The sequence below is a fragment of the Oncorhynchus tshawytscha genome, linkage group LG21 (genome assembly GCF_018296145.1).
Source record: "Oncorhynchus tshawytscha isolate Ot180627B linkage group LG21, Otsh_v2.0, whole genome shotgun sequence".
Classification (NCBI taxonomy): domain Eukaryota; kingdom Metazoa; phylum Chordata; class Actinopteri; order Salmoniformes; family Salmonidae; genus Oncorhynchus; species Oncorhynchus tshawytscha.
In genome coordinates, this window is record NC_056449.1 from 35,752,876 (window position 1) to 35,824,426 (window position 71,551).

The following is a 71,551-nucleotide window of genomic DNA, read 5'->3' on the forward strand; positions in this document are numbered from 1 at the left end:
CGTCAGCTAGATTTGACGTGGTCGGGGACGATCCAAGAGAAAAGCCGCCGATCAAGAGTAGTAAAATAGAGGTCGGGTAATTAAGAACAATAGTCAAGTGGAGAGGAGTCTCCATTGTCAATCAGTCCGTCAAAACTTGGAGAACTCCCTCGGTTCAATAAACCTATGCACATGTCACTGAAGTTGAACAGGTGTGCGCAATCAACCCAGGGACGCATGTATTGCTGCAGTGTGGGCAGTATCAGAGGGAAATAGATAGGATGAGATCTGGTATGAGGGAGAAGGGGATACAGGAAATTAGTTTTAAAAAGTATATTGAGTAGAATTATTAGATATAGTCTCAAATATTTTGTTATCTTTTTTAAGAGCAACGGTATGATTTTGTTCCTCCCTGTCTCTAGCCCACAGTACAGTAGGTGGCGGTAATGCACTATAACTTTGGAGGCCAACCGCCGATAAACCCCACCGAAGAAGAAGACGAATCAAAACCCAGAAGGGAAATGTAAGGGACCTTTGAAGAAGGTAATGGATATTTTGTTATCTACACAGAATATGTATAAATATGAAACGTTCCCAAAGATCAACTTCAACTGTCCGTGTATAGTAGAAGGACTGATGAGCTGATTATAAGAGAGCATCATCTTTGCAATGAACCAAGTCATGAATGCAGTAAACATTAACTGTGACCACAAAAATCAGCTTACATCAGAAGGCCGATTGTGTCAGGGTGGGCTTGTGCTGACTGATACTCAAACCTCTGTGTGTGTGTGTGTGTGTGTGTGTGTGTGTGTGTGTGTGTGTGTGTGTGTGTGTGTGTGTGTGTGTGTGTGTGTGTGTGTGTGTGCGTGCGTGTGCGTGCGTGTGTCTGTCTATTGTACCCTCCTTTACATCCTTGTGTGTGTTATTTCAGGCCCCAGTCTCTGTCTCCAGCATTCCCGAACTCTTACACTTGACTGGCTTCTTGGAACAGAGCAGCTTTAAAGGTCCAATGCAGCTGTTTTTATCTCAATATCAAATCATTTCTGGGTAACAATTATGTACCTTACTGTGATTGTTTTCAATTCAAATGGTCAAAAAGAAACAACAGTAGCTTATTTTTATTGTTAAAAATTCACATTATTATTACAACCTAATAGTGTGAAAAGTTATATAAAACACAGGAAAATCACAGTCTTTACTGCACTGGGTCTTTACCAGTTCTCTGCTCAGTGTTCCATGAGTTTAGGGGTAGAAAGGGGTTATGAAAGTACTGGTTACTGTTATACAACCCCACACAGGCCATACTTTAATAGTGTTTAAGGGGAATGGGGAGTCCTGTTAAAAGAGAGTCCCTTTACTGTAGTTAGCCTAGAGCACCTCTAAGGATAAAGGTTGTCTGGTAGGCCTATATTTATATGAGAGGCACTACTTCTTCCTCTTTTCACTTAAGTGGAACGTTATTTCCCCTGACAGTTCCATGCAGACAGAGGGTGATGTGGTCTATTTAAGCAATACGGCACAAGGGGGTGTGGTATATGGCCAATATACCACGGCTAAGAGCTGTTCTTATGCACAACGTAACGTGGAGTGCCTGTATACAGCCCTTAACTGTGGTATAATGGCCATATACCACAAACCCCCGAAGTGCCTTATTGCTATTATAAACTGGTTACCAATGTAATTAGAGCAGTAAAAATACATGTTTTGTCATACCGGTGGTATACCACGGCTTTCAACCAATCAGCATTCAGGACTCGAACCTTAATGTAAAGTTATTCTATAATAATGACAGCTTTTGTTCATTTCACAGAGCCATGGTGGCCTAAAGAGACCGAACAAGCCCATAGAAGGACGATACCTAATTAGCAGGGTTGAATGGCCACGGTGACACTGTGAATACAACTGTTTAACTGAATACATCATCACCATTCTGAGTGCTGCCCTCTCCCCAGACAGAGAGACAATAGCACATTGTTTAACAAACTAGCACTTATTATGCTATTGTTGTCTGTGTTCCAGACCATGTCATCACTATTGTCTGTGTTCTAATCCAGTCATCACTATTGTTGTCTGTATTCCAAATCCTGTCATCACTATTGCTGGTCTTTGGTGAAAATAAATCTGTGTAAAAGATGCATAAGCTGATTAAAATTATTTAAACTTTTTTTAAATAATGTAGCATTGGATCAATTTAAAATGTAATGTTCTCTACATGGAAACTTTTTTTACACTGCAAAAATTGGGTCAAATTTGTTACAAAAATCAGAGTTTTTCTGAGAGGTTGAGGTGATACAAGTATGCTATGATGAGCCACACCAACCTGACTCAATACAGATAAATTACATGAATGAGCAGACAGCTGTTCGTCATCTTTAAACTGCTCCTCATCTATTGCCAGAGTAATAACAGAAGGCGGACTCCTTGTTTCCTTACGCGTGGTTGGTGTTGCAGTGATGGCTGATGGGTAATGACGTTGTGATAAGTGACTAATTAGTACCCCTCATTCATGCTTAATGGTTTACTAATGGGGAACAGTTACGACTCTGTTAATAATTCCGGAATTGTTAATAGTTCTGGAATTGAGTTCTATTCCGGATTAAATTCTTATTCAATTCAGCAATTGAAATGGAATTGACACTCACCCAATTGTAAGTATTATGTGGTGATTTTTAATGCCATTTCAAATGTCATGTTGTCTGACAAACAGACGTGTGAGACAAGAGAACCCTCCCCGGGCAGAATTCTCCCCACACAGAATGGGGGGCAAGCCAGCCAGGCAGGCAGGTAGCCGGAGTGACCATGTTCAGTTCACTGCTCCTCACATAACTAACCTCACAGACTTTAAATCTGCAATCTGGGACTCGTGTTTCAGCCCATCGGGAGCCCTGCCACTGAGGGATATACAGGGACATATCACAGACCGCACCTTTTAATAACACATTTAACCCCGGACGAATCCCAGCCATGTGTGAGCCTGTTTACGACCGGGAGGGTGAATTTATGTCTGAACGACTAAGCCAGTAGAAAAATATCTCAAATGGCTTGACACAATCATTGCTTAAAGGCAGACTCAGCAAAATGACGTTGCCACGAGCAGCACCGCAGATGTTGAGAGGAGCGAGACGCAAGACGCTATCAGTATCTGCGCAATGTGCACGGGTTCGCTTCGTGCTGTTCACAGCGTGGTAGTCAGGGGACCAAAACAGCGGAGAAGTTGAGCCTCGCAGAAGTTGACCAAGTATGCTGTTTACTTTGTGCATCTAAATGTTATATCGCTGATTCCACTTTTAAATTAATATTGATCAGTGTAGGAGCATTACTTCAAGGCTTCTAAAAACCAAACTGGTCAAATGTGAAGAATAGCTTATGTCTAGGTCCCTGTGTTTTGGGCTATCATCATGTTACATGACCTCGGATTTAACCTTTATTTTGAGCCTTTCCACAAATGGCAATTACACCAAAAATAAAAAACTATTGTCTGAGAATGGTGCAGGACCATCTGCCGTGGAAAAGCTTTGTTGAAAAATCTTTAAATAAAAAGGTTAAAATCCAGGTTGTGACATCCCACTGGGCACAGATGTCAATTCAACGTCAGTCTTCCACGTTGGTTCAAGGTAACTTCATTGAAATTACGTGGAAACAACTTTGATTCAACCAGTGTGTGCTCAGTGGAATGATTGTCCAAAACACAGGGCCCTATTTATGCCTGATCTTGTCCTCTTCTGGACATCTCCTGTACTGCCAAAGGAATCTGGAAAGGAATGAGATACTGATAGTGTGCCCTGAACCTCCTCACTCCTCCATCACGCCTTCATATAAACAAAGCTGATCATTTAATGCGAAGGCAACATTCTATCCAGCTACTCGTAGCATAATGGCCTCCCACTTACCTCCCCTCCCCTACAATCACATTCTCAGGCTGAGAGGCAGCTTTCTTCTGTATTAATGTCACAGAAGCAAGCTAAATCAGATGGAGAAAAAGGGCAACCTTTTAAAGAAAGAACCATGAGTTTTTTATTTAACTAGGAAAGTCAGTTAAGAACAAATTCTTATTTTCAACGACGGCCTAGGAACAGTGGGCTAACTGCCTTGTTCAGGGGCAGAACGACAGATGTTTTACCTTGTCAGCTCAGGGATTCGAGCTAGCAACCTTTCAGGTTACTGGCCCAACACTCTAACCACTAGGCTACCTGCCGCCCAAAATGTAATGCTCTGTTCTTAGTGTTACGAGAACAGACTGGCACAACCCAATAATGTATTTTACTTTGACACATTCCTGACAAACAAGATTGATTAAAGCAGAGGATGAAATATGTGAAAACAAACAAGATTGATGGCATAAATGGCATCAACACCAGATGGTATCATTCATGATGGAACCATGGTATCATTCATGATGGCATCAACAAATTCATCAGTGGAATCATTCATCATGATGGCATCAACACCATGGCAACACCATGGTATCATTCATGATGGCATCATTCATCATGATGGCATCAACACCATGGCATCATTCATCATTCACCATGGCATCAACACCATGGCATCATTCATCATGGCATCAACACAATGGTATCAACACAATGGTATCATTCATGATGGTATCAACACCATGGTATCATTCATGATGGCATCAACACCATGGTATCATTCATGATGGATGGCATCATTCATCATGGCATCAACCATGGTATCAACACAATGGTATCATTCATGATGGCATCACACCATGGTATCATTCATGATGGGTATCATTCATGATGGCATCAACACCATGGTATCATTCATGATGGCATCAACACAATGGTATCATTCATGATGGCATCAACACCATGGTATCATTCATGATGGCATCAACACCATGGCATCATTCATCATGGCATCACTGTTAATGGAGAACACACAGGTGTTTGGATCCACTCGGTTGTTGCCAAGGTGTGGTTTGTTGACGTATGTCTATGTATAGTTTGGCTGAATCAATGAAATTACAGGTTGTTTCCAGGCTGTAAGTATAGGACTACACCCCCGCAGTGCAGACAGAGAGAGTGAAACATAGAAAACACAAATGGTATTTGTTATGCAACTTTATAACATAACTTGGGTCAGTATACAGTGGGGCAAAAAAGTATTTAGTCAGCCACCAGATGTGCAAATTCTCCCACTTAAAAAGATGAGAGAGGCCTGTAATTTTCATCATAGGTACACTTCAACTATGACAGACAAAATGAGATTTAAAAAATCCAGAAAATCCCATTGTAGGATTTTTTATGAATTTATTTGCAAATTAGGGTGGAAAATAAGTATTTGGTCACCTACAAACAAGCAAGATTTCTGGCTCTCACAGACCTGTAACTTCTTATTTAAGAGGCTCCTCTGTCCTCCACTCGTTACCTGTATTAATGGCACCTGTTTGAACTTGTTATCAGTATAAAAGATACCTGTCCACAACCTCAAACAGTCACACTCCAAACTCCACTATGGCCAAGACCAAAGAGCTGTCAAAGGACACCAGAAACAAAATTGTAGACCTGCACCAGGCTGGGAAGACTGAATCTGCAATAGGTAAGACACTTGGTTTGAAGAAATCAACTGTGAGAGCAAATATTAGGAAATGGAAGACATACAAGACCACTGATAATCTCCCTCGATCTGGGGCTCCACGCAAGATCTCACCCCGTGGGGTCAAAATGATCACAAGAACGGTAAGCAAAAATCCCAGAACCACACGGGGGGACCTAGTGAATGACCTGCAGAGAGCTGGGACCAAAGTAACAAAGCCTACCATCAGTAACACACTACGCCGCCAGGGACTCAAATCCTGCAGTGCCAGATGTGTCCCCCTGCTTAAGCCAGTACATGTCCAGGCCCTTCTGAAGTCTGCTAGAGAGCATTTGGATGATCCAGAAGAAGATTGGGAGAATGTCATATGGTCAAATGAAACCAAAATATAACTTTTTGGTAAAAACTCAACTCGTCGTGTTTGGAGGACAAAGAGTGCTGAGTTGCATCCAAAGAACACCATACCTACTGTGAAGCATGGGGGTGGAACCATCATGCTTTAGGGCTGTTTTTCTGCAAAGGGACCAGGACGACTGATCCGTGTAAAGGAAAGAATGAATGGGGCCATGTATCGTGAGATTTTGAGTGAAAACCTTCTTTCATCAGCAAGGGCACTGAAGATGAAACATGGCTGGGTCTTTCAGCATGACAATGATCCCAAACACACCTCCGGGCAACGAAGGAGTGGCTTCGTAAGAAGCATTTCAAGGTCCTGGAGTGGCCTAGCCAGTCTCCAGATCTCAACCCCATAGAAAATCTTTGGAGGGAGTAGAAAGTCCGTGTTGCCCAGCAACAGCCCCAAAACATCACTGCTCTAGAGGAGATCTGCATGGAGGAATGGGCCAAAATACCAGCAACAGTGTGTGAAAACCTTGTGAAGACTTACAGAAAACGTTTGACCTCTGTCATTGCCAACAAAGGGTATATAACAAAGTATTGAGATAAACTTTTGTTATTGACCAAATACTTATTTTCCACCATAATTTTCAAATAAATTCATTAAAAATCCTACAATGTGATTTTCTGGATTTTTTTTTCTAACTTTGTCTGTCATAGTTGAAGTGTACCTATGATGAAAATTACAGGCCTCTCTCATCTTTTTAAGTGGGAGAACTTGCACAATTGGTGGCTGACTAAATACTTTTTTGCCCCACTGTATATATTTAAAAAAAGTGTTACTTCAACACGTTACAGACAATAACTTTCCTAAGAGCTTGGGAGTCCTTATATAGCTATAAATATGTCTCACCACTAAATCAAGACAGGCACAATATTAGTACCAGAAAAGTAGATTGCTTATACTAGTGCTCGTTCAGTTAGCTTAGTGAAATACTCAACATTCACATTGAGGCTTGATCAAATATTGTAATATAGTCTCAAGAGGGTTTAAATAGATTCTCTGTTCAAATGTTGAACATTCAATGATGATAGAACATGTCTGAGAAGTGTCTGCGATGGTACGACTGTGGCCCATCCTTTCTGTCATCCTCTGTGTCTTCACCAGCGTGGTTTTTGTTTCTCTTCCTGTGTCCCATCAGTCTGCTCAATGTATTCAGTCCCCTGGGTAGCTCTCTGTCCTCCTCGTCCTCTTGCTTGTCCTGACACCTGTCCTGTTGGGATACCTGTGGGTCCCCTAGCAGTTCCCTGAGCTCAGACGACACACCTTTCTCCAGGTAGTGGTACGACTTCTTCCCATCATTATCCCTTATATTCACACTGGCTCCGTAGTCTCTCACCAGCAAGGTTATGACTCCATCGTGTCCGTGTATGACAGCGATGTGTAGAGGAGTATAACCTGCCTGTGTTCTGCTGTTAACGTCTACCTCCGTGCCTCTCTTCCTGGAGATGTCCAGGATGTTGCGGACCATGTCTGTATTGCCGCCCTTGGCCGCCCAGTGGAGGGCAGTGAAACCCGAGATGAAATCTTTCTTCTCGGCCAGCTGCGGATCCTGTAACAGGAGGCTGTAGACATGTCCCCAGAGACCGGCAGCAGACTTCACCAGCCACTCATGAGCTGCAGCTTCCAAAGGGATAGATTGATCAGAGTACTTATTGGCATCTTTAGCGGTAACCTTATTGGCTGCCGTGGTGAGATCATTGGTGGTGTCATCGCCCTGTTTCAGGTGCTTGTTTTGGGTTCTCCTCAGCTGTGGAGACTGAGACTCAGAGTACTTATTGACATCCTTGACATTGTCCCCTTGTTTTAGGTGCTTGTTTTGGGTTCTCCTCAGCTGTGGAGACACAGATGTTTGTGGTGTCTCTCCTAGCTCTGGATGTCTGATGTAAGGCCCAGGGGAGGTGTAGGTGCCCGTACCCCACTCTGAGCTCACTCTGCCTGGGGGTTTAGGAGTCACGGCTGCCTCTGGTGGTAGAGGAGTGGGAGGTCTCTTTGCCAACATGCTTGGAATCTCAGAAGTTTTTGGTCCCACAGACACTTTGTTATTTAATCCATCCTGTCTCGTCAGTACTGGATCTTCTCTCTGTGATTGTGGTGGAGATTTCACTGCCACTATAGCAAACACAGGTCCAGTAGTTTTTCTGATCCCTTGATCAGCTGAAACATTCAGTATCTTGATTGTGGGTGTTTCTTGATAAGTAGTTTTGATAAGGTTACTTGACCTAACTGCACCCCCATAACCTGCTGGGTGCACATTGGATCTTCCTCCCAATTCATTTATATGCAGAGGCATATGTTTTACAATATCGTTTAAACAATTTCCATGTATGCTTGAAGCACAACATGAATTGTTATTTTCAATATCAGAGTTCAGTATCCTACCAGATTTGGAAATGGCTGAATATTCACTGTGTTCTGAAGAACTGGGTGGGAACGACGTGTTTTGACTGCAAATACTCTCGTCCAAGTCCGACTTCTCAGTGGTTAAATGCTTTCCAACTTTCACAAAGTCGTGAAACCTTTTCTTTACAACGACAAACTTGACATCATCTATCTGCTTGACGACCGCAACGCTGTTTATAATTGTCTTGAATAGATCTCTATTGTGCTTCTTTTCCGCGGGATCACTGCAATTAATCTGAGGTTTAAAATGATTCAGCAAATCGGAATTCTTCACTTTGCCCCCGTGCTCCAACAAAAAAGTCAAAATAGTTTCTTGAGTCAAAGCCATCTTTTTCAATGTTCACCTAGATAGAGGAGAAATGTTAGCTTGCTGTTCTGAAACTCTCCACTCCCCGACTGTCCCGCCCGTCTTCTTCTATGAGAATTGATGCCCCTCGCGTCGAGGGTCCCACCACCACTACCTGCTGTTTCCGGTGTCTAGTCAAATACATTTCCTGAGAAATGATCTTCTTGGCATGAACGCGAGATTGGGTTGGGAGGTTGCGGATTTGGGGTGCATGCCAAACGTGCCCGGCCGGTGCGCGCCATATGCGCGTTCACGTGTCAATATCATCCGTTTTTCTTTTCCCAGTATAGATGATCTATTCTATTCCATTCTATCCTAGTCTAGTCTAGTTTTGCCAGATATGTGGACTCGAGTCACGTGATTTGGACACGTACTACAAGAGTTGCACATTTTGCAAGTCGAATTTGCGAGAAGAAAAAAAACACTTGCCACTCGACTCCGATTTGAGCATCTATGACTCGTGATTTAACTTGGACATGAACTGTATGACGCGAGAGACTTGATTTGTCATTTCGCGCACTATGTAAACCTATCTGTCCTTCATATGGGAGTGCTGCAGGTTCTGTGCGTTCTGTTCTGTGTTTTAACCAATCAGATTCGCGGAAATCACAGGTTGTGCAGGCCGGGCACAAGAGGTGTTCAGCTCCACTGTCCTCCGGTATTTACAGTATTTAGCAAGCGTGGTAACACATCACTCACGACATACACAAGAAATAACTATTTACAGAAATGTTGCAGCATCCTACACCTAAACTGTATGGGAAGAAAACGATTTCTCAGTCTGATCAACTAGGCTACTGATAACAACCGCAGCCCGCAGGGTAAACGAAGTGGTCATGTTATGTAGCCTATTTATAGCCGGTGTATTTGTTTTAGGAGAAAATATTATGTGATGATATTTGCTTTAGGCTATATTCAAACTTGGGCTGGCTGGCTAGGAAACCTTGACCTTTTCAATCCAATGTCAATCCAAAACATAAATAGACTGGGAGTTACTTTTTAATTGCAGTTGCTCAGCCCTGTGAGTTCTATTGTCAAATTGCAGTGGTTGTGTCTGTAAAGGAAAGTAGTTATAAAATATAATTCATATTAAGGAGTATAAGGTTGCCGCAGTTTGACAGGATTTTCATCCTCTCTAGGGCCAGGAGTTTTTCCAGAATTTCTTTACAACCATGTGACCTGTTTAGAACTTATCTGTATACCTAGGCGGCAGGTAGCCTAGTGGTCAATGGTTCGAATCCCTGAGCTGACAAGGTGAAAAATCTCTCGATGTGCCCTTGAGCAAGGCACTTAACCTTAATTGCTCTGGATAAGAGTCTGCTAAATTACTCAAATCTAAATCTGATCCCACTCCCATCATTGCCCATATAAATACCTTTTTACATCTACTAATTAATCACTGTCAGACCCTATAGGGTCCTGATTTATACCTGGTTAGGCTACATATTAGGAAATGCCCCGGGCCCCAGAGAAAACAATTTGCCCCACCACTCTGTGACTTGTGGTGCCACTTCACCGGTCCCAAAAATCATTGCATTGGGTTTCAAAGACTATTACTTGGGACGTGACACGAGACGCAAAGGTTTTTTAAATGTATTATTATTCAACTTTAACTAGGCAAGTCTTAAGAACAAATTCTTACTTACAACTCCGGCCAAACGCGAATCCGGACGACGCTGGGCCTATGGGACTCCCAATCACGTCCGGCTGTGATACAGCCTGGAATCGAACCAGGGTCTGTAGTGACGCCTCTAGCACTGAGATGCACTGTCTTAAAACTTGAGACTTGCTTAGGACATGCAAAATTGTGACTTGGTCCCATCTCTGACTTTTACACCTTGTTTTTCTTTAGCAGAATAGTTTTTCTCATTTTGTCAGTTAATAAAACACCTGTTATTAGCCTTTATATGCGTAATAATGCGTTATAATGCGTAATAATGCGTATTAATGCGTAATAATGCGTACTTGATGAATGATGGATGGAACATATACATTTTTTTCCCAGGTCTTTGACTATTAGCCTATAATAAAAATTAAATCACTCTCCAACCTCTTGATTTATAGTCTGTATTTACAGCTCACCATCAGGACCAGCCCATACCAACACAGCGCAGATTGTCTGTGTTTCTCCTTCTCCGTGCGTAAATCTGTTCTCATGGCGCATCATTCGTCTCCTCTCTACTGCACTAAATCAATGCAATAGAGGCTCCACCGTGTACAGGACCGTCTTACTGCATGTGAGACTTTAAGAAATTGCATTTCAGCACATAGGGGGTGTTGCCACAAAGTAGCCATATTGAATGAATTGAGACGTTCCGCTGTCAACCATCGCCGTCAACCCAACTAGGTCCCGATGAAGACAGCTCCTCGTAAATTCTACTCCCCACACTTTTCTTCTTCACGATGGCCGCCACGGACATAGACATTTTCGCTGTAAGTATCCTAGAGATTTGCTGCGTTTCACAAACATCGTGCATTAACAGCCTAGTGCATTATGCATAGCCTACTTTGCAGTGTGCCTACTGGGATATTCTGGTATACGGTAGTAGCTGATTAGGCGGATATGCAGCAGCTAAAGTGGGGTATCATCAACACCCGGAGAGCAGTGATTTCCTTCCCGTAGACTAGATAGCTTTTGAGGAACGGTAGCCTATTCTTGACGCATAATTATGTCGACCCTGTTCTAGGTTGTTTATAAAATGTTAATTGATGCTAGGTATGCAATTGACGCATTTTATACGTTGCACTTCTGATATTGCTGATATTGACACCTCATTCTGCTGTCATTCAGAGGTTAAACCAATAGCCACTCGATGCTACATTGTATCAATTCGATCCACAGATGTATCATTTGCCACTGTCACTGAAACATTGTAACAGTTTTAGAAGGTGTTTATTGTAGCCACGCAGGCATTTCATGTTTGTCGAGAGAAGAGGGTTGACACATTGTAACTACATCACTACAATGAATGGTGGGAGAGTTCAACTTTCAGTGCAACACTAGCTAAGAGGCTAGTTAGTTTGAGTTGTTGTGAATTGAAGCTAACCTGCGGATAACATGATAAGTAGGTAAGTAAGCAGCCACTTGTCTCTCCATGAGGCAACTGAACGAATCCTCAGTTCAACAGTAGTAGAACACATACACTCTGAGGACGTGTGTATCTGTCAACTAATGACATCCTTCAATGTTTGTTCGTAATGGCAGCCTACTGAATTAGAAATGGATCCCCAGGCCAGAGGGGTCATAACTTAAGGTTTGAACACAGGCTACTTATCTTCATATCCAAACTACTTATTTTCACTCATTCTGAGCACGTAGTTATTTAGTTAGTCCTTCAATTAATCACTGTAGTTCAGTTTGCAACACACACAAACACACAAACACACACACTACGGCACAAAGATGTGAAGCAGATGACAGATTGTGTTTGTTAAGGGTGTGAAATAACAGCTACACAGAGGGATCTTTGTGTGTGTGTGTGGGTGTGTGTGGGTGTGCGTGCGTGCGTGTGTGTGGGTGTGCGTGCGTGTGTGTGTGTGCGTGTGTGTGTGTGTGTGTGGGTGTGCGTGCGTGCGTGTGTGTGGGTGTGCGTGCGTGTGTGTGTGTGCGTGTGTGTGTGTGTGCGTGTGTGTGTGTGTGGGTGTGTGTGGGTGTGCGTGCGTGCGTGCGTGCGTGTGTGTGGGTGTGCGTGTGTGTGTGTGTGTGTGTGGGTGTGCGTGCGTGCGTGCGTGTGTGTGGGTGTGCGTGTGTGTGTGTGCGTGTGTGTGTGGGTGTGCGTGCGTGCGTGCGTGTGTGTGGGTGTGCGTGCGTGTGTGTGTGCGTGTGTGTGTGTGTGTGTGTGTAGAGCACTGGGCCAGTGGCACAGATGATTGTTGTGTTGTCTTCATGGCTAGCCTTCTGTGCTGTGAATAACAACATGCTGTGTTTCTGAAGACCATCCTTCTGTTTTTTTTATTTAACCATTATTTAACTAGGCAAGTCAGTTAAGAACAAATTCTTATTTACAATGACGGCCTACCCCGGACAAACTCCGACGACGCTGGGCCAATTGTGTGCCGTGTTATGGGACTCCCAATCACGGCCGGATGTAATACAGCCTGGAATCAAACCAGGGACTGTAGTGACACCTCTTGCACTGAGATGCAGTGCCTTAGACAGCTGCGCCACTCGGGATCCCAAACATGCTGTGTTTCTGAAGACGGTCTAGGTACACTCCCAAATTGCACCCTATTCCCTATGTAGTCACTACTTTTGACCAGGGCCTATAGAGCTCTCGTCATAACTAGTGCACTACCTAGGGAATAGGGTGCCATTTGGGACTCAACCTCTGAAGACAGCGCAGGTTCAGTGTCTGGCTATGGGAAAATGGATTGCATGTTAATATTCTGGGTTAAATATAACCTAGCATTAGTCAGGCCTTCATCCTGGGTTAAATATAACCTAGAATTAGAGTCAGGCCTTCTTCCTGGGTTAAATATAACCTAGAATAAGTCAGGCCTTCATCTTGGGTTAAATATAACCTCGCATTAGAGTCAGGCCTTCATCCTGAAATTGCCAAGAAATTGAAGATCTCGTACAACGCTGTGTACTACTCCCTTCACAGAACAGCTTCATTAAATAGTACCCGCAAAACACCAGTCTCAATGTCAACAGTGAAGAGGCGACTCCAGGATGCTGGCCTTCTAGGTAGAGTTGCAAAGAAAAGTACATAATATGATTAATATGGGCAGAATAACACAGACACTGGACAGAGGAACTCTGCCTAGAAGGCCAGCATCCCGGAGTCACCTCTTCACTGTTGACGTTGAGACTGGTGTTTTTCGGGTACTATTTAATGAAGCTGACAGTTGAGGACTTGAGACATCTGTTTCTCAAACTAGACACTTTTATGTACGTGTCCTCATGCTCAGTTGTGCACCGGGGCCTCCCACTCCTCTTTCTATTCTGGTTAGAGACAGTTTGCGCTGTTCTATGAAGGGAGTAGTACACAGTGTTGTACAAGATCTTCAGTTTCTTGGCAATTTCTCGTATGGAACAGCCTTCATTTCTCAGAACAAGAATAGACTGACGAGTTTCAGAAGAAAGGTCTTTGTTTCTGGCCATTTTGAGCCTGTAATTGAACCCACAAATGCTGATGCTCCTGATACTCAACTAGTCTAAAGAAGGCCAGTTGTATTGCTTATTTAATCAGGACAACAGTTTTCAGATGTGCTAGCATAATTGAAAAAGGGTTTTCTAATGATCATTTAACCTTTTAAAATGATGAACTTGGATTAGCTAACACAAACAATGTGCCATTGGAACACAGGAGTGATGGTTGCTGATAATGGGCCTCTGTATGCCTATGTAGATATTCCATTTAAAAAACAGCCATTTCCAGCTGCAACAGTCATTTACAACACTGTATTTCTGATCAATTTGATGTTGTTTTAATGGACAAAAAAATGTGTTTTTCTTTCAAAAACAAGGACATTTCTAAGTGGCCCCAAACTTTTGAACGGTAGTGTATATTTTTTTGTTTACATATTTTTTGTTTACACATTTCTAACATGTGATTGTCTCTCCTCAGAATGAAGAGGAGCGTTGCCTGGAGCTGGGTGGCCATGTTGGGTTTGACAGTCTTCCAGACCAGTTGGTCAGTAAATCAGTCACACAGGGATTCTGCTTCAACATCCTGTGTGTCGGTACGTGATGTCTGACTCCATTATTACCTCCAGCCTTTCAACATCTTAACACATCTCAGTTCTCACTACAGATACAACTCCAGCCTTAGTGCCAGTCTATTTCTACTGTAGCTAAAGGCACGGATCTTTTCTGAATGCAGGAACCCAGGCTAAAACATCTTCAGTCCATCTTATTTTCTACTTTTCTCTCTTTTTCTTCCTCTCAGGTGAGACAGGGATAGGGAAGTCGACGTTGATGAACACGCTGTTCAACACACTGTTTGAGGCCGAGGAGGCCAGCCACTACCAGAACGGTGTGTACCTGCGGCCCAGGACCTACGACCTGAAGGAGAGCAACGTTCAGCTCAAACTGACCGTAGTCGACACTGTGGGGTTCGGAGACCAGATCAACAAGGAGGAGAGGTGATAGTAGTGCAGGAACAGCTGGGTGCTTCGTTAGCGAGGCGGAGAGGAGGTGGTTTGGTGAACCACACTCGCGTGATGAGTAACCTTGCCTGACATCTGGTTGGGATTGTTTAGCTCATGGATTTGTGTAGGTACTGTAGGGAGAGGAATAGCATCAGGACTCTTCAGTTAAGGGTTCAGGTTGGGGTTCGTCATTAAAATAGCACTTCTTCTTGGATGGTTTCTAGATACTGAACCTACTTTCATTCAGTGGTTAAAGGGTATTCAGACAGGCTGTTGCTATAAGAAGACCAAAGTTGGACATTCAGCATTCCTCCTCAGGCCCTCTCAACTAGTGGCCCTCCAGCCAACACACATACAGTGTAAAGGCTTGGCATAGCTTAAGGCTTTGGGTCTTTGTGCAGCCATGAATGGGGAGGGAAGAGTAGGGAGAGGATGATTAGAAGGGCATAATGAAATCTGAAAAGGAACTTAAATAGTCTAACAACAGGGGAGTGGGAAAGTGAATTTTTGGAGTGGTGTTATCGTGGCCGGTTTGTAACCCAGATACTCTACTATTTGTTTCTTGAAAAGCAAGGAAAACTTTCTCTGATATTTATTTTCTGGTGAAAATGCGAGGTTGAGGAGGTTGAGAATAAATGCGGTATATGTTTTCAGACCCTGTATTGTTTTAGCACTTTTCCCAGAAATGTGATTATTCCTGATTTTTAATCAGGAATTCCTGCTTTTCTAACATTCTCCATTAACTTGTAATTGAAACTGACCCTATTCCCAAAGCCCAAATCCTGATCACATCCATGTTTGTCTTTCTGTGCGCTGAAGCTTCAAACCCATAGTGGACTACATCGACACTCAGTTTGAAACCTACCTGCAGGAGGAGATGAAGATCAAACGTTCCCTGTTCGACTACCACGACACCAGGATCCATATCTGTCTCTACTTCATCGCCCCAACCGGACACTCTCTCAAATCACTGGATCTGGTCACCATGAAGAAACTGGACAGCAAGGTAACGTTTGAAATACACTATATAAAAGTATGTGGACACCCCTTCAAATTAGTCTATTTGGCTATTTCCTCGGTTGCAACACTCACTACCGAGTTCCAAACTGCCTTTGGAAGCAACGTCAGCACAATGTTTGTCGGGAGCTTCATGAAATGGGTTTCCGTGGCTGAGCAGCTGCACACAAGCCTAAGATCACCATGCGCAATGCCAAGCGTTAGCTGGAGTGGTGTAATTGGACTCGGGAGCAGTGGAAACGCGTTCTCTGGAGTGATGAATCACGCTTCACCATCTGGCAGTCCGACGGATGAATCTGGGTTTGGCGGGTGCCAGGAGAATACTACCTGCCCGAATGCATAGTGTCAACTGTTAAGTTTGGTGGAGGAGGAATAATGGTCTGGGGCTGTTTTTCATGGTTTGGGCTAGGCTCCATAGTTCCAGTGAAGGGAAATCTTAACGCTACAGCATACAATGACATTCTAGACACTTCCGTTCTTCCAACTTTGAGGCAACAGTTTGGGGAAGGCCCTTTCCTGTTTCTGCATGACAATGCCCCCTTGCACAAAGCGCGGTCCATACAGAAGTGGTGTGTCGAGATCGGTGTGGAAGAACTTGACTGGCCTGGACAGAGCCTTGACCTCAACCCCATCAAACACCTTTGGGATGAATTGGAACGCCAGCTGCGAGCCAGGCCTAATCGCCCAACGTCAGTGCCCAACCTCACTAATGCTCTTGTGGCTGAACGGAAGCAAGTCCCCGCAGCAATGTTCCAACATCTACAGGAAATCCTTCCCGGAAGAGCGGAGGCTGTCATAGCAGCAAAGGGAGGGGGGACCAACTCCATATTAATGCCCATGATTTTGGAATGAGATGTTTGACAAGCAAGTGTCCACATACTTTTGATAATGTAGAGTACACACACATTCTTGTATTAGGAGATGCTCTGACACTGTTGCAGGAAAACATTTTTGGACATTGACGTGTTAGTATCTGAAGCGTTGGACATCATACAGTTCAACAGGTGCTGTAGGCCTGAAGGATACTGACAGGTGTTCAGGTTCAGGCACAGCTCTCCTGAAGGATACTGACAGGTGTTCAGGTTCAGGCACAACCAGTTACATTATTATCTCAAAGTAGAGCTGCATTCCATTTTGATGCTTGTATTTGTGTCAATCCAGAGATAATTATTTATTTTTTCAACATGGTAGACCTGCTGATTCAAATGCTGCTCCTCCCTGTACTCCAGGTAAACATCATCCCCATCATTGCCAAGGCAGACACCATATCTAAGAGCGAGCTGCACAAGTTCAAGATCAAGATCATGTCAGAGTTGGTGAGCAACGGTGTTCAGATACACCAGTTCCCTACTGAGGACGAGGCTGTCACCGAGATCAACTCCTCTATGAATGTGAGTCTGACGCACACACACACACACACACACACACACACACACACACACACACACACACACACACACACACACACACACACACACACACACACACACACACACACACACACACACACACACACACACACACACACACACACACACACACACACACACACACACACACACACACACACACACACACAATTACACACACACACACACACAATTACACACACACACACACACACACAATTACACACACACACACACAATTACACATACACACACACACACACACAATTACACACACACACACACACACAATTACACACACACACACAACACACACACACACACACACACACACACACACACACACACACACACACACACACACACACACACACACACACACACACACACACACACACACACACACACACACAATTGTACACACACACACAATTATACACACACAAACATGGACACACACACACCCTTGTCACATCACAGTGCAGTTGTGTATGCCAGGCACCTGTACACTGTAATCAGATTGCTTGCCTTCCTGATTTACTGTGTCAGCCGAGGAGCCGATGATTGATTGATTGATTAAAAGAGACAACAGTGTCTTCCTCTTCTTCAATGCTTTAAAAAAAACACCAGCTTATTTGTGACACATTGCTGTGGTCTTGTGTTTTTAAACAACAAGTCATTGTGATATTATAACGGGGGTTATACATGCTCATGACAGTCCGATGATGCGTTATAAAGAGTTACTAAATGTTCCCATATTAAATGAAATCCTTTGTTCCAGGCCCATCTGCCCTTTGCTGTGGTGGGGAGTGTTGAGGAGGTTGAAGTGGGGAATAAGATGGTGAAAGCCAGACTGTACCCCTGGGGAACTGTACAGGGTAGGTATCTCTCTGATCCTGTACCCCTGGGGAACTGTACAGGGTAGGTATCTCTCTGATCCTGTACCCCTGGGGAACTGTACAGGGTAGGTATCTCTCTGATCCTGTACCCCTGGGGAACTGTACAGGGTAGGTATCTCTCTGATCCTGTACCCCTGGGGAACTGTACAGGGTAGGTATCTGTCTGATCCTGTACCCCTGGGGAACTGTACAGGGTAGGTATCTCTCTGATCCTGTACCCCTGGGGAACTGTACAGGGTAGGTATCTCTCTGATCCTGTACCCCTGGGGAACTGTACAGGGTAGGTATCTCTCTGATCCTGTACCCCTAGGGAACTGTACAGAGTAGGTATCTGTCTGATCCTGTACCCCTGGGGAACTGTACAGGGTAGGTTTTTTTTCTATACTACAGATGCAAGCAGAGCAAGACCATATAATCTATAGGCCTGGGCTAGAAAAGTGAATACACATCATCAATGCATCGATATTACGCAATCACTAGAGACCCATATCATTAATGCATTGATATTACGCAATCACTAGAGACCCATATCATTAATGCATCGATATTACGCAATCACTAGAGACCCATATCATTAATGCATCGATATTACGCAATCACTAGAGACCCATATCATTAATGCATCGATATTACGCAATCACTAGAGACCCATATCATTAATGCATCGATATTACGCAATCACTAGAGACCCATATCATTAATGCATCGATATTACGCAATCACTAGAGACCCATATCATTAATGCATCTAGAGACCCATATATTAATGCACGCAATCACTAGAGACCCATATCATTAATGCCGATATATCATTAATGCATTGATATTACGCAATCACTAGAGACCCATATCATTAATGCATCGATATTACGCAATCACTAGAGACCCATATCATTAATGCATCGATATTACGCAATCACTAGAGACCCATATCATTAATGCATCGATATTACGCAATCACTAGAGACCCATATCATTAATGCATCGATATTACGCAATCACTAGAGACCCATATCATTAATGCATCGATATCATTAATGCGCAATCACTAGAGACCCATATCATTAATGCATTAATGCATCGATATTACGCAATCACTAGAGACCCATATCATTAATGCATTGAATCACTAGAGACCCATATCATTAATGCATCGATATTCACGACCCATATCAATCACTAGAGACCCATATCATTAATGCATCGATATTACGCAATCACTAGAGACCCATATCATTAATGCATCGATATTACGCAATCACTAGAGACCCATATCATTAATCGCAATCACTAGAGACCCATATCATTAATGCATCGATATTACGCAATCACTAGAGACCCATATCATTAATCATTATTACGCAATCACTAGAGACCCATATCATTAATACATTGATATTACGCAATCACTAGAGACCCATATCATTAATGCATCGATATTACGCAATCACTAGAGACCCATATCATTAATGCATCGATATTACGTAATCACTAGAGACCCATATCATTAATGCATCGATATTACGCAATCACTAGAGGCCCATATCATTAATGCATCGATATTACGCAATCACTAGAGACCCATATCATTAATGCCAATATAAAATAAGACTGTAATTGTTATTTTCTGAAATGCGTATTGTTGTTAACTTGCTATTGAATGACCAGTCCCTTTCAAACTATAAGGTATTTGTCACCATATTAAACCAACCATATAACCCAGTCCTGCTGTGTTGTGTTGATCAGTGGAGAACGAGAGCCACTGTGACTTTGTGAAGCTGAGAGAGATGTTGCTGAGAGTGAACATGGAAGACCTGAGAGAGCAGACTCACGCCAGACACTACGAGCTCTACAGACGCTGCAAACTGGAGGAGATGGGCTTCACAGATACAGACCCCGACAACAAACCCTTTAGGTGAGACCAGCTCTTGTTCAACGTTACATAGCGGGCAGGTTGTCGACCCTTTTTTTGGACTGAAGGTTTGTCATCAAATATGCAGAATATAAACTGAAATTAGACCAGTGTTAGAAGTGAAAATCCGGCCAAAGCATCAGAACACCTAGATGTCCAGGGCCCGGCGACGACATCTACAGTCAGAAGCAAAAGCCCATGGACGTCTCACAGCAGTCAGACACAGTAATACACATTCTAGAATGAAATATAGACACCCTATTCCCTACCTAGTGCACTACTTTTGACCAGGGAACCCTGTTCCTTATGTAGTGCACTATATAGGGAACAGGGTGCCATTTGGGATGCATCCATGTGCCTGTTTAACTGTAACCTCCTTGTCTTCCCTCACCAATCAGTCTGCAGGAGACGTATGAGGCCAAGAGGAAAGAGTTTCTGGGGGACCTGCAGCATAACGAGGACGACATGAGACAGATGTTTGTCAACAAGGTGAAGGAGACCGAGGCAGAGCTGAAAGTAAAGGAGAGGGAGGTAATCATTCACAAGGTGCTTCTGGGAGTTTGTTTTGTTTAGATTATGATGTTGTTCTGCTCCCTTTCATACTTGAACTCATCCTCATTTTGTGACTGTGTCTCTACAGTCATAACGTAACAGGGCATTTTGGGAGCAACAGTTTGGACCCTTTTCCTTTAGTTTGAAGTGTTTGTTCAGTGCAGCGGTCCGAGACATTTCCCTGGGTGTTCTTCTGCCTGTTTTATTACACGTTAAAGCACAAAGAGCCTATATGTTACCATGTTACCAACCCCTCCAATCCAGCTCCATGAGAGGTTTGAGCAGCTGAAGAGGATGCATCAGGAGGAGAAGAGGAATCTGGAGGAGAAGAGGAGCGATCTGGAGGAGGATATGAACGACTTCAACAGGAGGAAGGTGGCAGCTGAGACGCTGATGGGTCAGTCTCTACAGGGATCCTCACAACCATTCAGAAAGGACAAGAAGAAGTAAGTATTTTCTGTCTGTCTGTCTCTCTGTCTGTCGGTCTCTCTCTGTCTCTCTGTCTGTCTGTCTGTCTGTCTGTCTGTCTGTCTGTCTGTCTGTCTGTCTGTCTCTCTTTGTCTCTCTTTGTCTCTCTCTCTCTCTGTCTCTCTCTCTCTCTCTCTCTGTTGCTCTCTCTGTCTGTCTGTCGGTCTCTCTCTGTCTCTCTCTCTCTCTCTGTCTCTCTCTGTCTCTCTCTCTGTCTGTCTGTCGGTCTCTCTCTGTCTCTCTCTCTCTCTCTGTCTCTCTCTGTCTCTCTCTGTCTCTCTCTCTGTCTGTCTGTCGGTCTTTCTCTCTCTGTCTGTCTGTCGGTCTCTCTCTTTGTCTGTCTGTCTGTCTGTCTGTCTGTCTGTCTGTCTGTCTGTCTGTCTGTCTGTCTGTCTGTCTCTCTGTCTCTCTGTCTCTCTGTCTCTCTTTCTGTCTCTCTCTCTGTATCTCTCTCTCTGTCGCTCGCTCTCTCTGTCTGTCGGTCTCTCTCTGTCGGTCTCTCTCTGTCTCTCTCTCTCTCTCTCTCTGTCTCTCTCTTTGTCTGTCTGTTCAACTGATCAAACGCTATAGTAGCAGACACTACAGCCCTGAAGCTCTGGCCTAGTGTTCTGCTTGTCTCTATGGGACTGTCACTCGCACAGTTGCAGTCAGGAAGTGACTAATGATATAGCATTACAGTGCCAGGAGACATCTTGGCTTGGAAACTGTGATACGGGGGACGGAGTCTGACATTGTTTTCCCAGACAGTGGAGGAGGTCACAGTTTGCCCTGTCACCGCCTGATCGCCTGATGCTTGTGGTTCTGCAACACACACACACACACATACAAACACAATAACACACACACACACTACACACCACCACCACCAGACCGTCTCTGCATAGCGCGACCTGTCAGTCTCGATATCCGCTAGGCTGGGTCACTGATGTTTAGCTACACACAATATCAATTGATAGGGTAACACTAGTCTTCTCTCACAGCCTCAGTGTATGATAACACAAATCTGACTAGACTGTGATAACACCAGTCATATGTAGCTAGTGTTATCACAGAGGCTGTGGACTGTATGTGTCATTCACTGTTTGGGTGCTACCAGAAACATAGACTTGTCTGTGGGTGACACTTAGATGGTTCAGAGTTAGACATCTTAGATGGTAGCTATTCAGTTCTGAGTTAGACATCTTAGATGGTAGCTATTCAGTTCTGAGTTAGACATCTTAAATGGTAGCTATTCAGTTCAGAGTTAGACATCTTAGATGGTAGCTATTCAGTTCACAGAGTTAGACATCTTAGATGGTAGCCTATTCAGGTCAGAGTTAGACATCTTAGATGGTAGCTATTCAGTTCAGAGTTAGACATCTTAGATGGTAGCCTATTCAGTTCTGAGTTAGACATCTTAGATGGTAGCCTGTTCAGTTCAGTTAGACATCTTAGATGGTAGCCTATTCAGGTCAGAGTTAGACATCTTAGATGGTAGCCTATTCAGTTCTGAGTTAGACATCTTAGATGGTAGCCTATTCAGTTCTGAGTTAGACATCTTAGATGGTAGCCTATTCAGGTCAGAGTTGGACATCTTAGATGGTAGCCTGTTCAGTTCAGTTAGACATCTTAGATGGTAGCCTATTCAATTCAGAGTTAGACATCTTAGATGGTAGCCTATTCAATTCAGAGTTAGACATCTTAGATGGTAGCCTATTCAGTTCAGTTAGACATCTTAGATGGTAGCCTATTCAGGTCAGAGTTAGACATCTTAGATGGTAGCTATTCAGTTCAGTTAGACATCTTAGATGGTAGCCTATTCAGGTCAGAGTTAGACATCTTGCATAAAGAATATCAGTGGTCTGTCTATTGTAATGGAATAATGCTCTCTCTCCTCAGACCAAAGAGAGATCTGTTGGACATTTAACTTCATAGAGTCTCAATGACAGGAAATGTTAAGCAGCACACTGATGAGGAGGAGAAAGTGTGAGGAAATATAACTATTGACTATGACTCTGCTGACACCATAGACTTGGCTGATTCACCAAGTTAATGTGGAGGTTATAGTGCCCACTATTGGACTGTTCCCACATTTCACATTTTAACCAGTTCATTTAATTCGAGGAGAGATGGTCCCTGTTGTCTCTCTTTGTGTGAAGATGGACAGATCATAAAACAGTTTGGTTCAATCTGTAAAACGGAAACATCCATAATGTTGAAATGATTGCGATCATTGTTAACACACTATTCTCAAATTATTTTGTTTGTTTTGCATACTATTTTCTTCTTTTGATTGTCAACTCATCAAATTCTACATATGTTCATTTTCCTTTTACCATATTTTGGCCTTATTTTCTTTATTTCAGTTGATTCGTGGCACCACGGCAACACCAAGGCAACCAGGAATGTGTCTCTTCATCACCATGGAAACAAGGGACATATTATATCTTCACTTTTTTTTAGCTTCAGGGACTATTTCATTCTCAAATTGTATGAATGGACCCCAATGACACTTCTTTGACACTACATGTGAGAGAGCGAGCGAGAGAAATGTGTGTGATGATGATGCGTTGGCTGTGAGCCGCTCTGTATTCAAGGATCAGAAAGAATGACCTTACACAGTGGACTTCACGCCCGTGTCCAAAATGGCCCCCTATTCCCTACAGTATACATGTCTTGTGGAGTCAGCACCGGAGATCAAAGTGTGCATCCCAAATGGCCCACTATTCCCTCTATAGTGCACTACTTTTGATAAGTGCCAAGTAGTGCACTTATATAGGGAATAGGGTGTAATTCAGGACGCAGGCTTTCTCTCCAGTGCTGACTCCACAAGACGTGTAAAAACAAAACCTGTGGACTCAGTTATGATAACTTTTAGCGTATGTTGTTTTACGTTCCTGGTGTGAATGTGTCCATCTGAATCTGCCATCTGAAACGCACATAGACATTAAAACCAGGAAACATAGTTTATCCCCAGCAGAAACTAGGACTGTTTTACTGTTGCTAGGGAGAAAGAATGTATAGTTCTATCTCTGTTTCCAAACTGCTTCTGAAACAGCAAGAGCTTGCCTTCCAGGCTAATATAGTTCTACCCATCATTGCGTCAAATATTGACTGTGAACTGTGTGTGTGTGTGTGTGTGTTAATTTGTATGTGTGTATTAATTAAGTGATAAGGCCAGAGAAGACAGTTTTTGGAGGATATATTTTACACAATGGGCTACCAACACATTAAAATAATGATTTACATATTTTCATTAAAAAAGTGTATTTTGATGAATTCATTCATACTATTTCATCTTTCCACCAGATATAGAGATATAGAGATATAGAGATATAGTCGCGACACAAATTTAAGGTTGCTCCCCAATCCAGCTGATTGCTGGTCGTTCGTTCTATCGGTTGGTTGCCAGAGATGCGACCCCGTCGTTAAGTCTTTTTGTTCTGTATCTATAGACCCAGTCTTTTTGTTCTGTATCTATAGACCCAGTCTTTTTGTTCTGTATCTATAGACCCAGTCTTTTTGTTCTGTATCTATAGACCCAGTCTTTTTGTTCTGTATCTATAGACCCAGTCTTTTTGTTCTGTATTTATAGACCCTTTTGTTCTGTATCTATAGACCCAGTCTTTTTGTTCTGTATCTATAGACCCAGTCTTTTTGTTCTGTATCTATAGACCCAGTCTTTTTGTTCTGTATCTATAGACCCAGTCTTTTTGTTCTGTATTTATAGACCCAGTCGTTAAGTCTTTTTGTTCTGTATCTATAGACCCAGTCTTTTTGTTCTGTATCTATAGACCCAGTCTTTTTGTTCTGTATCTATAGACCCAGTCTTTTTGTTCTGTATCTATAGACCCAGTCGTTAAGTCTTTTTGTTCTGTATCTGTGGATGCGACACAGTCATGCGTTTTAAATGTTCTATTGCCATACTGGCTGGCAACGTTCTTATCCCTTGCTTGCCAGCGAGCCAACTACGGCTAATTTACAGTCACGTCAAACAGTGCAGCCAGAATGACAGCAAAGTAGCTGCATTTGCATTTGTTTGAGCTGTTTTCTAGTGACATTTATTTGGATACATCCATAACAATGAGCTAATGATGCGCAATTTTGCCTTGCATAGAATGTGCTCTCTCTTCAGGACAGTGTTGTTCAGAGGAGCTAGCCAACAGCACAGCTAACACAATCACTAGCTGCATTTTGTTTCGTTTTACCTGTTATCTATTGACATTTCTTTGTATATATCCATAAAAATGATGCCAGCTGAATCATGATTTCCACTGGCTGAAAAAAGGTGTCTGCCTGTCTGTCTCCTCCCGACTCCCAACACGTTCATTACTGTGGGACAGCTGGAGATCGAATTTCAAGATTGAAACAATGTTGCAAATGTGAAAGAGACAGACAGCAAGGTTTATACAAATCTCCGCTGTTGAAAACCAATTGCTAGTCTAAAAGAAATGGGATATAATGTCCAGATGCTTTTTATAGTGGAGATCAAGTTTATAAATTACCTGGCTGGGCTGATGAGACAGTGTATTGTGCAGTGAGATGGAACAGAGTAAATAGACATTTCAACATCATAGGTTTAGCTGGTGGTAACTAGTGGAATAGACACTGGCTGGAATGCGGTTTTAACCAATCAGTATCCAGGATTAGACCCATCCGTTGTATAACATAGATTATGCATTTGTGCATTTATACATGCAAATGTATGTAAAGCAACCTACATATGACTAAACCATAGTCAATAGAAGTGTAATAATTAATCCAGTGCTGTTTTACATGAATACAGAACTTGTATACTGTATATGAATATATGCATAATAATACTATATTTTCGAGTTGCTGATAGTTTTTATGTATGAAGTATGTTATGATACTGTAGCTAGGTAGAGTCCAGTATGTTATACTGTAGCTATGTAGAATGCAGTATGTTATGATGCTGTAGCTAGGTAGAGTCCAGTATGTTATGATACTGTAGCTAGGTAGAGTCCAGTATGTTATGATACTGTAGCTAGGTAGTGTCCAGTATGTTATACTGTAGCTAGGTAGAGTCCAGTATATTATGCTGTAGCTTGGTATAATCTAGTATGTTATGCTGTAGCTAGGTAGAGTCCAGTATGTTATGCTGTAGCTAGGTAGAGTCCAGTATGTTATGATACTGTAGCTAGGTAGAGTCCAGTATGTTATACTGTAGCTAGGTAGAGTCCAGTATGTTATGATACTGTAGCGAGGTAGAGTCCAGTATGTTATGATACTGTAGCTAGGTAGAGTCCAGTATGTTATGATACTGTAGTTAGGTAGAGTCCAGTATGTTATACTGTAGTTCGGTAGAGTCCAGTATGTTATGATACTGTAGCTAGGTAGAGTTCAGTATGTTATACTGTAGTTCGGTAGAGTCCAGTATGTTATGATACTGTAGCTAGGTAGAATCCAGTATGTTATACTGTAGCTTGGTAGAGTCCAGTATGTTATACTGTAGCTAGGTATAATCCAGTATGTTATACTGTAGCTAGGTAGAGTCCAGTATGTTATGATGCTGTAGCTAGGTAGAGTCCAGTATATTATGCTGTAGCTAGGTAGAGTCCAGTATGTCATGCTGTAGCTAGGTAGAGTCCAGTATGTTATGATACTGTAGCTAGGTAGAATCCAGTATGTTATACTGTAGCTAGGTAGAATGCAGTATGTTATGATGCTGTAGCTAGGTAGAGTCCAGTATGTTATGCTGTAGCTAGGTAGAGTCCAGTATGTTATGATACTGTAGCTAGGTAGAATCCAGTATGTTATGATGCTGTTAGCTGTAGGTAGAGTCCAGTATGTTATGATACTGTATCTAGGTAGAATCCAGTATGTTATACTGTAGCTAGGTAGAGTCCAGTATGTTATGATAGCTGTAGCTGATGCTGTAGCTAGGTAGAGTCCAGTATGTTATACTGTAGCTAGGTAGAGTCCAGTATGTTATGATACTGTAGCTAGGTAGAGTCCAGTATGTTATGCTGTAGCTAGGTAGAGTCCAGTATGTTATGATGCTGTAGCTAGGTAGAGTCCAGTATGTTATGCTGTAGCTAGGTATAGTCTAGTATGTTATGCTGTAGCTAGGTAGAGTCCAGTATGTTATGCTGTAGCTAGGTAGAGTCCAGTATGTTATACTGTAGCTAGGTAGAGTCCAGTATGTTATACTGTAGCTAGGTAGAGTCCAGTATGTTATGCTGTAGCTAGGTAGAGTCTAGTATGTTATGATGCTGTTGCTAGGTAGATTCCAGTATGTTATGCTGTAGCTTGGTAGAGTGCAGTATGTTATGATGCTGTAGCTAGGTAGAAGTCAAGTATATTCTATTATAATAATAATAATTTATTACATTTCTATAGCGCTTTTCATAGAATCTCAAAGCGCTTCAAGTGCAAAAAAACAAGCAAGCAATGTAACATGACACGTTAACCAATAAAGAGTCTCTGAAAGCTGCATCCTCTGAAGATAGAGAAGGTCAGTTCAGAGACAGGGTCAGGTCAGAGAGAAGGTCAGTTCAGAGACAGGGTCAGGTCAGAGAGAAGGTCAGTTCAGAGACAGGGTCAGTTCAGAGAGAAGGTCAGTTCAGAGAGAAGGTCAGTTCAGAGGGAAGGTCAGTTCAGAGGGAAGGTCAGTTCAGAGACAGGGTCAGTTCAGAGACAGGGTCAGTTCAGAGACAAGGTCAGTACAGAGACAAGTTCAGTTCAGAGAGAAGGTCAGTTCAGGGTTTGAACAGAGAGAACTGGTCAGAGGATGGTAGAGGATGGTGATGGAGTCTGCTGATGATCTTGTAGTGGGCAAGTCTGGGAACCAGCCTGAGTCTTACAGCTGCTGCTGAACTTCTCCTCTTCCACTCTGTGTAACACTGATGCCTCAGCAGCTCTGGGCGCCAGAAAGCTCACCACACAAAGTTTAAGAATAAGTAGCCAGTCGTCCTCACTAGGACCACTCTGCCTCAGCACTGCTGTATTCCTCTCTGTTATTCCTCTCACACCACTCCTCAAATTATATTCTTAGTTGATCAGGAATTAGCAGCCAGGAATTAGCAGCCAAAGAAAAAAGCTTGTACTGCATCCAGATGCATAATTAAAATAAAAACATTAGCCATTTAGCTAGCTAGCCAAGCCAAAAAGTGTTAACCTGTCAGTTAGTCTGCAAAGCCATGGCTCAAAAACACCAGTTTGTCACATCTGTTGAAATGATCGGATCAAGGTGCAGCGTGTTAGGCGTACGTTTTACTTTTATTTAAATGACACCGAAAAAAACAAAACAAATTATGACCGTAAAGCTACAGGCAGTACAGAAAGCAACTACACACAAACATAGTCAATATCCCACAAACTAAAGGTGGGAAAAAGGCTGCCTAAGTATGATCCCCAATCAGAGACAAGGATAGACAGCTGCCGCTGATTGGGAACCATACCCGGCCAACAAAGAAATAGAAAAACTAGAATGCCCACCCAAATCACACCCAAACCGACCTAACCAAATAGATAAATAAAAAGGCTCTCTAAGGTCAGGGCGTGACACAGCTATATACAATAAAAACTCAATGTTATCAAAAACAAAAGAGATGATTTTAAAAATCAACAATTAAAAACACCTACACAACAACTAAATATGTACACATTTACAGGAGCTCTGTGCTTAGGCTGCTAATAGGGCACAACGGCAACTAAACTCAGCAAAAAAAGAAACATCCCATTTTCAGGACCCTGTCTTTCAAAGATAATTTGTAAAAATCCAAATAACTTCACAGATCTTCATTGTAAAGGGTTTAAACACTGTTTCCCATACTGACTCTGAAAAACACCAAAAGAAAGATTGCCCAGGGTCCCTGCTCATCTGCGTGAACGTGCCTTAGGCATGCTGCAAGGAGGCATGAGGACTGCAGATGTGGACAGGGCAATAAATTGCAATGTCCGTACTGTGAGACGCCTAATTCAGTGCTACAGGGAGACACCACGGACAGCTGATCGTCCTCGCAGTGGCAGACCACGTTTAACAACACCTGCACAGGATCGGTACATCCGAACATCACACCTGTGGGACAGGTACAGGATGGCAACAACAACTGCCCGAGTTACACCAGGAATGCACATTCCCTCCATCAGTGCTCAGACTGTCCGCAATAGGCTGAGAGAGGCTGGACTGAGGGCTTGTAGGCCTGTTGTAAGGCAGGTCCTCACTAGACCTCACCGGCAACAACGTCGCCTATGGGCACAAACCCACCATCGCTGGACAAGACAGGACTGGCAAAAAGTGCTCTTCACTGACGAGTCGTGGTTTTGTCTCACCAGGGGTGATAGTCGGATTCGCATTTATCATCGAAGGAGTGACCGTTACACCGAGGCCTGTACTCTGGAGCGGGAGCGATTTGGAGGTGGAGGGTCCGTCATGGTCTGGGGCGGTGTGTCACAGCATCATCGGACTGAGCTTGTTGTCATTGCAGACAATCTCAATGCTGTGTGTTACAGGGAAGACACCCTCCTCCCTCATGTGGTACACTTCCTGCAGGCTCATCCTGACATGACCCTCCAGCATGACAATGCCACCAGCCATACTGCTTGTTCTGTGCGTGATTCCGGCAAGACAGGAAAGTCATTGTTCTGCCATGGTCAGCGAAGAGCCCGGATCTCAATCCCATTGAGCACGTCTGGGACCTGTTGGATCAGAGGGTGAGGGCTAGGGCCATTCTCCCCAGAAATGTCCTGGAACTTGCAGGTGCCTTGGTGGAAGAGTGGGGTAACATCTCACAGCAAGAACTGGCAAATCTGGTGCAGTCCATGAGGAGGAGAAGCACTGCAGCACTTAATGCAGCTGGTGGCCACACCAGATACTGACTGTTACTTTTGATTTTGACCCTCCCTTTGTTCAGGGACACATTATTCCATTTCTCTTAGTCACATGTCTGTGTAACTTGTTCAGTTTATGTCTCAGTTGTTGAATCTTGTTATGTTCATACAAATATTTACATATGTTAAGTTTGCTGAAAATAAACACAGTTGATAGTGAGAGGACGTTTCTTTTTTTTATACAATGCAATAAGGGTGAAAGCGACCATTCTATACAATTGAATTCAATATGTAAAGGTAAAAAGTTGAGAGGAGATATGGTTTCCAGAGCTGAAGGACATGCCTCTGACAGCTGGTGTTCAATCTCTGAATGTAACTGTTGAAGGGAAAGAGGAGAAGACCTCTGAATGTAACTGTTAAAGGGAAAGAGGAGAAGACCTCTGATGTAACTGTTAAAGGGAAAGAGGAGAAGACCTCTGATGTAACTGTTAAAGGGAAAGAGGAGAAGACCTCTGATGTAACTGTTAAAGGGAAAGAGGAGAAGACCTCTGATGTAACTGTTAAAGGGAAAGAGGAGAAGACCTCTGTATGTAACTGTTAAAGGGAAAGAGGAGAAGACCTCTGATGTAACTGTTAAAGGGAAAGAGGAGAAGACCTCTGATGTAACTGTTAAAGGGAAAGAGGAGAAGACCTCTGATGTAACTGTTAAAGGGAAAGAGGAGAAGACCTCTGATGTAACTGTTAAAGGGAAAGAGGAGAAGACCTCTGATGTAACTGTTAAAGGGAAAGAGGAGAAGACCTCTGATGTAACTGTTAAAGGGAAAGAGGAGAAGACCTCTGATGTAACTGTTAAAGGGAAAGAGGAGAAGACCTCTGTATGCCTTTTCATTCCAATCAAGAAGCTAAAGGGAATTCACTTGGGACGTGTATGCATTGTTCTGGGACTTCGGAAGGCGAATCATGGTTTTATCAATGCTATTTGCAGCCTATAATGAATGTATAGATACAATTCATGAGTTTTTACCAGCCACACTGATCACTTACCTGTGCTCTACTTCTCTGTATCACTTACCTGTGCTCTACTTCTCTGTATCACTTACCTGTGCTCTACTTCTCTGACCTCTGTATCACTTACCTGTGCTCTACTTCTCTGTATCACTTACCTGTGCTCTACTTCTCTGACCTCTGTATCACTTACCTGTGCTCTACTTCTCTGTATCACTTACCTGTGCTCTACTTCTCTGACCTCTGTATCACCTACCTGTGCTCTACTTCTCTGTATCACTTACCTGTGCTCTACTCCTCTGTATCACTTACCTGTGCTCTACTCCTCTGTATCACTTACCTGTGCTCTACTTCTCTGTATCACTTACCTGTGCTCTACTTCTCTGACCTCTGTATCACTTACCTGTGCTCTACTTCTCTGACCTCTGTATCACCTACCTGTGCTCTACTTCTCTGACCTCTGTATCACTTACCTGTGCTCTACTTCTCTGACCTCTGTATCACTTACCTGTGCTCTACTTCTCTGTATCACTTACCTGTGCTCTACTTCTCTGACCTCTGTATCACTTACCTGTGCTCTACTTCTCTGACCTCTGTATCACTTACCTGTGCTCTACTCCTCTGTATCACTTACCTGTGCTCTACTCCACTGTATCACTTACCTGTGCTCTACTCCACTGTATCACTTACCTGTGCTCTACTCCACTGTATCACTTACCTGTGCTCTACTTCTCTGTATCACTTACCTGTGCTCTACTTCTCTGTATCACTTACCTGTGCTCTACTCCTCTGTATCACTTACCTGTGCTCTACTCCTCTGTATCACTTACCTGTGCTCTACTCCTCTGTATCACTTACCTGTGCTCTACTTCTCTGTATCACTTACCTGTGCTCTACTCCTCTGTATCACTTACCTGTGCTCTACTCCTCTGTATCACTTACCTGTGCTCTACTTCTCTGTATCACTTACCTGTGCTCTACTTCTCTGTATCACTTACCTGTGCTCTACTCCTCTGTATCACTTACCTGTGCTCTACTCCTCTGTATCACTTACCTGTGCTCTACTCCTCTGTATCACTTACCTGTGCTCTACTTCTCTGTATCACTTACCTGTGCTCTACTTCTCTGTATCACTTACCTGTGCTCTACTTCTCTGTATCACTTACCTGTGCTCTACTTCTCTGTATCACTTACCTGTGCTCTACTCCTCTGTATCACTTACCTGTGCTCTACTCCTCTGTATCACTTACCTGTGCTCTACTCCACTGTATCACTTACCTGTGCTTTACTTCTCTGTCTTCTGTATCACTTACCTGTGCTCTACTCCTCTGTATCACTTACCTGTGCTCTACTCCACTGTATCACTTACCTGTGCTCTACTTCTCTGTATCACTTACCTGTGCTCTACTTCTCTGTTCTCTGTATCACTTACCTGTGCTCTACTTCTCTGTATCACTTACCTGTGCTCTACTTCTCTGTATCACTTACCTGTGCTCTACTTCTCTGTTCTCTGTATCACTTACCTGTGCTCTACTTCTCTGTATCACTTACCTGTGCTCTACTTCTCTGTATCACTTACCTGTGCTTTACTTCTCTGTCTTCTGTATCACTTACCTGTGCTCTACTTCTCTGTATCACTTACCTGTGTTCTACTTCTCTGTATCACTTACCTGTGTTCTACTTCTCTGTATCACTTACCTGTGCTCTACTTCTCTGTATCACTTACCTGTGCTCTACTTCTCTGTATCACTTACCTGTGCTCTACTTCTCTGTATCACTTGGCTGACAACTCAAACTAAATTATTCTGCTGCTCTATCGTTCACTACTTCAGTCAGAGACTGACATCATTGAAGTCCTTTGTGGTGATGTCAAAATGAGGGGTGTTGTGCAAAGCGTAGTCATCAAAGATTTGATTGGTTATCAATGATCCATGTATCAAAGCCAATGACACATTTTCAAAACAACTTTTTACCCACGTGTGTTCTGGCTCTGGCCCAACACATCGGTCTCTGGGACCAATCAGACGGCCTAGAATTGATTTTCTTTCTAGAAATCGTCAGATCCAGACTCATTGCGGAGAAGAATCTAATGTCTGTGGGTATGGCGTAGCATTTGGCCAGAGCAAGGAGTTTGGGTAACCAGGCAACTGTATTGCATGAAATGATGCAACCATATCCTATAGCAACAGGCTGTAAAGTAGGGCATCTTAAAATACCCAAGACCTGGTTGACTGTGGTGTTTGTGGGTCATGAATGTTGTTTCCCAACCCTGCATATCCTCCAACCATTACTTTGCTCTGAATGTTTTTTTTTAGCCTGAGTGCTAGTGTGTTTGTGCTATCATGCCTACTCCAGCATGTATGGCTTGACAAGAGCACAACCAGATCTGTGACCAGGCTAGTTTTTTATTTCTCCAGTAAGCCTGGGTTATCTGAGTTACATTGGGGAGATTGTTTTATTGTTCCTAGGCAATGAATCAATTAATAGCAAGTATTGTCATAGTTTTAACCTGTTTCAGTCAAGGGTTAATGTATGTAATAAACAGTTCATCTAGGTATTGGCATATGTAACATACTGGTCATCAAAATATAACTTACTTATAGACTCCTTTATTCACATAATCATCATCTTCATGTCCATAAATGTACAGTACTCAATGCCCAGTGAGTAGAGGTTTACAGATAAGTAGTATAGTTTTATGTTCTGTTCATTTATCATGACTTTCCTGGGCATGCAGTATGTATACTCTTATAGGCTAGCCTGCCTCCTTGTCTCCTGTTCAAATCAATGACCTGAGCTTTTTCTTTTTCTTTTCATAGCTTCTTTAGTCTTCCGTCTGCGTGCTCCCTAACATCAGGAAGGAATTTAAATTAGAAGACTGACTTTCTACCACGCCGAAAGGATGGCTGTTCTAATCTTCCCCGATTTGACTATTAACAATCTATTGAGCTTACTATTTTTTTACAGCGTGATTCAAAGCTACATTTTTGTAACAATCCCTGTAAAGTCCCAAATGGCACCCTATTCCCTATGTATTGAACTACTTTTGACCAGAGCCCCTGGTCAAAAGTAGTGCACTACATAGGGAATAGAGTGGCATTTAGGACAGACCCCTTGCTGTGATGTGCTCATAATTCCTGAACTCTTCAAGTGATGTTCCTACCAATACCTGGTCCTGGAGTCTTCAATACAGTACATGCCAAGCTCAACATAATATTAAACACGTTCTCTAATACTTAGAAAGTATACAGGCTATCTATAGGGCTATAAAGTAGTGCACTATATAGGGAATAGGGTTCCATTTTGGATGCAAACTTGGTTCATAAAAATAAAAGCTGATGCTTTAAAGCTGTCAAACTCAACGTTGGACCTCAAAGCCAGTTCTACTGCAGTTTTTTTTCTCCATTGACCACGTTTACATGTGCACAGTATTCTGGATAATATAGCTCATATCCTGCTTAAGGTCTTATTCGGGATGAGCTATTTACATGCACCTTTTTGATATCTCACTCATGAGTATCCCTGCATCCATGAATAAACGGAATATTCCTCATTTAATTATATGGCGTAAATCGATTAGTAACTGAAATATAGACACTGAGTGTACGATTATAACCTCATGTAGTGTAATATAATATTAACTCTTGCAGAATTATGAATTTCTTGCAGTGAAATTATACAACAAATGTTAATTTTGGCTGGGAAACTTGACACAGTTGAGAATAATATATATATTTTTTTCAGCATTTCTTGAGAAAATGCAAATGCACATGTGAAGCATTATCTTTGATTATCTTTGTGTGATGCATTATCTTTGACACTGTTATGCAAGCAGACAGTATTTCAACCACATCAAACATGCACCCAAGTCGAACTTGAAGTCTTAACAGAAACTTGTTTCATCGTTTTCTCAGGTTTTCATTTCCTTAAAACCCTTCAAACTGATTACATGTTTTGGACATTTTTCACAAGACCAAGTTTTCCACTGTTTTGGAGTTATTGCATTTTCTCCCCGGTCCCTAAAGGAGAAACAACTTTGCAGGTGTTCATTTGAATGCATTCGTAGCCTAATCTTTCTATCGATGTAAAACATTATTCTGGTGATGTCACTACTTTATTTAGTATTCTGGGGCAATAAATTATGACAGAAGTTTATAGTTTGCATGAATCAAACTATAGTTGACAAATTAATGGTCTACCAAATGTAGGAAATTATAATGCAGAAATTTTTCTAAATTAGGGGTGAAAGTGGTAAATGGTAAATGTGGTAAATGAATTACAGTAGGCTAAATTACTATTGAATTGTTATGGTGGATAGAACTGTGCAGGTAGCCTACCTTTTTGAAGTGATTTGTTTGACAGTCAGATGAAAACATCACACAATACCCATGATATGCGAAACTGAGCATGCATAGACCGCAAAAACCAACAGTGAACGGGATAAGATGTTATCATCCCACAGTATCCCGTCTAACGTCATCATATCGAATGGTGTGTAAAATCTTTGTGGGGCATGCCAGCCAAGCCACTACACTACACAAACACAACACTAAACAATACATTAATTGCATTATAACGGTGACAAACGGTGCCCACAAACTGTTAGGGCCTCCATAAAGCTGTCCCAACACCTTACCACTGCTACACCTGACTATCAGTGGAGCCTTGTCTGGCAGCGAAACAGTTAATTCAGCCTCATTTACTGCCTTTTAAAATGAAACATAGCTGATATGGCTGACTTGCTTAGACAAATGTGGTTTCTACTGAACTGGGTTGCAATTGAGATGTACAAAGTATGGCATAAGGGGACGACAAGCGGATAAGAGGCCATCCATAATTTGGATTACGAGATTGATGAGCGAGCTAGGACTGTCTAGTCAATATAACTACTTGTTCAGCACTTTTGAAATGTATAGCGACAGAATTCAGAACATGGGCCGTTCTCCCTGTACACCAAGTCAGAACCGTAGAATAAATAAAGGGGGCGTATAGACAATGAAAGCTCTTAAAATAGTCAATGATTACATTTCTCTTAAACAGGTTATAGGCTACATGTGCACCACCAAGTCAGAACAGTAGGCAAAATTAATAAGGGTAAAGAGACTAAATAATTAGGGTGAGGCGCATGGGCTACTAAAAGTTTACTTACACAACATACACTTATGTATACTGTAGCTAAGAAAGTAATACTATCTCCCTGGTATATTACATAATTTATGCAGCAGTGTACAATACATTTTTGGACTCATCTTGTTGTGCTGTGCTCACTTGAACAGGAAGGTGGTGCGGCAGTCCTTCGTGGGCAAATTTTGTCATCAAACTTTGTCATCAAAGTCTGTCATTCTCCTCCCGAGTGGCGCAGTGGTTAAGGGCGCTGTACTGCAGCGCCAGATGTTCCACCAGAAACTCTAACCGGCTGCGACTGGGAGGTCCGTGGGGCGACGCACAATTGGCCCAGCGTCGTCCAGGTTAGGGAGGGTTTGGCCGGTAGGGATGTCCTTGTCTCACCGCGCACCAGCGACTCCTGTGGCGGGCCAGGCGCAGTGCACACTAACCAAGGTTGCCAGGTGCACGGTGTTTCCTCCGACACATTGGTGCGGCTGGCTTCCGGGTTGGATGCGCGCTGTGTTAAGAAGCAGTGCGGCTTGGTTGGGTTGTGTATCGGAGGACGCATGACTTTCAACCTTCGTCTCTCCCGAGCCCGTACGGGAGTTGTAGCGATGAGACAAGAGAGTAGCTACTAACAATTGGACACCATGAAAATGGGGAGAAAAAAGGGGTCAAAAAAAAGTCTGTCATTCTCTGGACTAATGGTGGTTTCAAGACAACTGTGAAAAAAACAAGGTTGAATCATGATGACGTTAGTGATCTTTAGGTCGTAGCTCTACCCACCCCTACACTCTGTATTTTCCGCTGGCTGCCCCACCACCACAGAAAACACTGAGCTGGGCTGAAACACCTGCATTTTGGAGCTGCCTTACTCAACAAAGCAAAAAAGAGACCATGTATGTGGCTTTATTGACTCAATTATTTTTTTTTAAATGTTGATTACATTGTTTGCAAACTGATATGTGACCGGTATTAATTCCAAAAAAACATGCAAAACAGGCAACCCAATTAAATTTGGGTCTCAAAGCGCCACCTGCCTTGAATGACGGGTCGCCACTGATCATATCTCATGCATCTTATCCAGGTTTATCAGAACCGGGTTACAAGCTTTTTCGGGTTATTATAAATGAGATATGATGTTTATATGCGTCAACTCAAAAACGGAATAATTGAGTATCCTGAATAATAACGGGATATTGGTGTGCATGTAAACGTGGTCATTATTGTTCCTCCTTTAATCAGGGACTGATTTTCACCTGGGCCACCAGGTGTGTGCAAGTAATTATTAGGTAGAAGAGAAAACCCGCAGGCGCCGGACCTCGTAGGGTCCGTTGAATGCCCTGCTCTACAGCATGCTTCTCTGCATGGCATTTTACAGATGCATTTAAATAAGCATTAGACAACTAGCCTGGGTGCCAGTCTTTTTCTATTCTAGAAAGCAGTTGGCAAGAGAGCAGAAGCAGACTGGCACCCAGGCTATAATATAACAATATTCAGAATAAAAGCCCCCAGAGGTTATAAATTAATTTAATTAACGAATGTGCTTTCCTTGCTGTTGTCTAGGTCTGCCCCCTCCCCCCCAGGTTACTGTTCTAATTAGGGTTGCAACTTTCTCTTGGGACAGGGGGGAACATTCTGAAATTACCTTTTTGTCCCCCCCCCAAAGTTTTATCATTGGAATGTGATACAAAATGAGGCAGCGGTGTGATTTAGGACCATGCAGACTCTGAGCAGTCGGGTCGGCTGTTTGGAGTGTATATCCGACTGGATAACAAAAATAATTATAATTATGTCCCCCCCACTTCTAAAACCAAAGTTGTGCCCCTGGTTTTATTTATTGCCTTTGACTAGTAACTTGTCTTATTACACTGTGAAATTGTAGTGTATGAGTTTCATTAAGGGTGCTGCAACCTGTATGAAGTTGTTAGGGTTGTCTATTTATAAGGAATAAGAAATTGATTTAACATACTGACTTTGTGGACCCCCCCATATGATCTATGGATTAGTATGCCTACTTATAAATAATAATGTGATTTGTGGGGTGGTGTTAACAGTTGGGAATGTATCATTTGATGGCTATAGATGAATCATTAAGGTGGATTGTTGAATTTGTCTGAAATTGAGAACAATACGAGACACTAAAACTACTGAAAAATATTAATATTATCCTGAAGTGTCCAAGAGTTTAACTATAATACCTTGAAATATGTTATCTTATAAAAGTTATTGATTATACCCTATCTTGTATAGATTCGTTTTTGCTCGCTATGAATAAAAAATAGTTTGAAAAATTGTCTTCTCCTCTCTTTTATTCAATGTAAATTAATACATTCTGATAGCTATGAGCTTTTGTATTTTTTTTTAACCTCTTCTCGTGTCCATACAGGCTAATAGGGTGTCAGAGCGAGCCACTGCACTCTCTCCCTGGAGCCCCTGGCTTTCTAGAATGTTCCAGAGTCCAGACCAATGACTGATTGGTCCAGACACAGAGCTACTGGTTTCCAGTTACCAAATAGACTTAGTTTTGAATTGTTGGTTTTACATTCATTGTGAAAATGTTATAGATTTAAAGCCAATCTGCAAATGGTTGTTTGGACATATATGCTTAATGGTTCATAAATCATTTAAATGCATTCGATTTATGGAAACTCAATTTATAACAGTAGTATGACACAGTACATGTATATGCCTAATTATTCTGGAGATGCCGTTTACATTGGTCAACCAAAAACTGTCTGCAACTGTTCAAAACTGTTCATCGTGTCCACAATATGGCACAATAAAGATCCTGGAGATTGAACAGTGCGTTCGAATGGAACTCTGCATTCCATGGTGCCCGGGTCGTTCTTTCTCTAAAGGAGGAATCTCACCATGATAACATAACCCCACCCAGTACTGGGAAGGGCGTGACTTTCTTGCTGATTGATGGGTTTGTATCGAATGAAAACTGAGAAGTAGGGAGTGTCGTTTCAACATTGGCCAATTAGACCTTGCTATTTTTGGGCATGGTCTGGACTAGTACTAAAAGGCTGAAAACCCCTTTCCTTTTGCCTTACGCCAAGGGTAAGGGGTGTGTATAGGAGGAAAAGTTACGTTTGCTTACAGCTTTCTGATTGAAAGTACATACTGTCATCTTAACCTTTCTTTTCCTGAAACTATATATTTAATCTGCTTGTGTTACTGTCCACTGCAACAACCAACGCTCCTCATCATATCAAAGACAAGGTAAGAGCCCTGCCTTTCACCATTATACCTATTTCTTTGGTGTCCAACTTCTAAGTACAATGATAAACCATATCGTTGTCTAGCCATATTGTTTCAACGATATCCTACATGTTCGTTTAGTTATTTTGTAGCCTCGACGGCCTACCGGGTTGTTTTTTTTCCATGGCCTTGCTGTGCTTTCAACTCTTAAAACCGCCTGTTGTGTGAATATATTTGTTTTTACATGAAAATATAACACTAACATCAATGTAGAAAAGTATTATTTGGGAGGAGAACCGTATACGTTGTAGGGTTAGCCTCGTTTAAGTGACTGCTTCGTATTCTCCATTGGTCTCTATGAGCAGGGAACATGTCGTGACACATCACGCAGACCTCGTTGCCTATGTAATGACGTACTGGCGAATGGGGCCTTCGCATTTCGCACTAATTAGAAACTAGTCGTTTTTATATTTTAAATAATACTACTTTATTGTCCATTTTTGAACTGTATTGCTAATGGTTTACACAGATATCATTATAACCTTTTTGGGTGGGTGTATGTGAACTTTTTGACATGCCCAGACATGCCCCCATGCAGTATTAAATTGCGACCCCTATAGTAGGATTCCGACCAGTTCAATCCAGTTAAATGACAAGAGATTGTGGTGACAGGGACCAGTAGTGAATAATGACTATATAATAATCTAACGTTAGCTAGATCAGGGGGCTTCAATCTTATCTTGTCCAGGGACCCTTTCCCAGGTAAACCAGTGACCCCCATAAGTATTATCAGGTGAGTTGTCATGGCAAGGTGAAGTAATCAACATTTTAGTTTGAAATGATTTTGACCTCCACTTTTATATAATTGGAAGATGAAGTGTAAACTCTAACAGCGTATTAGCTCAATGTAACATATTTTCGATAAGAGCAAGCTGTTTAGCTGGTCAAACGGATAAGCATGTGTTGGCAAAAAAATGAATGTCCAAGCCCAGAAAGCTTAGCAGGAGCCAGCGGTTTCCGCTCCGGTAGTCTAATACCTGGTGTTTTTCCCGTTTTAATGTCACGTGCACAAGTACAGTGAAATGCCTTGTGACCTCTAACCCCAACAATGCAGTAATCCATAACAATGTATTACTAAAAAGACCAAGGTTGACCCAAAAACGCACGAGATGTAAAAATGAGAACGCGATTAAGTAAGCATACTAGAAACAGGGTCCGTTTCGGTGCCATATATGCATTGTGCAGGGATACTGGCTCGATATTAGTTATAGCAAATTATTGCGCGTTTATATGTGTATTGTAGTATCAGTGTGCGTAGGGCCCTGTGCGTGTTCATGGAGACAGTGCAAAAATAAGCCAGTGTCGCCATTTAGTTAGCTATTTAGCAGTTTTATGGCATGGTGATAGACGCTGTTCAGGAGCCTGTTGGTGTCAGACTTGATCAACTTGCTGTGCGGAAGCAGAGAACCTCCCCCTGTAGCGCCATGCGATCGAGGGCGGTACCTGTTGCCATACCAAGCAGTGACGCAGCCAGTTAAGATGTTGTCATTGATACAGCTGTTGGAACCTTTTGAGGATTTGAGGGGCCATGCCAAACCTTTTCTAAGCCTATGTTAGATACTCCAATGAGTGTCATTTGATCAATATTAGGAGTTGTGAAATAAAGTTGATGTTAATAGAAAAATGTATCTGGCTAACTGTAGGTATAATAAAACGTTTGTTTCTAGCTATATATGTTTATCTTTTTTTTTTTCCCCACTTTAATAAATAGTATTTTGGTAGACCCCCCCGTTTCATATTCCTGATCTAGATTAATGGATAAAGGAACATTGTCTCTACTAGGAAAGAGTAGCAGCCTTGGACAATAACATCTCCTAAATATTATGCAACATGTTTCCAAAGTACCAGTACCATTGTGATGCGTACTGCCAGAACATCCCCAAACAGGTTTTAAATTCATCTCAAATAAATGCTTAATCATCAAGTTGATCATCAAATTTTACTCCCAATACCATTCCTCTTGGGGCGGCAGGGTAGCCTAGTGGTTAGAGCGTTGGACTAGTAACTGGAAGGTTGCAAGTTCAAACCCCCGAGCTGACAAGGTACAAATCTGTCGTTCTGTCCCTGAACAGGCAGTTAACCCACTGTTCCTAGGCCGTCATTTAAAATAAAGGTAAAGTAAAAAATTGAAATACAAAATTAGTCACCATTCCATCGGTGTATATCTTAAATATGGAAATATCTTAATTCAAGGGAATTGATTACCACCATATATTCTGTCCCCCTTTCGTCAACAGATGGTGACAGTACTCATGAAGTTAATTTGAAACCTTATATAATCAATTCCAATGAGTTAATAATGCAATACATTAATACATTCTCTCCACATTATTAATACATTCTCTCCCTCTCAATAGATGCTTCCCACAGTGACTGGACTGCCCTTTGCCGTGCAGTTGAAGGCTCTGACTGATCAGGAGTTCAGGTACCAGCCCAAGCTGAGCGGGCTGAGGATCATTGAGACGGCCCATGACAACGGCCTGAGGATGACCGCCCGGCTCAGGGAGTACGAGGTGAAGGACCTCCTGTCTCTGACCAGGTTCTTTGGCTTCAGTGCAGAGACCTTCTCCCTGGCCGTCAACCTGCTGGACCGCTTCCTCGCTGTCATGAAGGTAAGGCCTGGACATCAGACGGGGTTTGATTAGAATCGATTAAAATTCGTCTTTAGTGCATCTGGTTTTAGGGTGAGCAATAGACAGGGAAACAAATGACTGTTATTAGACGTGCAAGGACTGTAAAATCGTCACTCAATTGGGTACATTAAGTAATATCAGAGTTCTACATCGCTTCACTGTAAAAAAAATAAAAAATAAAAAAAACCAAAATCGATTAAATTATATTCAATATCAATCAGTGTGACCATTAACGTCAACCATTTGGTAAATAACATTCTTCTCCCATCCCCAGATCCAGCCGAAGCATCTGTCATGCGTGGGCCTCTCCTGTTTCTACATCGCTGTGAAGACCTCGGAGGAGGGGAAGAATGTCCCCATGGCCAACGAGTTGATCCGGATCAGCCAGAACCGCTTCACTGTGTCTGACATGATGAGGATGGAGAAGATCATTCTGGAGAAGCTCTACTGGAAGGTCAAAGCCCCCACGGCCCTCCACTTCCTCAGGCTGTTTTACAGCTGTATCCAGGACATGCTTGAAGATGAATGGTACGATGACTGTAGGCTTGGACGGTACACCGTGTATGTACCAGGGGTGTCAAACATACGGGCCGGATTCTGCATGGGGGGTCCATAACAGGTGTGTCCAATCCAACAGGTGGTTTGAGAAAAGAACCAAAGGAACGAACTCGGTATATTTTAAAACGACTCAAATCGACTGACTAAATGCTAATGACCTATATTCTTAGTTTCCTGACTGTCCAGTTTGTTAATCACCACATTTTAGTGCGGCCCTCTGGATTTCGTGGAAGACCGACTGCGCCCCCCCCCCCGGTGCAGAATGAGTTTGACACCCGTAGTATATACCAGGGCATCACGGTGTGATGTTTATTCAGTTATCTTGTGCACTAGGTTAATAGATAAAGTCCCTTTTGCATTATTTGTTCAATATGAAGCTGTTCCGCAAAGCGGCTGATTGGGCCTCTGTGATGGCTTGTGTTCACACGTGCTCTTTAAAAGTAGTCTGGATAATGGGGATTTGAATAACGTTGATGCTTTTATCTTAAACTCAGTTTCATATATATACATATGGACATTTCTTTAGCTCTTATGCTTTATAAAACACTTGACAAACATTATTAAAACACATTTTCTCTCCATAGCAAGGACATCCTGAACATTGAGAGACTAGAAGCCCAGCTGAAAGCCTGTCATTGCTCTTTCACTTTCTCCAAAGTCAAGGTAAGATACTGTAGTTCTGTGTATCAAAACAAATCTATAGTGGTCTCATTTAGAGTCTCTCAATACTAATGTGTATGTAGCTAGTTCATGTTGTGACATTGGATCTAGGTCTATTTTGGGCAGGGCACTTGGGAACTGGGTGGGGGTTGATGTGTTTTGAGTGTGGGTGGAAAAACGAACTCAAAATAGTTTCAAACCAACTGTAAAATGTTGATGTATATAAATATCCCTCTTAATGTGTAGGTTTCATGCCAACCTAATGTTTCCTTCTCTCGCTCTACCCCTCTTTCCTTCTCGCTCTACCCCTCTTTCCTTCTCGCTCTACCCCCTCCCCCTTCTCGCTCTACCCCCTCCCCCCTCTCGCTCTACCCCCTCCCCCTCTCGCTCTACCCCCTCCCCCTCTCGCTCTACCCCCTCCCCCTTCTCGCTCTACCCCCTCCCCCTCTCGCTCTACCCCCTCCCCCTCTCGCTCTACCCCCTCCCCCTTCTCGCTCTACCCCCTCCCCCCTCTCGCTCTACCCCCTCCCCCTCTCGCTCTACCCCCTCCCCCTCTCGCTCTACCCCCTCCCCCTCTCGCTCTACCCCTCTCCACAGCCCTCTCTGCTTGCCCTGTCCTTGTTGGCCCTGGAGCTTCAGGAGCAGCATGACCATGAGCACGTAGACAAGCTGCTCAACGCCTTCAAGTCTCTCCAGCAGCAACTCACTGTGAGCGTTTACTGTCTTGTCTAGCCAGATAGCCTGGTCTCAGCTGTTTGTACTGTCTTGTTCCTATGTCATCACACCAAACAGTGGGCATAGGAGTTGGCAAGAGTACAAACAGATCTGGGACTCAGGCTACCACCCAGTGTCATATCACTCCCCAAACATGTCTGTTGTAACCAGAACACTAACCGGGGTCTTGTTCATTAGGGCATACAACGGAAAACGTTTGAAATGTTTTGCAACGGAAAACGAGAGAAAAGACGCGCTCAAAGAAAATGAGTTTCTTATTGGACAAGTCCCAAGGTAGTTTCTCCCCGTTTTGAGTGTTTTTGTTTCCCCGTTTGGTGCCTAATGAACACGACCCAGCAATGGAAGGTGTTTACACTGGGGCTGTGGCTCAAATGGTAACCTATGGGGCCTCGTCAAAAGTAGTGCACTACAGGAAATAAGGGTCCGTTTGAGACACAGCCACCTGTTAGCTATGAGGTCTAGGGTTTAGCCACCTGTTAGCTATGAGGTCTAGGGTTTAGCCACCTGTTAGCTATGAGGTCTAGGGTTTAGCCACCTGTTAGCTATGAGGTCTAGGGTACAGCCACCTGTTAGCTATGAGGTCTAGGGTACAGCCACCTGTTAGCTATGAGGTCTAGGGTACAGCCACCTGTTGCCTAATGTTGCGGGATCATGGAAAATTTCTGCATGTCGATGATTAATCAAGACTCTGGAGAGACGTTGAGTTTGCTCTTTGGCATTGGGAACCCTCTGATGTTTTGAATGATGGAGAGAATAAATGTGCAAACAGACCAGCAGCAGCACTAACACACTGATTGGCAGGTTTTTAAATAAATGAATACTCTGATGTGCTGTATAATTATCTATCTTGTTTCCTCAGGTCCGAGAAGGAGACCTGGTTATCGTGACAGAGTTGGTTATGAAGTGTCTCATTGAGTATTCAACCACCAGGGTCTCCAGGCCCAACAGCCAGAGGCTTCGTTGGATCCTCTCTGGCAGAACGCAACGCACGTTGAAACACAGCTACTACAAGATCGCCCATATGCCCACAATCCCCGAGTCCGCCTACTGAACCCTGGGGCTGGGTGACCACCGATACTAAAGTAGGAGTACACGATACAAAAGGAGAAGTAGGCTACTACCTCATCTCCCTTAAAAACATGTTTTGTTTTTCAGTTTCATGGAAAAATGGCAAAAAATATATTTAAAAAACAACTTTCTGTACTCTACTTTTGCTACATGGTCACCCAGCTCCACTAACCCATTTCCCTTACAGAACTGCATTATGGATGATGTAGTTCTTTAAGGGGAAAAACCTGTTACCTTTTCTTTTTCTCCTGGTTTTTCTTTTCTTTTTGAATAAGCTCACTATTTATTAGCCTACATCTGCTTCATTGACTAAGGCTGCATCTGAAACGGCACCCTATCCCCTAGATAGTGCACTACTTTTGATAAGGTTGGATCGCTCTTTATAGGGAATAGGGTGCCATTGAGAAGGCACGCCAAGGGAGTAATGCCCGGTCAAGAGTGGGTTTATCCGCTGCCACCTAGCGAAGGTTAAATGCTTGCACGCGTGTATACAGTATGTTCTTATCTGAATCAGTACCAACATGAATACTCTGCATAGTATTCTATCGTGGTTGCTGGTTTTAAGCAATGAAGTATAGAACCACCTAGGTCCTCAGTCCACTATGTGGAAGAGGAGGGAGAAGGGTTTTGTGAAAATGCAAAAACAATGGAACCAAGAAATCGGACCCAAAACCCTTAACTTCCACCCTAGGTTGATGAACTGGCCTAAAAATGCACACTCCTCTACCCAAGGTGATGAAAAATATTTTTATTTTGAAACTTCTTTGTTGTTGTACTTGTGAGGGTGTTTTTGTTGCGGTTTCCCCAGTGATGTGATGAAACTAGCAACGATCCTGCACATGTATTGGTTTTAGCTTGCAGGATAGCATGCTCTTGGAGCTGAAACTGTCTGTGGATGACGCCCCCCATTATCTACTGTGACATCGATATAACTAACAATGGTTACAGATTAACACGATCACTATTACAAAATGTGATATTGACTTATCTAGGTTTGTGGCAACAAAAAAAACAGCCTTTTTAGAGAACAACCACTCACAATGAATTTATTGTATTATGCTAAAATGCACTAAGTCACTTAGATAAGCACAGTTGATATAGGAAATGAAGTTAGTTTGATCTGCATTTACTAAAGTATTTGATGTGCTGAGGCCATAGCCAACCACACTTGAGCTTAGTATTTTGTTAAGAATTTGAAATAAAGTTGATGTTCTGGAATTTAAACTTTGCCTAAAAAAAACAACAACAGTTGTAACTAAATCTGTTTAACCCATGTGTTTGGACCTTTCAATAAAACCATATTGAAAAGCTGTGTGGTTGCACTGTCTTCAATGTTTTGAAACCACACGTCCATAAAGACCACGCTTCAACGATTTCCATACCGACAGCTAGTTAACTGAATTATGGCTTTGAAGTCTGCTATGACAAAGGTTTGGCTGAATAAAACTCCAATCTTAAATAAAACACAAGCTCAGAGAAAAGGCAGGATGTAGGGTTGTATATTACGGCTTATAGTTCAGTTTCAAAGGACTGACTATTCTAATTGTTTCAGAACACATTGTCCATTTGCCCAAAGCAATTGCTCTTCCTTCTTCTGCATTCATAACCAAGAGGGAAGGTGCTAATTTCAAGTTGTGAAATAGAAACTATCAGTTGGATGCATTCACATGCTTTCAATGTTTGAGAAACGCCAATTGGCTAACAAGCTGCATCAACTATAAACTGAAAGTACAGCTATCATGCTTGTGAACAAATGAGTGTTTTAAAACTATACTAATAGTTTGCATTTAAGTATTTTTATGTTTAACTGCTGTAAATGAAGGTTCGTGGAAATGTTCTGTATTTACCAAATAATGAGAGCAAACCACAAGTCAATTCTCTGAGAGTCTTACACATTGCAACAGATCCTTTATAGCAGAGACACACACAGCCAGACGGCATAATTTACCGTTCAGCTTTGTCTCCTAAACTATGTTCTCTTCTCAAACTCAGAACCATAAACCAATCCTCCATATCAACAGGCATATATCAAATCCATCCTATCTTGACAAGATCACAGAGACACACTGACTGGCACACAGACATTGTGGAGCCAAGAGATACACGCTTGACCTCTCCCCGGCCCACGTAACTTAGTCTTGACATAGAACAGATACTGCAACCCCGCCACAGTATTATACAAAAACAACATTCTGATGGAGAAGTAACTTACAAACATATGATGAATATAAAACATGTTACCAACTAATTCTGATTATTCCCCAACAGGTCATTTCATTAGTCAGTGACAGAGATACTATAAGTCCTACAACTCCTATTACATTGTATGACCGCTATTACACTGGTAGGCCAAGGTAAAATAATTTAACGTAAAGTAACATATCTTACTAAATGTAATGTCGCAGAGTTTAGTCAAATAATACGTTTTTCTCTGAGACCAGGTTGTTTAGCTTGGTAGTTTAACCTAATTCAAATTGTGGTAGAGTTTTCAGTAGGTAATGGGTTTTATGCCATGTAGCAGTGTAGCTACTACTGGAACTACAACTACTGGAACTACACACTACTTAGAAAATATGGGTGAAGTAGGACATTTCCTTTGTTTGCATCAGACCTAATTAATTCTGACTTGAAATATTGTTTTTGTGTTTAATACACTAAATTTCACATTCTGTTAACAAATGACCCTCCAAAGTGATCTGTTCTTGCAATTTGTAGTCTTATGACATGTTAGATTTGATCATTATCACAAAGTAGTTTTGATGTAGTGAACTACTCTTTCAATGTAACTTTAGTGGGAGAAGTCAGAGCTCAGGGGTGATAGACCAGTTTCCCACTAGTAATTACCAGTTCAAGTGGATTGTCCCCAGTCTTATGTTGTAAATACCACCTTCCCACTTGGTTATGAACACAGCACTAGTCCTTCTACAGTACAATCTCTTCACCCCTAGACCTTGGGCAAGCCTCAACAGTGTCCATATGACAGAAGTCTTGGGTATAATGTACATGTAACAGTATAACTTTAGACCGTCCCTTCGCCCATACCCGGGCGCGAACCAGGGACCCTCTGCACACAACAACAGTCACCCACGAAGCATCGTTACCCATCGTTACCCACAAAAGCCACGGCCCTTGCAGAGCAAGCGATGTCACTGATTGAAACGCTACTTAGCGCGCACCGCTAACCAAGCTAGCCGTTTCACATCCGTTACATACAGTGGGTGAGTCCCACCTTGCTGTTTGACGTCACTTTACTTCTGCAAGCTGTAGAACGCTGGCCCACCACCTGCAAAGTTCCCAGAGATCTCTGCTCCACTTAAGTCAAAGCCAGAGTTCTGTTGACAGAGTGGGAAGTGACACAGAGGTGGAAGAAGCAAGTCAAATCTAATTTTATTTGTCACAGTACTCTCCCTACAAGCAGAGGCCCAGTGAAATGTTTACTTACCCTCAATGCTGTTTGTCTTAAATAAGCAATAAAGTAACAAGAAAATTACACAACAAGGCCTCTACCAGAGGCCCAGCAGTCAAGATACCTCCTGTAAACGGCAAGTAGCAGCAGTGTAAAAATCAGCACAGCCTCATGTTAATATACCCATCAAGCAGATAATGTGGATGAAGCAGAGGCCAGCAGTTACCTCCGTCCTTGTGTGACTGTCTTCAGGGTGGGCAAACTTTTTGACTCACAGTACTCGGGATTTTCTACCAGAGGCCCAGCAGTTACCTCCCCTCCCTGTTTGTCTTCATCAGCACAGTACTCTCCCTCTAGCAGAGGCCCAGCAGTTACCTAGACCTGTTTGTCTTCATCAGCACATGTGGGAGACCTCCCTGAGGTGGTGCATAGAGGACCAGCAGTTACCTCCCTCCCTGTTCATCTTCATCAGCACACTCCTGTTGCGGGTACTCTCCCTCTACCAGAGGCCCAGCAGTTACCTCCCTTTGTCTTCATCAGCATCATGTACAGTCTCCCTGTTTCAGAGGACCCAGGAGTTACCTCCCCTCTGTTTGTCTTCATCATGGGACAAGACTGTCTACCCCTCTACCAGAGGCCCAGCAGTTACCTAGCAGAGGCCCTGTTCCGTTGTTTGTCTTCAGCACAGTACTCTCCCTCAAGCAGAGGCCCAGCAGTTACCTCCCTCCCTGTTCGTCTTCATCAGCACAGTACTCTCCCTCAAGCAGAGGCCCAGCAGTTACCTCCCTCCCTGTTCGTCTTCATCAGCACAGTACTCTCCCTCTAGCAGAGGCCCAGCAGTTACCTCCCTCCCTGTTTGTCTTCATCAGCACAGTACTCTCCCACAAGCAGAGGCCCAGCAGTTACCTCCGTCCCTGTTCGTCTTCATCAGCACAGTACTCTCCCTCTAGCAGAGGCCCAGCAGTTACCTCCCTGTTCGTCTTCATCAGCACAGTTCTCTCCCTCTAGCATAGAGGCCCAGCAGTTACCTCCCTCCCTGTTCGTCTTCATCAGCACAGTACTCTCCCTCTAGCAGAGGCCCAGCAGTTACCTCCCTCCCTGTTCGTCTTCATCAGCACAGTACTCTCCCTCAAGCAGAGGCCCAGCAGTTACCTCCCTCCCTGTTCGTCTTCATCAGCACAGTACTCTCCCTCTAGCAGAGGCCCAGCAGTTACCTCCCTCCCTGTTCGTCTTCATCAGCACAGTACTCTCCCTCAAGCAGAGGCCCAGCAGTTACCTCCCTCCCTGTTCGTCTTCATCAGAACGATACAGATCAGACACATCACTTAGCAGATATTGGTTGAAAATAAACCCTAACGGCTTATCCACTGAATGAGAAATGTGTAGAGAGGAATGATTGAGTCTATCTTGTGGAAGGCTGATTTATTATGCAAGCTTTACACTCAACCATTATGTGTTGATTGAATTAAAAGAAAGTGGATGATCCACCTAATGTCCACGTTCCTTCATCAGCAAGAGATGCCCAAATCATTTACCGTGGAAGTACAAGAGACGGGACTATAAGCAAATACAATATGCAATCCTTCAGAGTCAGCGACTGAAATGACTGCAACACTTAACAAAGAGCTGTAGTTAGTTTCAGAATGGGTGGGAAAGGAATATGTCCTAATTATTTCTCAAACTAAAAGCATTCATTAAACCCGAGATTGACTCTTATTAAACATTTTGTATTGTAGATATGAAGTGGTGTAATAATGTTATATGATGATGAGGAAGAGTAGCTGCTTCCTTGCCAACAGCTAATGGGGATCCATAACAAATGCAAATATCTGTAGCATACTTGCAACCAATAACAGCAAACAAACAGGTGAATAACATGGACCAATAAGCTTGCAGTTCACAACCATGACTACCAAAATTCACCTGAGTCTTGCCGATGTGAGGTCACCAGAAAACTACCTGAACATCTGGTTCAGGGATACAGTCATAGACGACACAGTGAAACCGCAGACCACGTGTAACCACGCCAGCCCAGGACCTCCACATCCGGCTTCTTCACCTGTGGGATCATCTGAGACCAGCAACCCAAGACAGCTGATAAAACTAAGGAGTGTTTCTGTCTGTAATAAAGCCCTTTTGTGGGGAAAAACTCATTCTGATTGGCTGGGCTAGGCTCCCCAGTGGGTGGGCCTATGCCCTCCCAAGCCCACCCATGGCTGCGCCCCTGCCCAGTCATGTGAAGTCCGTAGATCAGGGCCTAATAAATGTATTTCAATTGACTGATTTCCTTATATGAACTGAAATTGTGGTGTTTATATTTTTGTTCAGTGTATGTAATAGCTACATCTTTATCAAAGCATTCATTTAAATAAATTGTACTTGGAAAATACATGTAGCGGGAATGAGAATTATTTGGGAGTCACCTACTGTACAGTATGCAGGTAAAACTAGACGAGTTCTGGAAGGATGGCATCGCAAGACTAAGGGATGGATTACAATTTACAGAATGGTTACCTGGAGGAAAATGGGGAGGGTCATGCTTTTTCAATTTCAGTCAAGGAGTGGGGTTTAGTATTTTTTAAACCAAGTCCTGGGAAGGGTCATGTAATCTGTAATTCATGAAATGTCTATATTTCACAATGTTTTATAACGAGTTACTTATTAGACTATAGGTCGATGTGCGCCTATAGGCTATTTAGTGTGGTCTCAATCAAATGCTCCAGTTTCAACTGTTCTGCCTGCGGCTATGAAACCCTGACCTGTTCACCGGACATAATACCTGTCCCAGACCTGCTGTTTTCAACTCTCTAGAGACAGCCGGAGCGGTAGAGATACTCTCAATGATCGGCTATGAAAAGCCAACTGACATTTACTCCTGAGGTGCTGACCTGCTGCACCCTCTACAACCACTGTGATTACTATTTGACCCTGCTAGTCATCTATGAACGTTTGAACATCTTGAAGAACGATCTGGCCTTAATGGCCATGTGCTCTTATAATCTCCACCCGGCACAGCCAGAAGAGGACTGGCCACCCCCTCAGAGCCTGGTTCCTCTCTAGGTTTCTTCCTAGGTTCCTTCTTTGCTAGGGAGTTTTTCCTAGCCGCCGTGCTTCTACATCTGCATTACTGCTGTTTGGGGTTTCTGTATAGGCTGGGTCTCTGTATTTCTTTATAAATCCATTTGATTTGATCCATAGTCTACAGACTACAAAGTGTGTGTTAGGAGAACCACAGAGCAAAGTTATATTTCTTAAGATAGCTGCTGGGATGGTGTAAATAAAACAAGGCTGCATTACACACTGTAATGGATATTCCAACCCTGAGCCCCAGCCTGCTCTGACCAATCCAAAACTTTTTTGTGTGCTGCCTAACCAATGGCTGTGCTGTGTAGGCTTACGGTGACAGTTCAGGAGGAGGATCAAAGGCTTTTTCTAAAAATAATCTTGCGTGTGGACTAGCCTACAGCCTATGTTCTGTTCAGTTCGAGAAGGAGAGCGTGAAGAAGAGGAGGACTACTATAACTGAGTTTATTAAACACAATATATGTGTCTTGCCCCTGATGAATTTATCAGACTTATTACCTCACAATAAGTCAGGTTCTAATAACTTACATTCTGGCGCTGAAACTTCCCCTGATGAATTTATCAGACTTATTACCTCACAATAAGTCAGCTTCTAATAACTCACATTCTGGTGCTGAAACTTGAAACAGCAGCCACTGCACAATCAATGGGAATTGGACAGCTCATGGTGCTGAAAGTAAGCATAATTAATTTCAATGTCTTCATTTTAATTTGACTTTACTAACGACAAGAGGGCTTTGTGTTGGATACTTTTTCTTCCTATTTAAGAGGTAGGCCAACCAGTTTGACAGACGACATTAGGCTATAGGCCGTTATATCCATAGATTTGTCCATCAATTCCTCAACTCACCATGCACTCTTCAAGTAGCCTACCTCCATGTCAGTGAAGGGCTATAACTAAAACTCAAATTGAGGGGGTATGCCATAGACCTACCTTTTATTGAAGAAAATGGCCCCCAAAAAAACCTCAGGCCTACCCCTTGCAAGCTTAAGATTTTGATGAATCCGATGATATAAAGTGATCTATAACAACGCTTTGGTCCACTATGCTTTATGCTAGAAACAAGCTAACATACCTGGGAAAGACGTGACTACAATGAAAGTGGGGATGTTATTGTTTCCTTTCTTTGACATTTAGAGGCTGCGCTACAACCTTCAGTCCAGGAGACAAAAAAAAAAGACTTAACTTGGGAAGTAAACTAACTCTGTCACTATCAATTGATTAAGCTATTCGCGTTCGGTACAATAGAAGCTATTTAAACCCAGAGAGCTTTTAGGGAAACACTTGAGACCTTCTGTCGTTGAGTTACGATACGGAAGAAGAATAGCCAGCAACTAAAGCTTCAAATGTTCTGCGTTGGTAGGCTCTCAAGTGGCACGGCGGTCTAAGGCACTGCATTTCAGTGCAAGAGGCAGTCCCTGGTTCGGATCCAGGCTGTATCACATCCGGCCGTGATTGGGAATCCCATAGGGAAGTGCACAATTGGCCGGAGTAGGCCGTCAATGTAAATAAGAATTTGTTCTTAACTGACTTGCCTAGTTAAAATATATATATTTAATTTACTCTGTCAGGGGTGGAAAGGTAGGCCTACTCTGTCTGAGGTGCGAACCCACAACCTTCTGGTCCGTTGCCATCTAATGCTTTCACGACAAAAGAACAGTTTCTAATACTACATATCTAAGGATCTGGTCTGCCCAAGAAGTGAGGGTAACCAGTAAACATGTTCTCTGATATCCACTTTGTTTCAATTATTATTTTGGTGTCGGGAGAATCACTTTTTTTGCTTTGCGTTCGGGAAGGTAAAATATATTTTGCTGAAGGGAGGGCCATCCAGTTTCATTGAAAAGAAATACAATTTTCTCAATGTAACTCTAATTTTAAATAACGTTGACTCCCTAACTTTGAAATGTGGTTGTTGTGTAGCCTAACGGTGAAGACTTGTTGCCTTTTTGACGTGTAGTTCTATCAGTTTGTATCCAATATTACATTTGACTTCTTTTCCAGACGTCCCACGGAGTACATTCACATCAATAAATACCTCCTCCGTGGTTTGGGACCAGTTTCCCCGTGGTGTTTTACACGGCTTCTCTCCTCCAAGAGGAACGACATTGCTGCTGGCTAGCAACCCTCTCACGCCCCCTGAACTGATGGTTAGCTAACCGGCTAGCTAGTTTAATGTTGTTTATTCTCTCAAACGATGTTCAGGTACCATCCCAAAAACATATACTTATATGAATAAGCTATCTGGAAAATATTACAAAAGTTGTGTGGGATAGTATTTACACCAGTCAGCTCGTTCAGAAACTTCCTGGAGTTACTTCCTCGCTGGTGGATTTTCCGGTGGCTCAACCGATAAAATTGAATAGATAGCGCCACCTACTGTTTAGACGCGCAGGGATCAAGACTCTTGATCTAAAAATAACTCTTTACAAATATCCTTGAAATTCCATCCAAGATTATACATTTTAACAACTGGAAGATTATAGCTCCCCGAGGATACAATAAAACTGTTTGCATGTTTTCACATTTTCCCATCTTTTCTGTAATCCAACGGTCACTGTCTCTTTTCCTAAAGAGTGGCCCAGTCTAAACATGGGTTGGATTTTCTGTGCTAATCTCCTAATTCGATTACTTCACACGTCCTTGTGTTTAAAATACATTCAGTTTAGACTAGCGGAGGACAGAGAAAGGCTGACTATTTAATTTACACTCAAAGACTTGACAGAGAACGTTTTTCAACACACCTGCTGCCAAGGATGGCTCTCTTGATTCTGACATTGGTCACTTTGCCCTGGTGAGTAAAATAACCTTTTTCTAATTTGATCAATGGTTAGGCCTCTATAGTTTCTTGAATGTACTTCAGTCATGTATGATAGTAAACATAACAATCCTAATCCTAATAGGTTTAACCTACTAATCTTATAGGTCTACACAGGACAGTCTAAATTGTCATCAATTATGATTGTATTGATTTCTTACAGTGTTGGCTGTGTCTATGGACAAGAAAGCTACGCAGGTGAAAACATCACCCGCATTCTGGACCGACTACTAGATGGATATGACAACTGGTTGCGACCAGGATCCGGAGGTAGTTCTGTCCTCCTCTATCCTGATTTATAGCATAATATATAGCTATAAATAGCATAATTTGGCTATTACACTGTACAGAATCTTTTACCTGGTTAGTTTCTCTAAACGAATTGTTCCAAGTCTATTTCCAGTTTTCCATATTTTTATGAGCAACAATTAAAGTCCCCAGATCCTTTTCAGGTATGGTCACAGAGGTGAAAACAGATATCTTTGTCACCAGCTTTGGCCCAGTGTCAGATGTGGAAATGGTAAGAAACACTCAGCATATTCCCACATAGGCTTACTGTCACATACATGTGCAGTATGTCAAATTAGCAACTGTGTTTGTATGTTATGTTTACACACAGTTTCTCATGCATTTATTATACATGGGTGTTGACTGAGCTTTATTGTCCACTGCACAGCTGCCTTATGGGTAGACTGTAGATTAGATAATGAGCCATTTAGTTTGATTAGTCTGTTTCAATACAGTAACTAGGGGAGGGTCCTGGGGTCCTTCTAAATCAATATGTCGAGCAAACTGAATGCTCAAACGGATTGATGAATGAATATCTATAGGTAGTTATTCTCATAATCATCTCATCTTCTCTCTGGACTGTCTTGTCGGATAAGGATTTAACTGTAGATATTTAGTTACAAACACATTTAATATGTCTACGGTTTGGAGCAGGACCTGCATTTTGTAATGTGCATTCCTCTGGCCTTCTTCAGGACTGTTATATCTAGAATCTAGGTCTACATTCTATATTCTAAAGTCCACATTCTAGATCCAGAACCTGTCTGGTGATCAGACATCTAATGCCCGGCCTTTTATCTCCTCCTCAGGAGTACACCATCGACATGTTCTTCCGACAGACCTGGGTGGACGAGAGGCTGAAGTACGACGGCGCCGTGGAGATCCTGAGTCTCAACAACAAGATGGTGGATAAAATCTGGACACCCGACACGTTCTTCAGGAACTCCAGGAAGTCCATCGCCCACAACATGACCACTCCCAACAAGCTGTTCCGCATCATGCAGAACGGGACCGTCCTCTATACCATGAGGTAACCTGAGCCCAGAGCCCCTCCTCCCTGGACTCTCCTGCAGAACCTCTTCACCATGAGGTAGTCCCTCCTCCCTGGGCCCTCCTGTAGAACCTCTTCACCATGAGGTAGTCCCTCCTCCCTGGACCCTCCAGTAGAACCTCTTCACCATGAGGTAGCCCCTCCTCCCTGGACCCTCCAGTAGAACCTCTTCACCATGAGGTAGTCCCTCCTCCCTGGACCCTCCTGTAGAACCTCTTCACCATGAGGTAGCCCCTCCTCCCTGGACCCTCCTGTAGAACCTCTTCACCATGAGGTAGCCCCTCCTCCCTGGACCCTCCTGCAGAACCTCTTCACCATGAGGTAGCCCCTCCTCCCTGGGACCCTAGAACCTCTTCACCATGAGGTAGCCCCTCCTCCCTGGACCCTCCAGTAGAACCTCTTCACCATGAGGTAGCCCCTCCTCCCTGGACCCTCCTAGAACCTCTTCACCATGAGGTAGTCCCTCCTCCCTGGACCCTCCTGTAGAACCTCTTACCATGAGGTAGCCCCTCCTCCCTGGACCCTCCTCACCATGAGGTAGCCCCTTCTCCCTGGACCCTCCTGTAGAACCTCTTCAACATGAGGTAGCCCCTCCTCCCTGGACCCTCCTCACCATGAGGTAGTCCCTCCTCCCTGGACCCTCCTCACCATGAGGTAGCCCCTCCTCCCTGGACCCTAGAACCCTCACCATGAGGTAGCCCCTCCTCCCTGGACCCTCCCTGTAGAACCTCTTCAACATGAGGTAGTCCCTCCTCCCTGGACCCTCCTCACCATGAGGTAGCCCCTCCTCCCTGGACCCTCCTGTAGAACCTCTTCAACATGAGGTAGCCCCTCCTCCCTGGACCCCTGGACCCTCCTGTAGAACCTCTTCACCATGAGGTAGTCCCTCCTCCCTGGACCCTCCTCACCATGAGGTAGCCCCTCCTCCCTGGACCCTCCTGTAGAACCTCTTCAACATGAGGTAGCCCCTCCTCCCTGGACCCTCCTCACCATGAGGTAGCCCCTCCTCCCTGGACCCTCCTGTAGAACCTCTTCAACATGAGGTAGCCCCTCCTCCCTGGACCCTTCTCACCATGAGGTAGCCCCTCCTCCCTGGACCCTCCTGTAGAACCTCTTCAACATGAGGTAGCCCCTCCTCCCTGGACCCTCCTCACCATGAGGTAGCCCCTCCTCCCTGGACCCTCCTGTAGAACCTCTTCAACATGAGGTAGCCCCTCCTCCCTGGACCCTCCTCACCATGAGGTAGCCCCTCCTCCCTGGACCCTCCTGTAGAACCTCTTCACCATGAGGTAGCCCCTCCTCCCTGGACCCTCCTCACCATGAGGTAGCCCCTCCTCCCTGGACCCTCCTGTAGAACCTCTTCAACATGAGGTAGCCCCTCCTCCCTGGACCCTCCTCACCATGAGGTAGTCCCTCCTCCCTGGACCCTCCTCACCATGAGGTAGCCCCTCCTCCCTGGACCCCCTCCTCACCATGAGGTAGCCCCTCCTCCCTGGACCCTCCTGTAGAACCTCTTCAACATGAGGTAGCCCCTCCTCCCTGGACCCTCCTCACCATGAGGTAGCCCCTCCTCCCTGGACCCTCCTGTAGAACCTCTTCAACATGAGGTAGCCCCTCCTCCCTGGACCCTCCCGTAGAACCTCTTCACCATGAGGTAGCCCCTCCTCCCTGGACCCTCCCGTAGAACCTCTTCACCATGAGGTAGCCCCTCCTCCCTGGACCCTCCTGTAGAACCTCTTCAACATGAGGTAGCCCCTCCTCCCTGGACCCCCTGTAGAACCTCTTCAACATGAGGTAGCCCCTCCTCCCTGGACCCTCCTCACCATGAGGTAGCCCCTCCTCCCTGGACCCTCCTGTAGAACCTCTTCAACATGAGGTAGCCCCTCCTCCCTGGACCCTCCTCACCATGAGGTAGCCCCTCCTCCCTGGACCCTCCTGTAGAACCTCTTCAACATGAGGTAGCCCCTCCTCCCTGGACCCTCCTCACCATGAGGTAGCCCCTCCTCCCTGGACCCTCCTGTAGAACCTCTTCAACATGAGGTAGCCCCTCCTCCCTGGACCCTCCTGTAGAACCTCTTCAACATGAGGTAGCCCCTCCTCCCTGGACCCTCCTCACCATGAGGTAGCCCCTCCTCCCTGGACCCTCCTGTAGAACCTCTTCACCATGAGGTGAATGAAACGCTTTGTGGCCAATTAAGACTGACTATTATTATTATTATTTAACTAGGCAAGTCAGTTAAGAACAAATTCTTATTTTCAATGACGGACTAGGAACAGTGGGTTAACTGCCTTGTTCAGGGGCAGAACGACAGATGTTTACCTTGTCAGCTTGGGGATTCGATCTTGCAACCTTTTGATTACTAGTCCAACGCTCTAACTACTAGGCTATTATGCCGGTGCAGTGCAGCTTTGCACAGAGGAAACCAGTTGTGTTGTGCTGTGTACACAGTTTTTTTTTTTTACACAGATCTATACGATGAAATCAAAAGTCTAATGTTGTGTATTCTGTGTATCTCAGACTAACCATTGTTGCTGAGTGTCCCATGAGGCTCATGGACTTCCCTATGGACGGACATATATGTCCTCTGCGGTTCGGCAGCTGTGAGTACTCAGTCCTTCGTTTGGCTCTTTCGGGATAATTAGGGTCGTCAGAGTTAATCAGTTAACTCGTATTCACTTTTTGGGATTTTATTACACAGATGTTGTTGTTTTTTTAATCGTGATTAATTGCATTGTCTTAAAAGCGATCAAAATACACTGAAAACATAATCTACACTCTGCTAAAAAGAACAATGCGATTGACATTGAGGTTAAAGAAAGTGTGCTTCGAACTGTTACTGCAGACACAATCAAATCCATATTCTACTCATGTTTTATTTTATTATTGTATGAAAAAGCATAAATTACAGCTTCATTTGAGCAAATTCTGAATTTGCGATTTAATCGTGATTAATCACGGCAAATCCTGTGATTTAACTCAATTAACTGTAACAGTAACATTTTGAAATGATTGATCGTAACAAAACAGACTTTGAGCAGAGAGAGAGAGTTTGCTTCATGCACTGAAACCGTAACCTTCATCTGCTCCAGCTTCCTCAAAACAGTTTGCATCATATCCCCTTTATAATGTATAAGGAACAGGGAGCATTTCAGACACGTTCGATGTCTTGTTATTTCCGTCAGCATTACACATAGGAATGGTGTGACAATTGAATGGTTTAGGTTTCTGTATACTTCAGATGGGTACACGAACAGTGAGATCACCTTTACCTGGAGGAAGGGTCTGGAAGCTTCTGTAGACTGTCCTCAGGAGTCTATCAGTCTGCTACAGTATGACCTGGTGGGACAGAAGTTATCCACGGAGACATTCAAGTCCAACACAGGTAAGGACCCACTGTGTGTGTGTGTGTGTGTGTGTGTGTGTGTCAAACTTAATAATTACAACACCTAAATTCATTAATTAATAATGGTGATAATAACCCATACCTTTTTTTACATTTACACATTTACATATTAACTGTAATAAAAGTGTGCGGACAAAATGTATTTGGTATTTTCAGGAAAGCACATTAAAATGTAAAATTCAGACAAAAAGTCTGCGTCCCAAATTGCACCGTATTCCCTATGGGCCCTGGTCAGAAGTAGTGTACCCTATTCCCTATGGGCCATATGGTCAGAAGTAGTGCACCCTATTCCCTATGGGCCATATGGTCAGAAGTAGTGCACCCTATTCCCTATGGGCCATATGGTCAGAAGTAGTGCACCCTATTCCCTATGGGACATATGGTCAGAAGTAGTGCACCCTATTCCCTATGGGCCCTGGTCAGAAGTAGTGCACCCTATTCCCTATGGGCCCTGGTCAGAAGTAGTGCACCCTATTCCCTATGGGCCCTGGTCAGAAGTAGTGCACCCTATTCCCTATGGACCATATGGTCAGAAGTAGTGCACCCTATTCCCTATGGGCCATATGGTCAGAAGTAGTGCACCCTATTCCCTATGGGCCATATGGTCAGAAGTAGTGCACCCTATTCCCTATGGGCCATATGGTCAGAAGTAGTGCACCCTATTCCCTATGGGACATATGGTCAGAAGTAGTGCACCCTATTCCCTATGGGCCCTGGTCAGAAGTAGTGCACCCTATTCCCTATGGGCCCTGGTCAGAAGTAGTGTACCCTATTCCCTATGGACCATATGGGCAGAAGTAGTGCACCCTATTCCCTATGGGCCCTGGGCAGAAGTAGTGCACCCTATTCCCTATGGGCCCTGGTCAGAAGTAGTGCACCCTATTCCCTATGGGCCCTGGTCAGAAGTAGTGCACCCTATTCCCTATGGGCCCTGGTCAGAAGTAGTGCACCCTATTCCCTATGGACCATATGGTCAGAAGTAGTGCACCCTATTCCATATGGGCCCTGGTCAGAAGTAGTGCACCCTATTCCCTATTGGCCCTGGTCAGAAGTAGTGTACCCTATTCCCTATGGACCATATGGTCAGAAGTAGTGCACCCTATTCCCTATGGGCCCTGGTCAGAAGTAGTGTACCCTATTCCCTATGGACCATATGGTCAGAAGTAGTGCACCCTATCCCATGGGCCCTGGTATTCCCTATGGGCCCTGGTCAGAAGTAGTGCACCCTATTCCCTATAGACCATATGGTCAGAAGTAGTGCACCCTATTCCCTATGGGCCCTGGTCAGAAGTAGTGCACCCTATTCCCTATGGGCCCTGGTCAGAAGTAGTGCACCCTATTCCCTATGGACCATATGGTCAGAAGTATACACTATATAGGGAAATGGTTGCCATTTGAGATACAGCCTATAACAGTAACAACATACATTACTTCTCCCCTGCTTGCTTCATCAGCCTGGTTGTAGGTAATACAGTAGAGCAGCTTCCTCCTAAGAGCTCATATTTCCTTGAACAGCCATCTAAGATGCTTAAGTGGTCAAGCCTAATGCGTGCGGTCTGCCTTAAAAAGAATTGTGGGGCTTAAAGCCCTATGAGTGATCCTAGAGAGAGGTGGGAGGGAGTAGGGGAGAGAGAGAGGGAGAGAGAGAGGTGGGAGGGAGTAGGAGAGAGAGAGGTGGGAGGGAGTAGGGGGAGAGGGGAGAGAGGGGAGAGAGAGAGGGAGAGAGAGAGGTGGGAGGGAGTAGGGGAGAGAGAGAGGTGGGAGGGAGTAGGAGAGAGAGAGAAAGAGAGAGAGGTGGGAGGGAGGGAGTAGGAGACAGAGAGAGAGGGTGAGAGGGAGTAGGAGAGAGAGAGAGAGGTGGGAGGGAGTAGGGAGAGAGAGAGAGGGTGAGAGGGAGTAGGGAGAGAGAGAGAGAGGTGGGAGGGAGTAGGGGAGAGAGAGAGAGAGAGAGGTGGGAGGGAGTAGGGGGAGAGAGAGAGGTGGGAGGGAGTAGGAGAGAGCGAGAAAGAGAGAGAGGTGGGAGGGAGGGAGTAGGAGACAGAGAGAGAGGGTGAGAGGGAGTAGGAGAGAGAGAGAGAGGTGGGAGGGAGTAGGAGAGAGAGAGAGAGGGTGAGAGGGAGTAGGAGAGAGAGAGGTGGGAGGGAGGTGGGAGGGAGAGAGGTGGGAGGGAGAGAGAGAGAGAGAGAGGGGTGGGAGGGAGTAGGAGACAGAGAGAGAGGGTGAGAGGGAGTAGAGAGAGAGAGAGGTGGGAGGGAGAGAGAGAGAGAGGTGGGAGAGGAGAGAGAGAGAGAGAGAGAGAGAGAGAGAGAGAGAGAGAGAGAGTAGGAGAGAGGGAGTAGGAGAGAGCACCAAATAATGCATGCAGAGCAGAATTAGGCCGATACCCACTAATTATCAAAATCCAGAAAAGAGACGTTAAATTCTACAACCACCTAAAAGGAAGCGATTCCCAAACCTTCCATAACAAAGTCATCACCTACAGAGAGATGCACCTGGAGAAGAGTCCCCTAAGCAAGCTGGTGCTGGGGCTCTGTTCACAAACACAAACACACCCCACAGAGCCCCAGGACAGCAGCACAATTAGACCCAACCAAATCATGAGGAAACAAAAAGATAATTTCTTGACACATTGGAAAGAATTTACAAAAAAACAGAGCAAACTAGAAAGCTATTTGGCCCTAAACAGAGAGTACACAGTGGCAGAATACCTGTCCACTGTGACTGACCCAAACTTAAGGAAAGCTTTGACTATGTACAGACTCAGTGAGCATAGCCTTGCTATTGAGAAAGGCCGCCGTAGGCAGACATGGCTCTCAAGAGAAGACAGGCTATGTGCTCACTGCCCACAAAATGAGGTGGAAACTGAGCTACACTTCCTAACCTCCTGCCCAATGTATGACCATATTAGAGAGACATATTTCCCTCAGATTACACAGATCCACAAAGAATTTGAAAACAAATCCGATTTTGATAAACTCCCATATCTACTGGGTGAAATTCCACAGTGTGGCATCACAGCAGCAAGATTTGTAACCTGTTGCCACAAGAAAAGGGCAACCAGTGAAGAACAAACACCATTGTAAATACAACCCATATTTATGTTTATTTATTTTCCCTTGTGTACCCTTAACCATTTGTACATCATTGCAACACTGTATATATATGTAATATGACATTTGTAATGTCTTTATTGTTTTGAAACTTCTGTTTGTGTAATGTTTACTGTTAATTTTCGTATATTATTATAATTTGTATATTGTCTACCTCACTTGCTTTGGCAATGTTAACAAGTTTCCCATGCCAATAAAGCCCCTTGAATTGAATTGAATTGAATTGAATTGAGAGAGAGAGAGGTGGGAGGGAGTAGGAGAGATAGAGAGGTGGGAGGGAGTAGGGGACAGAGAGAGAAAGAGGTGTGAGGGAGTAGGAGAGAGAGGTGGGAGGGAGTAGGAGAGAGAGAGAGAGAGAGGTGGGATGGAGTAGGAGACAGAGAGAGAGAGAGAGGTGGGAGGGACTAGGAGAAAGAGAGAGAGGTGGGAGGGAGTAGGAGAGAGAGAGAGCGAGAGAGAGAGAGCTGGAAGGGAGTAGGAAAAAGAGAGAGGAGAGAGAGAGAGAGAGAGAGTGAGATAATGTTTCTTCAGGCAGGGCCCAGCAGATCCCTAGAACAACACCGAGAGGCGAGGAGGAGGCAGTCTCGCAAAGATAGGGATGGAGTGGCCCAGTTACCATAACAAGGAGGGGGAAGACGAGGGCGAGAGAGAGAGACGACAACTATTTGCACATTGCTAAATAGCTGATAATATAACACTGGAAATGTCTTTATCTTTTTGAAACCTTTTTGAGTGCAATGTTTACTGTTAATATCTAATAGTTTTTTGTTGATGTTGTTAAATTAGTTTCTTCTCACTTGTTTATTGTTTATTTCACTTGCTTTGGCAATGTAAACATATGTTTCCCCTGCCAATAAATACCATTTGAATTGAATTGAGAGAAAGGAGAGAGAGGGAGTGTTTAGACAAAGTGTCGTAGTGTAGTAGTGTAGTGTAGTAGTGTTGTGATTCTGGTGCTGTCTCTCACTATCTTTCCTTCCCCCATTCCTTTGTATTTCCCTCCCTCCCTGCCTCTCTTCCTCTCTTCCTCTCTCTCTCTCTCTCCCTCACCTCCCTCCCTGCCTCTCTTCCTCTCTTCCTCTCTCTCTCTCTCCCTCACCTCCCTCCCTGCCTCTCTTCCTCTCTTCCTCTCTCTCTCTCTCTCCCTGCCTCTCTTCTCTCTCTCTCTCTCTCTCTCTCTCCCTGCCTCTCTTCTCTCTCTCTCCCTCCCTGCCTCTCTTCTCTCTCTCTCTCTTCTCTCTCTCTCTCTCTCCCTGCCTCTCTTTCTACTCCTCTCTCATTCTGTCTTTCCTCTCTCTCTCTCTCTCTCTCTCTCTCTCTCTCTCTCCCTGCCTCTCTCTCTCTCTCCCTGCCTCTCTCTCTCTCTCCCCCTGCCTCTCTCTCTCCCTCCCCTCTTTCTACTCCTCTCTCATTCTGTCTTTCTCTCTCTCTCCCTCCCCTCTCTCCCCTCCTCTCTCCCCTCCTCTCTCCTTCTGTCTTTCTCTCTCTCTCTCCCCTCTCTCCCCTCCTCTCTCCTACTGTCTTTCTCTCTCTCCCTCCCCTCTTTCTACTCCTCTCTCATTCTGTCTTCCTCTCTCTCTTCCTCTCTCTCTCTTCTCTCTCTCTCTCTCTCTCTCTCTCTCCCTGCCTCTCTTCCTCTCTCTCTTTCTCTCTCTCTCTGCCTCTCTTCCTCTCTCTCTCTCTTTCTCTCTCTCTCTCTGCCTCTCTTCCTCTCTCTCTCTCTTTCTCTCTCTCTGCCTCTCTCTCTCTCTCTCTCTTCCTCTCTCTCTCTCTCTCTCCCTGCCTCTCTTCCTCTCTCTCTCTCTCTCTCTCCCTGCCTCTCTTCCTCTCTCTCTCTCTCTCCCTCCCCTCTCTCCCCTCCTCTCTCCTACTGTCTTTCTCCCTCTCCCTCCCCTCTCTCCCCTCCTCTCTCCTACTGTCTTTATCCCTCTCTCCCCTCTCTCCCCTCCTCTCTCCTACTGTCTTTATCTCTCTCTCTCACCTCTCTCCCCTCCTTTCTCCTACTGTCTTTGTCTCTCTCCCTCCCCTCCTCTCTCCTACTGTCTTTATCTCTCTCCCTCCCCTCTCTCCCTCCTCTCTCCTATCATTCTCCCCCCCCCTCTCTCCCCTCCTCTCTCCTTCTGTCTTTCTCTCTCTCCCTCCCCTCTTTCCACTCATCTCTCCTTCTGTCTTCCTCTCTCTCCCTTCCCTCTTTCCACTTCTCTGTCCTTTGGTCTTTCTCCCCCCCTCTACCCTCCTTTCTCTCTCTCTCTCCCCTCCTCTGTCGTTCTATCTCTCTCTCCCTCACCTCTCATAGGCAATCAGCAATTAGTAGAGGGAGGTGTGCTCTCCACTTCTGCTAGGCAAAAAGCAATTTGGCGGAATGTTTACTTTAGCCTCTAAATCAATATGTCAAGCAAACTGAATGCTCAAACGGATTGATGAATGAATATCTATTGTTATAGCAAGCGGCGGCCGTGTTACTGGCGGTTTTGTCACAAAACTAAGATCGTCGTTGAAACGAAGACTGTTCTGCCAAGTTGTTGTGCAGGAAGGAGAGAGAGGAAGACTACCTAGTTAATTCCAGATCTCATGTTTGCTCTTTTTGTAGCTTTGGCAACTATGCTGCTGTTTTATTTATTTATTTTAATTTTAAATTTTTAAATACCGCCTTTTTCGATCTTGTCTCATCGCTGCAACTCCCCAACGGGCTCGGGAGGTGAAGGGCCAGTCATAAGTCCTCCGAAAAATGTGACCAGCCAAGCCGCTCTTCTTACCACCGCCCGCTTAACCCGTAAGCACCAATGTGTCGGAGGAAACACCGTTCACCTGATGACCGTGGTCAGCCTGCAGGCAGCCGGTCCGCAACAAGGAGTTGCTAGAGCGCCTCAAGCTCAACCTGGACAAGACAGAGCTGCTCTTCCGAACCGGAGAAGGCCTGCCCGCTCAAAGACCTCTCCATTACGGCTGACATCTCCACAGTGTCGCCCTCCCAGAGTGCAAAGAACCTTGGCAACACCCTGTCGTTCTCTGCAAACATCAAAACAGCGACTCGCTCCTGCAGGTTCATGCTCTAGAGTACGACCCTACCTCACACAGGAAGCAGCGCAGGTCCTAATCCAGGCACTTGTCCTCTCCCGTCTGGACTACTGCAACTCACTGTTCCCTGCTTGTGCCATCAAACCCCTGCAACTTATCCAGAACCCTGCAGCCCACCTGGTTTTCCACCTTCCCATGTTCTCTCATGTCACCCTGCTCCTCCACACACTCCATTGACTTCCAGACGAAGCTCGCATCCACTACAAGACCCTGATGCTTACCTACAGAACAGCAAGAGGACCTGCCCCTCCCCCCTAGCACTACAAGACCCTGGTGCTTACCTACAGAACAGCAAGAGGACCTGCCCCTCCCTACCTTCAGGCTATGCTAGGACAGCAGAGACCTTGACCATCTTCTGAAAACATCTGAAACCCGACCTCTTCAAACAGTATCTTAAATAGTCCTCCTCCTCACCTAGACCCCCACCCCCGCGCCAAAAAATAAAATAAATAAAATACAAACTGAACCAGCACTTGCACTTGACCACACCCCCCCTTCTAGCTCCGATACTACGGATTGCTACTTTATTGAGGTAAAATGTACTTTCTATATCTGTGATATGTGGTTGTCCCACCAAACTTAAGATTAATACGCTAACTGTAAGCCTGCTAAATGACTCAAATGTTTAAAAAATATATTATTCTCTGGTCTGCTCTGTCTTAGGGTAGGGGGTTAATCATGTCCCGTGGGCAGTCAGATACACTATCTTCTCTATATGTCTCTAATTGGTTATATTGCTACAGCCTTTCCAGGTCCAAGGACAATTCTCCTCTCTTCTCACTGCGTATCTTCTTCTCTCCTGTATCAGTATCTCTGCTGATACCTATTCTGTTTATCTTTCAGGTGACTACTCTGTCATGGTAGTCCATTTTCTACTACAGAGGAAGCTAGGCTACTACCTGATTCAGACGTACATCCCTCTGATTATGGTGGTGGTGCTGTCGCAAGTAGCCTTCTGGATCAACAAAGAGTCTGTCCCTGCACGCACTGTGGCTAGTATGATAACAACACTCTGTCCCTGTGTCTAGTATGATAACAACACTCTGTCCCTGTGTCTAGTATGATAACAACACTCTGTCCCTGTGTCTAGTATGATAACAACACTCTGTCCCTGTGTCTAGTATGATAACAACCCTCTGGCACTGTGGCTAGTATGATAACAACCCTCTGTCCCTGTGTCTAGTATGATAACAACCCTCTGGCACTGTGGCTAGTATGATAACAACCCTCTGTCCCTGTGTCTAGTATGATAACAACACTCTGTCCCTGTGTCTAGTATGATAACAACACTCTGTCCCTGTGTCTAGTATGATAACAACACTCTGTCCCTGTGTCGAGTATGATAACAACACTGTCACTGTGGCTAGTATGATAACAACACTGTCACTGTGGCTAGTATGATAACAACCCTCTGTCCCTGTGTCTAGTATGATAACAACCCTCTGTCCCTGTGTCTAGTATGATAACAACCCTCTGGCACTGTGTCTAGTATGATAACAACACTGTCACTGTGGCTAGTATGATAACAACCCTCTGTCCCTGTGTCTAGTATTATAACAACCCTCTGTCCCTGTGTCTAGTATGATAACAACCCTCTGTCCCTGTGTCTAGTATGATAACAACACTCTGTCCCTGTGTCTAGTATGATAACAACCCTCTGTCACTGTGGCTAGTATGATAACAACACTCTGTCACTGTGGCTAGTATGATAACAACCCTCTGTCACTGTGGCTAGTATGATAACAACACTCTGGCACTGTGTCTAGTATGATAACAACCCTCTGTCACTGTGGCTAGTATGATAACAACACTGTCACTGTGGCTAGTATGATAACAACACTCTGTCCCTGTGTCTAGTATGATAACAACACTCTGTCACTGTGGCTAGTATGATAACAACACTCTGGCACTGTGTCTAGTATGATAACAACCCTCTGTCCCTGTGTCTAGTATGATAACAACCCTCTGTCCCTGTGTCTAGTATGATAACAACCCTCTGTCCCTGTGTCTAGTATGATAACAACCCTCTGTCCCTGTGTCTAGTATGATAACAACCCTCTGGCACTGTGTCTAGTATGATAACAACCCTCTGTCCCTGTGTCTAGTATGATAACAACCCTCTGTCCCTGTGTCTAGTATGATAACAACACTCTGTCACTGTGGCTAGTATGATAACAACACTGTCACTGTGGCTAGTATGATAACAACCCTCTGGCACTGTGTCTAGTATGATAACAACCCTCTGTCACTGTGGCTAGTATGATAACAACACTGTCACTGTGGCTAGTATGATAACAACACTGTCACTGTGTCTAGTATGATAACAACACTCTGTCCCTGTGTCTAGTATGATAACAACACTCTGTCACTGTGGCTAGTATGATAACAACACTCTGGCACTGTGGCTAGTATGATAACAACCCTCTGTCCCTGTGTCTAGTATGATAACAACACTCTGGCACTGTGGCTAGTATGATAACAACCCTCTGTCCCTGTGTCTAGTATGATAACAACCCTCTGTCCCTGTGTCTAGTATGATAACAACACTCTGTCCCTGTGGCTAGTATGATAACAACACTCTGTCCCTGTGTCTAGTATGATAACAACCCTCTGGCACTGTGTCTAGTATGATAACAACACTCTGTCCCTGTGTCTAGTATGATAACAACACTCTGGCACTGTGTCTAGTATGATAACAACCCTCTGGCACTGTGGCTGGTATGATAACAACCCTCTTTCTTGAATTGAGGCAGAGAGCGACAGAGAGAGCGAGACAGAGAGACAGAGAGAGACAGAGACATTTCAAACAGAGATAATGTTAGATGGTTGGCTGGCTGCTACTGCCTGAGCAGTAGATGAGACCATGAAAAATTATGTGGACCTGACAGAAACAATGAAATATTTTGGCAATTGAATGTTCAATATTAAATTTAAATTTAATTTAGAGAGACAGAGAGATCTCTGTCTTAGTCTCTCTCGATCACTCTCTCTGTGTGTCTCTCTCTCTGTCTCTCTGTCTCTCTGTCTCTCTGTCTCTCTGTCTCTCTGTCTCTCTGTCTCTCTCTCTCTCTCTCTCTCTCTCTCTCTCTCTCTCTCTCTCTCTCTCTCTCTCTCTCTCTCTCTCTCTCTCTCTCTCTCTCTCTCTCTCTCTTCTCTCTCTCTCTCTCTCTCTCTCTCTCTCTCTCTCTCTCTCTCTCTCTCTCTCTCTCTCTCTCTCTCTCTCTCTCTCTCTCTCTCTCTCTTCTCTCTCTCTGTCTCTCTCGCTCTCAATAGTGTTCCAAAACTTAATTCAGCCTATATTGTATATCACTTCATATACCCAATGCATGATGTGACTGGGAGAGACTGTGTCCAATGCATGATGTGACTGGGAGAGAATGTGTGTATACAGAGCCTCTGAGAGGGAACAGGCAAACAAGCCACAGATATAGGGTTGCAGATGTAATCTCTCTCTCTCTCTCATAATAGTGTTCTAATTCTGTTTCTATGGTCTCCATCTCCCCTATCCTAACAACCAACAGGCATCACCACGGTCCTCACCATGACAACCCTCAGCATCAGTGCCCGCCAGTCTCTGCCCAAGGTGGCCTACGCTACAGCCATGGACTGGTTCATCGCCGTGTGTTTTGCCTTCGTGGCGTCTGCGCTCATCGAGTTCGCCGCTGTCAACTACTTTGCGACGCTGGAGGCCAACAGACTGAAGAAGAAGAAGAACGCCAGGCAGAAAAAAATGGAGGCCCTGGCTGAAGCAAGTTATGATGAGGAGGATGATGAGAGTGCATCATCTGTAAGTTATTTACTGGAAGGGTGGATGGCTGGACACACTCACAAATACACAGACATGGTTAGGGTTGGTAGCCAGGGGTTTTACACTATGCAGCTGTAACTGTAACGAGCAGCATTCACCAAGACTGGCTATCTCCCCATTCAACTACAGAACACCATCACTAAGACTCTCCCCATTCAACTACAGAACACCACCACTAAGACTCTCCCCATTCAACTACAGAACACCATCACTAAGACTCTCCCCATTCAACTACAGAACACCATCACTAAGACTCTCCCCATTCAACTACAGAACACCATCACTAAGACTCTCCCCATTCAACTACAGAACACCATCACTAAGACTGGCTATCTCCCCATTCAACTACAGAACACCATCACTAAGACTCTCCCCATTCAACTACAGAACACCATCACTAAGACTCTCCCCATTCAACTACAGAACACCATCATTAAGACTCTCCCCATTCAACTACAGAACACCATCACTAAGACTCTCCCCATTCAACTACAGAACACCATCACTAAGACTCTCCCCATTCAACTACAGAACACCATCACTAAGACTCTCCCCATTCAACTACAGAACACCATCACTAAGACTCTCCCCATTCAACTACAGAACACCATCACTAAGACTCTCCCCATTCAACTACAGAACACCATCACTAAGACTGGCTATCTCCCCATTCAACTACAGAACACCACCACTAAGACTCTCCCCATTCAACTACAGAACACCATCACTAAGACTCTCCCCATTCAACTACAGAACACCATCATTAAGACTCTCCCCATTCAACTACAGAACACCATCATTAAGACTCTCCCCATTCAACTACAGAACACCATCACTAAGACTCTCCCCATTCAACTACAGAACACCATCACTAAGACTCTCCCCATTCAACTACAGAACACCATCACTAAGACTCTCCCCATTCAACTACAGAACACCATCATTAAGACTCTCCCCATTCAACTACAGAACACCATCACTAAGACTCTCCCCATTCAACTACAGAACACCATCACTAAGACTCTCCCCATTCAACTACAGAACACCATCACTAAGACTCTCCCCATTCAACTACAGAACACCATCACTAAGACTCTCCCCATTCAACTACAGAACACCATCACTAAGACTCTCCCCATTCAACTACAGAACACCATCACTAAGACTGGCTATCTCCCCATTCAACTACAGAACACCATCACTAAGACTCTCCCCATTCAACTACAGAACACCATCACTAAGACTCTCCCCATTCAACTACAGAACACCATCATTAAGACTCTCCCCATTCAACTACAGAACACCATCATTAAGACTCTCCCCATTCAACTACAGAACACCATCACTAAGACTCTCCCCATTCAACTACAGAACACCATCACTAAGACTCTCCCCATTCAACTACAGAACACCATCACTAAGACTCTCCCCATTCAACTACAGAACACCATCACTAAGACTCTCCCCATTCAACTACAGAACACCATCACTAAGACTCTCCCATTCAACTACAGAACACCATCACTAAGACTGGCTATCTCCCCATTCAACTACAGAACACCATCACTAAGACTCTCCCCATTCAATCTACAGAACACCATCACTAAGACTCTCCCCGTTCAACTACAGAACACCATCACTAAGACTCTCCCGATTCAACTACAGAACACCATCATTAAGACTCTCCCCATTCAACTACAGAACACCATCACTAAGACTCTCCCCATTCAACTACAGAACACCATCACTAAGACTGGCTATCTCCCCATTCAACTACAGAACACCATCACTAAGACTCTCCCCATTCAACTACAGAACACCATCACTAAGACTCTCCCCATTCAACTACAGAACACCATCACTAAGACTCTCCCCATTCAACTACAGAACACCATCACTAAGACTCTCCCATTCAACTACAGAACACCATCACTAAGACTCTCCCCGTTAAACTACAGAACACCATCATTAAGACTGTCCCCATTCAACTACAGAACACCATCACTAAGACTCTCCCAATTCAACTACAGAACACCATCACTGAGACTCTCTCCATTCAACTACAGAACACCACCACTAAGACTCTCCCCATTCAACTACAGAACACCATCACTAAGACTCTCCCCATTCAACTACAGAACACCATCATTAAGACTCTCCCCATTCAACTACAGAACACCATCATTAAGACTCTCCCCATTCAACTACAGAACACCATCACTAAGACTCTCCCCATTCAACTACAGAACACCATCACTAAGACTCTCCCCATTCAACTACAGAACACCATCACTAAGACTCTCCCCATTCAACTACAGAACACCATCACTAAGACTCTCCCCATTCAACTACAGAACACCATCACTAAGACTCTCCCCATTCAACTACAGAACACCATCACTAAGACTGGCTATCTCCCCATTCAACTACAGAACACCATCACTAAGACTCTCCCCATTCAACTACAGAACACCATCACTAAGACTCTCCCCGTTCAACTACAGAACACCATCACTAAGACTCTCCCGATTCAACTACAGAACACCATCATTAAGACTCTCCCCATTCAACTACAGAACACCATCACTAAGACTCTCCCCATTCAACTACAGAACACCATCACTAAGACTGGCTATCTCCCCATTCAACTACAGAACACC

General features: G+C 43.9%; 4 protein-coding genes and 1 long non-coding RNA gene across 7 annotated transcripts in view; 4 read left to right on the plus strand and 1 right to left on the minus strand.

Moving 5' to 3' along the window:
* LOC112221246 (growth/differentiation factor 9-like) overlaps positions 1-227 on the minus strand; it is a 3,734-nt gene extending 3,507 nt beyond the window's left edge. Inside the window, exon 1 of the mRNA XM_024383406.2 lies at positions 1-227. This exon is cut by the window's left edge and continues 249 nt beyond it. Coding sequence (XP_024239174.1) covers positions 1-115 — 115 coding nt within the window. The 5' untranslated portion in view covers positions 116-227.
* A 65-nt stretch (positions 228-292) lies between these two features.
* LOC112221247 lies at positions 293-2,133 on the plus strand. Its single transcript, XR_002949001.2, has 3 exons — positions 293-522; positions 911-983; positions 1,790-2,133. It is a non-coding gene; the product is annotated as an uncharacterized LOC112221247 (long non-coding RNA).
* An 8,687-nt stretch (positions 2,134-10,820) lies between these two features.
* On the plus strand, positions 10,821-35,415 carry LOC112221248 (septin-8-A). Of its 2 annotated transcripts, none has more exons than XM_024383407.2 (10): positions 10,821-11,120; positions 14,258-14,372; positions 14,579-14,774; positions 15,600-15,786; positions 17,027-17,188; positions 17,988-18,084; positions 19,851-20,019; positions 20,415-20,547; positions 20,833-21,014; positions 33,636-35,415. In XM_024383407.2, the coding sequence occupies exons 1-10, from the start codon at positions 11,091-11,093 to the stop codon at positions 33,688-33,690; spliced, it is 1,326 nt and encodes a 441-aa protein (XP_024239175.2). In that variant the 5' UTR covers positions 10,821-11,090; the 3' UTR covers positions 33,691-35,415. The 2 variants fall into 2 exon arrangements, with proteins under 2 accessions (XP_024239175.2, XP_024239176.2); XM_024383408.2 differs by lacking the exon at positions 33,636-35,415 and adding an exon at positions 23,382-24,302.
* A 3,543-nt stretch (positions 35,416-38,958) lies between these two features.
* LOC112220580 (cyclin-G1-like) lies at positions 38,959-46,155 on the plus strand. Of its 2 annotated transcripts, XM_042303418.1 has the most exons (7): positions 38,959-39,150; positions 41,547-41,801; positions 42,097-42,350; positions 42,965-43,043; positions 43,638-43,748; positions 43,953-44,048; positions 44,635-44,780. In XM_042303418.1, exons 2-6 carry the CDS (start codon positions 41,547-41,549, stop codon positions 44,022-44,024), a joined length of 771 nt encoding a protein of 256 aa, XP_042159352.1. In that variant the 5' UTR covers positions 38,959-39,150; the 3' UTR covers positions 44,025-44,048; positions 44,635-44,780. The 2 variants fall into 2 exon arrangements, with proteins under 2 accessions (XP_042159352.1, XP_042159351.1); XM_042303417.1 differs by lacking the exon at positions 43,953-44,048 and having other exon boundaries at positions 38,960-39,150; positions 44,635-46,155.
* A 7,863-nt stretch (positions 46,156-54,018) lies between these two features.
* The window catches only part of LOC112220581 (gamma-aminobutyric acid receptor subunit alpha-4-like), a 28,361-nt gene continuing 10,828 nt past the window's right edge, over positions 54,019-71,551 (plus strand). The window contains exons 1-8 of the mRNA XM_042303421.1: positions 54,019-54,128; positions 54,316-54,422; positions 54,605-54,672; positions 55,250-55,470; positions 58,010-58,092; positions 58,731-58,874; positions 65,927-66,079; positions 68,605-68,870. Of these exons, the coding sequence (XP_042159355.1) occupies positions 54,091-54,128; positions 54,316-54,422; positions 54,605-54,672; positions 55,250-55,470; positions 58,010-58,092; positions 58,731-58,874; positions 65,927-66,079; positions 68,605-68,870 (1,080 nt within the window). The 5' untranslated portion in view covers positions 54,019-54,090. The remainder of the gene's footprint in view (positions 54,129-54,315; positions 54,423-54,604; positions 54,673-55,249; positions 55,471-58,009; positions 58,093-58,730; positions 58,875-65,926; positions 66,080-68,604; positions 68,871-71,551) is intronic.

Excerpts from the sequence above, each read along its gene's own strand:
- LOC112220580 (XM_042303417.1), top strand. The coding sequence starts at position 41,547 with ATGCTTCCCACAGTGACTGGACTGCCCTTTGCCGTGCAGTTGAAGGCT. Across the intron at positions 41,802-42,096 it reads GCTTCCTCGCTGTCATGAAG|ATCCAGCCGAAGCATCTGTC; the intron begins GTAAGGCCTGGA and ends TCCCATCCCCAG. Across the intron at positions 42,351-42,964 it reads GACATGCTTGAAGATGAATG|CAAGGACATCCTGAACATTG; the intron begins GTACGATGACTG and ends TTCTCTCCATAG.
- LOC112221248 (XM_024383407.2), top strand. The coding sequence starts at position 11,091 with ATGGCCGCCACGGACATAGACATTTTCGCT. Across the intron at positions 14,775-15,599 it reads CAGATCAACAAGGAGGAGAG|CTTCAAACCCATAGTGGACT; the intron begins GTGATAGTAGTG and ends TGTGCGCTGAAG. Across the intron at positions 15,787-17,026 it reads TGAAGAAACTGGACAGCAAG|GTAAACATCATCCCCATCAT; the intron begins GTAACGTTTGAA and ends CCTGTACTCCAG.